The sequence below is a fragment of the Dioscorea cayenensis genome, chromosome 8 (genome assembly GCF_009730915.1).
Source record: "Dioscorea cayenensis subsp. rotundata cultivar TDr96_F1 chromosome 8, TDr96_F1_v2_PseudoChromosome.rev07_lg8_w22 25.fasta, whole genome shotgun sequence".
Lineage (NCBI taxonomy): Eukaryota > Viridiplantae > Streptophyta > Magnoliopsida > Dioscoreales > Dioscoreaceae > Dioscorea > Dioscorea cayenensis.
Genome location: NC_052478.1, coordinates 13,862,422 through 13,934,290, shown reverse-complemented (window position 1 = coordinate 13,934,290; position 71,869 = coordinate 13,862,422). Strand labels below are relative to the sequence as shown.

Genomic DNA, 71,869 nt, shown 5'->3' with positions numbered 1-71,869 from the left:
TGTGATAGGTTCCATTAATTCTCGAAATTGGCCTTCGTTTAATATTAGGTAATTGTATTATCTTGCTAGAAAATAATTTTGATTTATGAGCATTAAAGTTGTGCAAGCTCATTGCCAATGTTAAATGGACCTACATGTACACTAAGAATGCCAGGATCAAGGTTTAGTATTTGTTACTCATTGGACAACCTGATTAGGGTTTTGGTGAAAAACCTAATTAGGTGGACCGAATAGCTTATTCGGGTTGGGTCTTATTAAGTGTAATTTCGATCTAATCAATTTGGTAATTAGAATGGTTTAATTGATCAAGTAAAGAAGAGAGTCCTAATTTGATTACGAGTGAAGTGTTTTATAATAAATTAGGGTTTTGGGTTTCTAATATAAATAGATGGTCTAATCCTAATATGAGAGAGAGATAATAGAGAGATTAAGAAATAGTCTCTTAAGAAACCCTAGCCGTCACTCACCTTTCTACTCCCTTGGCCACCACCGCCGGTGCTCATGCCAGAACCGGCAGCCATAGCCACACCTACAGCCCCTTTTTCTTTTCTCTGCAGATCGGATCTCGAGACCAAGAGGAAATTATTTTTCTCTTGTGTCTCATTGATCGATCTCGGGTACTTAAGCGTTGTTTCTTGAGGAACTAGCATACATGCTTGATTCACAGAGGCATTCGTGTGTACATGATTATAGAGGGGACTCGCGATTCGCAGTCCCTTTCAATTTCGGGGAAACAAGGGTATGTTCAGAATCGCCATCAAAACAAAGGTAAAACGTTTAATTATCTATTTGTTTAGATTTTAATCCTAGTTCTGGCATGCGTTAGGTTTTTATTTTGTTTACTTGCCATTAAAAAATTTGTTATCTGTTGTGTTTTGGTATGTATATTTTTTGCATGATAATTCCCTTCTTTGTTGATAAGATCCCAACAGTTAGCCTTGCGGTGACTTGAGGGTTAAGTGGCATGGTGTGTCCCGCCTTAGGTTGTCAGGTGATGGTTTCACGGAATGGGGCATAACATGGATAATCTATATAGTCTATACATTTGATCAAAAAATACTTGAGCTACTATTAAAGTTGTGTAAGGGTGAGATAGAGCTGCTGTCGAAGTGAGCATACTTGCTCATTCCACCCACCACCACTAGAATTGAATTCTTTGCCTTAGAGTTAGGCAGTATTTCAATGAAGTTAATGGTGATATCTTCCTACATTCCTGTTAGCAATGGAAGTGGTTGAAGTAATCCTGCTAATAGTTTATTCCACCTCTTATTCCTTTGACATACTTCATGCTCATTAATAAATTTTTTCACATCTCCTTTAATTTCTTTCTAGTAAAAGTAGCTAGTAATTCTTCTTCTTGTAACCTCCACTCCATAATGACGTCCAAAGGAACTCGCATGAAATTCCTTTAATAGTAGTTACTTTAATTCTTCCTTATTTCCTACAACAATCATTTCCTTCTTTTTCTGCTGCTCTTGTGACCAAGTATCGTATGTCCTGCTGCCAGGGTCCTGTTGTATTTGTCCAAGTATCTACAATAATTCAAGATCACTCTGCTACAAATTGTGAATTCTCTCCCATATTTTTGAATTAACAACTGAAATAGATGAGAATTGGATTTCTAGATAGAGCATCTGCTGCCTTATTTCTAATCCTTTTTTATATAGCAATGTAAAATCATATCCCAATAGTTTAGTTAACTATTTCTACTGTGTGGGAGTTACAATTTTCTACTGTATCAAATATTTTAAGCTTTGGTGATCTGTCTTGATTTTAAAATGCTTTCCTAACAAATAGGGCCTCGAGTTTTGTTTTGCTAAGACAATGGGCGGCATCACTTTTTCATAGATAGATAAAGCCTTATGTTTCTCCAATATAGCTTTGCTCAAGTAAGCTATATGTTTGCCCAGCTGCTTTAGCACAACCCTAACCCCATTCTCACTAACATATGTTTCAATAATGAATTAAGTGTCAAATCAGGCAAAGCTAATAAGGGTGCATTAGTCATGATTTCTTTAAGTTGCTCAAAAGATGTGTACTTTCTAGACTCCATTTAATCCCTTTATCAACATCTTAGTCCATGGTTTGGAAATGATTCCAAAGTTTCTTGTAAATTTGCTATAGTACCTAGCCAAGCCCATGAATCCTCTCATCTCTTTCACAGACTTAAGTACAAGCTAAGACAATATTTCCTCCCCCGTCTGCCTATCCATTTCTACTCCCTCGTTTATGTGCTCCAAATAATTAATCTTCTTTTTATCAAATGAGCATTTGCTTCTCTTTACACTCAAGTGATAATTCTATAGTATCTTGAACACTATCTCCAAGTGTCCCATATGTTGATTCCAACTTTTGATGTATATTAATATGTCATCAAAAAATACTGACACAAATTTCCTTAGAAAAAATCTGAATATTTTATTCATTAGCTTTTAAAATCTGATGGGGATGGGCATGCCAAATGGCATGACCTAGAATTCATAGTGTCCATCATGAGTTCTAAATTAAGCCCTAATTACATCTTCTTCATTCAGTCTAATTTAATGGTAACTTAACTACAAATCTAACATAGAGAAATAGTCAACTCCATTCAATTCATCCAACAACTCCTCAATTAAAGGAATTGGATATTTATCCTTAACTGTCTTTTCATTGTGAGCCTTGTGATCTACACAAAAATGGCAAATATTGTCTTTTTCCTGACTAACACCACAAGAGAAGAGAATGGGCTTTAAATAGGCCTAATAATTCATTTTTCAACATTTCATTCACCAATCCTTCCAATATATATTTCTGGAATGCAGAGTACCTATAAGGCCTTACACAGATTGTATTGGTATGATCCTTTAAAATAATTGACCACAACTTCTATTTGGTGGCAATGTCTACAATTCATTGAAGACCTACTCATATTTCTACAATAGTTGTTCTAATTCTTCCTACTTCTCCATGTGTTCTCTCAAAAAACTCCTTAAAGTATCTTCAATCTTCTTCATCTCTTACCCCTTAATTTTCATGGATCAACTTTTTTAACTACTAAACCCATGTTTTTAAGATTGAACTCTCTAATACCAAAATTTATTGCACCCCTCCTACAAGAACTAGGACAACAATGGAAAGGAACAAGATTGCATAAGAAGAACCAAGACAACAGCAAATAGAAAACTCACCACAATCCAGAAAAACATACATCATTGAAATGCTAGAAATTGGGAGAAAGATTTGAAACTTTATTGCAAAATAGATACACACACTACAACAAAATTGATGATTAGTGACAATTTTAATTTTGACATATTGGTTTTTTGTCACAAAAAAAATACATAATGTGACGAAATCATTATTTAGTCACTCATTTTGCTTGTTTGATAATTTTATGTGACAATACTTTAAATTGTCACATGATGTTATCACAAAAGGATTAGCTCCAAATGCACTCGTACTTTTAGTGACGGTTTAAATATTAAGTGACAAATATCATACGTCATTAATATAATATTTTTTCGCGACAAATTTTAAAATTTGTTGTTTTTAAACTAAATTTAAATAATGTTACTAATATTAACATATATTATCAATGACAATTTGAATTTTTTTTTATGTACCTTAATTTATTTTTGTGGCACAAAGGTTTGTCACCAAAATATAAGTAATAATGATATTATAATATTGTTACAAATAAATATCGCATTACTTGATGATATTGGATAATGTCACTATTTGTTACTAAATTTAATGACACTAATTATCTCTCACTAATAATTTTTTTCGTAGTCAAATGCTAAATATTATTGAAAGATAAAATGCTAAATTACATAAACATTCTTTTATGCTTTACAATTAATTTAGGAGAAAAATATAACAAAATTATTTATATAAATTGACATAGATATGAGTAAGGACATAACAATAATCTTTTTAGGTGGGTCACGCAAAACGTTAATAAACCAAACAACATTTTTTTTATAAATATTTTTATAAAATATAATTTTCAATATCATGCTTACCAATTTGTCGAATATGAAAGAAAATAATAGACTTTTCCAAATATTTTTCTAAAATCATATATTTTTATACAATGTAAATAGCTTTTGCAAGTAAAAAAACTTGAGAAAGCAAAACAATATTTTTTTTGCAAAAGAATATAAATTTTTTCATGTTATATAAACCAATTTAATATCAAGGGGCAAGGGGATAAAAAAAAATTTTTGCAAATATTTTTCCTAAAAATATAATTTTTTTAAACTATATTTATCAATTTATACATTGTTTATTTTCAAAAAACAATTGTGAAGATAGGGTTCTAGCATCCCCATATTAGTTTAATTTCATATTGATTTATTTTAAATTATTTATTTTTTATTCAAATAACTCTCTTTATCCCTTTTTAAATTTTTTTATTTTTAAAGATTTTATTAGAGATATTTTATATTAACACCTTCATATATATTATAATTTATTTTATTAATAAGGACTAAATTATAAAAGACCTTTATATTATTGAAGTAATTTTAAATAGATATTAAAGAAGTTTTTATAACTACACCTGTCACAATTTTTACGGCCCAATAACCAATTTGGTCCCGAGGTATTAATTTAAAATTCAAATTTCATTAGTTTAAATTTGTTATAAGCTTTTTTTAAAAAATTATTGCGAAATATATGTTAGTTTTTATATAGAATTGAAAAGATTTTCATTCAATAAAAAGATATATCCTATAAAATTTTTTAAATAATTTTAATTTATCTAAATTTAGTTTAAATTTGTTAATAATTTTTTAAAAAAAATTATTGCGAATTTAATTAAAAAAAATATAAAAATATGTTAGTTTTTAATATAGACTTTTGAACAGATTTTTCATTCAATAAAAAGATATATCCTATAAAAAAATTTACGAATAATTTTTAATTTATCTAAATTTAGTTTTAAAAGTTTATAAAAAAATTTAAAAAAACAAAAATTCTATATTTAAAAAGCGAAATTCTATATAAATCTCTATCTCAATTTCTATTCTTTCTCAATCTTTCTTTCTCTCATCATTACTAAGGTACATTATATTTCTCTTTCTCAATGTGTATACTACAGTCTATTTTTTTATTTTTATCGTTGCTCTCCATCTTAAGGCACACTTCCACTTTTTTAGTTCTTGATATAATGCTTGTGTAAGTTCCTACTTCATCAAAGATCTCATGAATCTTTTAAGTATTTGCATTAGTGTTCCAATGCACTTAGTTCATAAATTTTTTATAATTACTTGATCCGCTTCTAATTTTATGGGTTTTGTAGTGATAATGGTTCCGTTGGAGAAGGGAATATTTGAATGGGAAAGAGATTGACATCTGCTACAATCATTAGATTAAAGTTTTCTTTCCAAAGGGTTGCTAACAATATTGATTCATGTTTTTTTATTAATTTATGTATTTTTTTTTAATTATCATTATTTTATAATGGAATTATTGTTATAATTTCTATAGTTGTTTGATTAGCACTTTAAACTGTTAAAGTTTGTCATTAATCAATTAATTTTTGTTATGACTATTTATTGTGCTTATTATTAATTTTTTGGATGCATATTAGTATATATGTATATGTATATATAATTATATTTTGAACTTTACTTTTGTTAATTTACTCTTCTTATAAATTAATAGTTATTATTTTAAAAATATTTATTTCAGGTTTTAATGAGGCAAGCTCTACATCAACAAACAGTGGCGGTGCCAGGACTCATTAGAGGGTGTGGCAAAAGTTGACAGAAAAAAATTTCCAGCCATTGAATAAACATTTCGACCAGTCAACAAAAAATCTGGCATAAAATTTCCAGCCGTCGAGTGAGAAATTTTCGATTTAATTTTTTCTAATTTTTTCAAAAAAATCTAAATTTTTTAAGTTTTTAAAAAAAGACAATCAAAAGATTTAAACAATAAAATGAATACAATTAAAATAAAAATATATATGAACCAATTTGAACCTAATAGATATATGAAAGAAGTCTGGTGTAAGTTGAATGTGTTTTTCCGTTGAAATTATGGAACTTTCTCGGATGTTTGCGTGGATTTGTAATCATGTACGCAGATGAAAAATCTAGAACCTTTGTAATTTATAATTATGAAATTTTTCAGGGTTGTCTTGGTAAAATACTCCCAAAATCGGCTATCTTGAGGCCACGTGTTAAAATGAGTTCACGACGACCCATTCAAAGAAAGCATGTGGTCCACGCTGAGTCGGTTTCGGGAATTCTTCGCTTCCACACCTCCACGCTTCTTCATATTCTAAACCGACTTAAATAACTATTAAAAAACCTAATAATTAATCTGACCATTCAATCCCACTCCAACCGTTTAATCTCCACCGTTCGTCTGTTGCACAACTCAATCCTCAGAAGTCATAAGCTAACAATTTTTTTTTTCCGTCGAAGGGTGTGGCGGATGTCCCTCCTCGCCACACCCCGGCGCCACCACTGTCAACAAAACACCATAAACACGAACGCCACAAGAGTTGCATGAAGAATAGTTATCTATTTTGATATGATTTACTTAAGATTATAAGTTTTTAATGTTATTGAAATTTCACGAAATTGAAATTTGTTAATCCATAAGGTTAACTATAAATTATGATAATTGTGTTATTTTTCTTTTTGCAATAATAATATTGATTTAATTTTATTTATGATATATTATCAAAAATTAAATTTTTGATAATATATAATTTATTAAAAAAATATTCACTAAAATATATCACAAATTACAAATACATCATAAAAACATGATTGATTGTGACATTATAAAAATATTACAAACTATATAATATTTAATTAATTGTGACATTACAAAAAAATTAATTTATGGCATATTTTTCATTAGTGACGCATTTTCATCATCACGAAAATAGTCGTTTGTCACTAAATGTTATATTTTTTAACAATATTTAGTGATGTTAACCACTTTTTATGACGCTATTCTATTTGAAATGATGACAAATATTTTTATTATTTATTATTTGAAAATCAACGGAATGTCACAAATGATAAAACTTTACCTTATATTTAGTGACAATTCATAACATTTTATGACAGTTTGGCACAACATTTAGTGATAAAAATGCACGTCATTAATGATTATAAAATAGGTAAAATATGATAATTTTGTCCCATAAAAGGTATCATTATGTGACGAACATGTAATCATCACATTAACCCTTTAGCGACGGAGCAAAAGCGACAAAATGTGGTGACGGCAACATAGCGTCACAAAACATTTTTAGTGACAAAAATATATTATTTTATGACATTATCACATATGTCAATAATTGATAAATTTGTTGTAGTGACAGGCTAATGAAAACTAGAGAGTTTTAAGCTCTAGAGTTTTCCAAGACCAAGAAAAAGATCATCAACAACAAAATTCTCATTAACCTTCTAACTCCTCATTTCTCCCTTTTTAAAGCTTTGAAAACGTGTCGAACGCCTCCAGCCAATCATTCCACCTAACACTTACACCTCAACACAGTGAATTCCCTCTTTACCTCCTCCTACGCTTCTCTACCAAACATTAGCTGTTGGCCACCTAATGTAAATTAGCAACATCTCTTTACATATAAGCATGAGTGAATTCCCCTCTCTACCCTATTAGGATTATTAGAGAAAAACACACAAAGTGATAACTTAAAAGAAGAGATGAAGAAAACTGCACACTTTATTCATAATCATTGAAGCCTTTATAAAGGCAAATTTCTAGAAAGATAATCTCTACTAATTTGAGTTTTAATCAACACACAACTAACTTAAATATTTAAATCAAAGATATCCTAACCAAACTAAAATAAACATCATTATCTTAACACCCTCCCTTAAACTTATATTTATCTCATAAGTTTAAAGTTATTTCTCTTGCATGAATGCTTTCATACTCGATACACCGATCAATGCCCTGAGCTTCTGAAAAGTATCTATTTTGAGAGGCTTTGTAAATAAATCAGCAATCTGATCTTTGCTTCTGCAGTAGATGAGATCAATAATTTTATCCTTTGTAAGATCTCGCAAGAAATGATATCTTACGTCAATATGTTTGCTTCTTCCATGAAAAACTGAATTCTTAGATAGCTTGATAGTTGAACTGTTATCGCAATATATTGGAGTCGAACCTTCTTGTTTTAATTGAAGTTCTTCAAGAATATTTCTTAACCACACTGCTTGAGAGGCACATGCTGTTGCTGCTACAAATTCAGCCTCAGTTGTGGAAAGAGTAACAATATGTTGCTTCTTTGATGACCATGAGATAGCTCCAAAACCCATCATAAATACATAACCGGATGTGCTTTTCCGATCATCTAAATCTCCTGCATAATCACTATCTGTAAATCCAATTAGTTCTGATATCTCTCCTTTCTTGTACAATATTCCATAATCTGTTGTTCCTTGTAAGTATCGCAAAATTCGTTTTGCGGCCATGAGATGCACCTCTTTTGGATTTTCCATGAATCTACTAATGAGACTTACACCAAACATAATGTCGGGCCTTGTTGCAGTTAAATACATCAAACTTCCAACAATTTGCTTGTAAAAAGTGTTGTTAACCATGTTTCCTTCTGAATTTTTAACAAGCTTCAAACCCGTCTCAACAGGAGTACATACCGGATTACAATCTTGCATTCGAAACCTGGTCAGGATATTATGCACATATCTTTTTTGAGAAATAAAAATACCTGAAGAAGATTGGATAACTTCTATACCCAGAAAGTAATGCATTAAACCAAGGTCAGACATATCAAATTCAATCATCATGGAAGTCTTAAACTGCTCAATTATCACTTTGTCGTTGCCGGGGTAGATTAAGTCATCCACATATAAGCATACTATAAGTACCTTTCCTTCAGCTTCAAATTTCATAAAAACTGTATGTTCATAGTGGCACTTCTGAAATCCTTTCTTTAAAAAAAAAGCTTCTATGCGACTATACCATGCCCGTGGAGCTTGCTTTAATCCATAGAGAGCTTTTTTCAATTTATACACTTTATGCTCATCCCCTGCTTTAATATAACCCAAAGGTTGATCAACAAATATCTGCTCTTTTGATTCTCCATGTAGAAAGGCCGATTTTATATCTAGCTGAAATACTGACCATGAATTTTGAGCCGCCAATGCAACCACAAGCCTGATAGTGTCAAGCCTTGCAACTGGAGCAAAGACCTCTTTATAATCTATACCAAATTCTTGCTTATAACCTTTTGCAACCAATCGTGCCTTATACTTGTCAATCTCACCTTTCTCGTTTAATTTTGTTTTGTATACCCACTTTAAACCAATTGTTTTTTGCCCTTTGGGAAGTTCAGTCAATTCCCATGTTTTATTTTTTTCAATGGATGCAATTTCATTATCCATAGCTTTTTTCCACTTTGAATGTTGGATAGCTTCTTCAAAAGATAAAGGATCACAATATGAAAATAAAGCAAAGTGAGTAGCAAGGTCTTCAGATTGGTTGAAATCTGTTACTTCATAATCTGCCATCCAAGCCGGCCTTTTTCGGACACGAGTAATAGGTGATTTAGTTGATGTCTCTGCTGCTGTTTGTGAAAGTTCAGTAGTAATTGAGGCTTCATTAGTTGAAATTTCTTGATGTTGGACTTGCTCTCCTTCTTCTTGACTTCATCACTAATTATAATTGAAGTAAGTGCTGCTCACTCCAATTCCAAGTGCTCTCCTCATCAAAAAAATAACATCCCTACTCACCACAATTTTTCTTTGTTAATGGATCATACAATTTAAAAAGCTTTTGGATATTTCACTAATCCCAAGAAAAAAACACTTTTGCCCTTTATCATCAAGCTTCTTTCTTTTTCTCATCCGGAATATGTGCATATGCAATGCAACCAAAAAAATTTCGAAGTGATCTATTGCTTGGTCTTCTCCCACTCCATGCTTCTTACGGTGTTTTTGTTTTTGAGCAGACAAAAGTAGGACTTCTATTCAAGATATGAATGCTCCATTCATCGCTTCGGCCAAAAAAATTCTTGAAATTCGCCCTTTGTTAACAAGGTTCGCACCATATTGAGGATGGTTCGATTTTTTTCTTTTCGATACACCATACATTTGTGGGGAATAGGAAGGCTGTGAGCTCTCTTCGGATGCCATGATAATTACAAAAACTTTCAAAGTCTTTCTGCGAGTGACTCTCCTCCACGATCAGTGCGAATTGTTTTAATAGGCTTCCCGGTTTCACTTTGAACATATACCTTGAAGCTCTTAAATGCACTAAAAAGCTTCGATTTCTCACAGTAAAAATAAACCCAAGTTTTTAGAGAATAATCATCGATTGAAAAGTAATAAAAATATCTTTTTACCTCCATTAGAAGTAGGATTTATTGGTCCCACAAATATCGGAGTGAACAAGTTCTAAAACATCTTTTTGCTCTCCAAGACTTTCCTTGAGAGAAAGGAGTACGATGTTGTTTGCCAACAACACACTCTTCACAAACTTGGGAGGGAATAGTGATTTTTAGGAAGCCCTATCACCATATCCTTTTTCTTGGAGTGTCTTCAATCCACCAAAGCTCAAGTGACCATACCGATAATGCCATAGCCATGAAGGGTCTTTTGTTTTAGCCATCAAACAAGGTCGAGCACATTCAATCTTTATAGGAAACAACCTATTTGAACTCATTGGCACAATTGCAATTGCACCTCTACAAGGATCATATATTTCACAAGTACCCTTTTGAATAGTAATTGTATATCCTTTTTCTTGCAACTGACCAGCACTTAGTAAGTTACTTTTCAAGTCAGGAACATAAAAGACATTAGAAATTTTTTCTACAAAACCATTCTTGGTTTTTATATTAATATCACCCTTTCCCATCACATTCACCGTAGAGCAATCTCCAAAGCTAACAGTAGAGTGAAAATCTTCAATTAAGTAAGAAAAGAAGGACTTACTTCCACACATATGGTTGCTACAACCAGTGTCCACAAACCAAATATCTGACTTGTGAGATTCCTGACTATCTTGAATTGCCATTAACAAAGTCTCCGCTTCTTTATTTTCAGCAAAATTTGACTTTTCTCCTTTGTCTTTGTCATTAGGTAGCTTGGTATAGCATTCAGAACGGTAATGACCAAATCGATGACATCTAAAACACTCAATTTTAGATTTATCAAATTGTTGACCTCGTCCTCTTCCTTTACTTTGTAGATAAGCATCATCAGTATTTCTGTTACCACTTCTGTAGCCTCTATCTGCTCTTCCTCTTCCTCTACTTCCACCGTAACCTTTACCTCGTAATGTTGAGAAGTTGTTGGTTGTAGAGGCCTTCAAAGCTTGCTCCTCAGCAATAAAATTACAGTTGATCTTCTGTTCATGAACTAATAAAGAGCTTTGAAGTTCATCAATTGAGAGTGCATCTATGTCCTTTGATTCTTCAATTGAGCAAACTATGTAGTCAAATTTTGCTGTCAAAGATCGCAATATCTTTTCAACAATAGTGACATCATCCATCTTCTCCCCATGAAACTGCATATTATTGGCCAATCCCATGGTTCTTGCAAAATAGTTGTTAACAGATTCTCCATCCTTCATCTGTAGATTTTCAAAATCCCTTCTCAAGGCTTGAAGTTGTGCACGCTTCACCCTTGATGAGCCTTGATATTTTTTCTTCATTGAATCCCATATATCTTTGGAGGTTTCTTTGCAAAGAATCGTCTCCAAAATAGATCGATCAATGGCCTGAAATAAATAATTCTTCGCCTTCAAGTCTTTCAACTTTGATGCCTCAAGTTCCTTCCTCTGTGCTTCTGTAGGTACTACTCCATCATCCGGTTTTGCCACTCCGAATTCAACAATATTCCAATACTCCTTGGATTTTAAGAAATTTTCCATCAACATGCTCCAATGATCGTAGTGACCATCAAAACGTGGAATTGATGGTTGCACAAAGTTGTCTGCAGACATTGTGAATTTTTTTCACTACAAAAAACTCTCCCTTTTGTTGAAAACCTCGGCTCTTGATACCACTGATAACTTAAAAGAAGAGATGAAGAAAACTGCACACTTTATTCATAATCATTGAAGCCTTTATAAAGGCAAATTTCTAGAAAGATAATCTCTACTAATTTGAGTTTTAATCAACACACAACTAACTTAAATATTTAAATCAAAGATATCCTAACCAAACTAAAATAAACATCATTATCTTAACACAAAGAACACTAAAAAAAAGAAGAGAATATTTTTTTGACACGGTCAACAAACTCACATCCTTTGTATCTTTTTATATTAATATTGATAACTGAATTCAAACTAAGTTACTTTGCCACCAAGAAACTAAACAGATTCAAACTAACAAACTTATCTAAACATAATCCTAACATTATTTTAAATACAAATGCTCCTTCATTTTGTCGTGCTCAACTTCGATGTCACCCTTCTGAACACAATCACAAATGAAGTGATATTTAATGTCGATGTGCTTACTCCTTTCTTCATATACTGGATTCTTCGTCAAGACGCTCAATGCTCAAAAATTCAAATGATAATACCAAGCATACCAGAGCCATGCCACATCTCCATGTTCTCCAAGCAAACACACAGGATGTACTGCCTTAACATTGAGTATATAATCTATTCTTTAATCTCTTTGCCCTTGCGAACAACCTTCCACCTTTATCATAGACACACAAGTATCCTCTTTTTGTCACTGACTCACAATATTGCTGCACAAACTAAGTATGAAGTAAACATCTATGAGAAGACGATGCTCACCATTTTGATATGGAAACATTACAGTGTCTTTTCCTTGGATGTCTACGATGAAATCATCACCGAACTTGACTCTCCCAACTATTGTCTCGTCCAACTCAGAGAACTGGCTTCAGCTCCTGGTCATGTGGTTACTTGCACCCGTGTCAAGATACCACAAGTTGTTCCCATACACTATTTCCTTAGTTCTAACACTAGGCTTGATGTTTTCCTCATGCAACATGATCTCCTCTACCGCATGCTTCATGTTTTACAAGGGTTCACATACTTCTGTCATGAGTAGCACCGGCTCATCATCATCATCATCATCTAGTTTCTCCACAAGATGGGTTGTCATGAGTAGCGTCGGCTCATCATCATCATCTTGTTTCTCCACAAGATGGGCTTCCTCATCCTTCTTCTTGGATCTACACTCATAGGCTTAATGACCGAAATAATGACAATTATAACATTTCACCTTGGACTTGTCAAACTTTTTCTCTTGATAAGTGCCTTCATTTCCACTGCTATCATCACTGCGTCTGCGTCCGCACCCACGGCCACGCCAGTTGTTTCCTCCTCGTCCTCTCAACGAGTTCAACGCATCTTCACCTTCTTCTCTCGCCTTCCGTTCAGCCTTTGTCAAAAGGATGTGTTCTTCTTTCTCATCCTCGTAACCCCGCAATCGCTCTTCATGAGCTTTAAGTGACCCAATTACCTCTTCCACGGTCATCATTTGGAGATTGCCGAACTGCTCGATCGTTGATGCAATCTAAATAAACTTGGAAGGGACAGCGTGCAGAAGCTTCTTGATGACATAGGCCTCATCCACCTTGTCGCCCAATGCACGAATTTTGTTGACAATTGTGGTCAACTTTGTGGTAAAGTCATCAACCGTCTCCGCTTCACGCATGTGTAGACCTTCAAACTCACTTCTCAGAGTCTGGATATTTGCCTCCTTGACGTGCTCATCACCCATATGCATTGTCTTCAACATCTCCCATGCCTCCTTGGTCGTCTCCTTCTCAACCAACACAAGGAGCGTCTCCTTGCTAATACCCTGATAGATGGCAGCATGGGCCATCTGATCCTTCTGCGTCTCTATCTCCACATTCGGATCAATAGGCTCAATGGCATCCCACACGGCTTACGCACACATGTACACCTTCATCTTGAGCTCCCATGCCGAGTAGTTGCTCTTCATGAGCAATGGATACTGGAGGGTCACCGTCCCGTCTCTTGTTGGAGCCTTCAATGTTGCCGTGCCGACGGTTGTTTTACATGATGAACCAGACATGATTTTTGGTATCTACTCCGAACCTAGCTCTGGTCCCAAATGTTGGGATAATTAGAGAAAAACACACAAAGAACACTAAAAATAGAAGAGAATATTTTTTGATGAGGTCAACAAACTCACGTCCTTTCTATCTTTTTATATGGATATTGATAACTGAATTCAAACTAAGTTATTTCGCCACCAAGAAACTAAACAGATTCAAACTAACAAACTTATCTAAACATAATCCTAACATTATTTTAAATACAAATGCAATTTATAAAATTAGAAGGGTTATTACTGCAAACTTAAATACATAAATGCAACAATGTCTAAACGTAATATATTAACAATATAGGGTCCTAAATGCAATAACATTATTAATTCTAACATACCCCTTTTCCTTGTCCCTACCAAACATTAACTGCTGAGGCCAACTAATGTAATTCAACAGCATCTCTTCACATAGAAGCATGAGTGAATTCCCCTCTTTGTCCCTCTTCCTTCTTTCTACTAGGCATTAAATGCTAGGCTAACTAGTGTCATTTGATATTTAAACAACTTCCCTCAGGTGAGTTCTTAGCTTGTATCACTTGGTTATATCAATCTCAATCAATAAATTTCATTAACTGCAATTAATCTCATACGTGTACTAGTAAGGAAAAAAGTTATGGCTTCAATTTTATTTTTTTTAAATATTTTGTAATTTAAATTCATTTTTCTTGCTTTTACTAGATCCAGTAGAATTGATTGGTTTTCTACCCAATTTAGAAAATTAAAGTTTTCAGATGATAATCTATTGAAAATATAAATTAATCTCTCAAATTTTTCACAACAATGCACATCTTATGATATTGATGGTTTAGATTTATTTTGTGAGTTACAAGTTTTAAGAGAATTTTTTTCATAAAACAACAAAAATATCACTAAAAGTTCTTAATTTTTATTTTTTAAAAACTCATTTCGCTTCAATGAAAAGAAATTTTTTGAAATTAGAGTTAATATAAAATAATTTTTACAATTAACTATGTCCCACAGAGATTTAACGGATTAGGTATTATTTCTATTGAGAATAATTTGTAATCGTAAATTTGATAGTAAATTTTAATAATTTTGCACCACGCAAAGGGATTGAGTTTTAATTGAGTTTTTTATTCGATAGGTAAATTAATTAAAAAATATTTTAAAAAATTGAAATCTCTAGATTTGTTTAAGTTTAATATTTTATTTATTATAATTATTAATCATGTTTTATATATTTTTTTATTATGTAATTTATTATTTAATAGAATAATTTAAAAAAATTATTATGATTTCACCTTGCTCTCATTTTCCCAGAGACCGGCCATGAAGTTGCTTAGCAACTCTGTCAATCAAAAGAAAAAGAAAATTACCTGATGGAAATGACATAATTTTACATCACTTTCTAAATAAATCACTTCTACTTAAAAGATTAATCACTAACATCAACTATCACGATGCATTTGAAGTGATAATTAATTGGCATTAACTGTCAGACCCAACCTTGGGCGCGCACCTATGAGACAGTACGTGCTAGGCATAATCGTCACACCCAACCTTTGGGTGTACATCCACCGGCCGACAGTTGATAAATGGCCATATGAGCACCCTGTGTGTGAAATCCACAGCCTATAAGTAAATGCAAGACCCAAAAATTTTATAAGCACAGAAATGTACATAAACGTAACATCAACAGTTTTAAATTAATTTCCAAACAATAATGATCAAATTTTAGGTTTTTGCTAACGACCATTTTGACTTATCGCAGATCGGGCCCTTTTCAGTAGGGGTGTTTCATCTCGAGTGTCGAGCGTGGCTCCCGAGTTCGATCCCCATCTCGCAGGTGAGGCATGGTTCGGTGAGTGGCAGTGCACACGTGTTCGTCCCCTGGGTTCGGGTCATTTGTCGCTTTCTCAAAAAAAAAGTTTTTTTTTAAATAGCATCTTTAAATAAAATATTCATATTACCAAAGGTGTATAACCCAACCATCTTGGCCTTACCGTTAAAAATGTTAATGTGAAAAGTTAAGACTTTAGATTGGTTTTAAAAAAAATACTATTTTTAAATTTGGTTGAAGTACTTTTTAAAAACTAAGTCATTTCTTTATTTCATAAAGACAATTAAGTAATTGTGTAACTCCAAAACAACTTTTAAAAACATCTCATGGCTAATTTATGAAAAAAGAGTGTTTATGAGCTTCCTAGAAACTAATCTAAACAAGGCCTAAATATCAAATTCAAATCTCAAAAGAAGCAATGGTGGTAACAGCTTCTGCGCACGCTACTGACTATATTGCACTTGTTACATTTATAAAAAAATAAAATAGAAAATTCAAATCTAAATTTATCAATAATAATCCAAATTATAATTAAAAAGTTCAAATATAAAATAGACAAAAGCCTCAATATATAAAAAAACATAATTCCGCATTCGTTTCTGGTGTAAAATGACAAAACCCTAAGCACCTATGAAAAAACCCTAAAGCACCTATGAAGAAAAAAAATGTACATTTATTGAGCAGTCTATGTCATAGACTCATATGTTGAAAATTTACACATTTGGGAAATTAAACCTATGAAAACTTAAGTTACAAAACCAAATCGATTTAACTCAGATATTTAAATAATTATATTCCAAAACAGAAACCCTTAAATACAAGAATGATATGATAAAAAAGAACACTAATCCATAGAAAAGGTATCAAGAAGTAGAAGAATACCATTATTACAGAGAACAGAAGAAAAAGAGAACCTTCACAAATCGAATGTAACATCTAATAGAACAATTAAGCAATAATTCGGGTATAAACAATTGCTGAAAAAAAAAAAGTTAACAACAGGGCTTACGGGGAATAATTCAGAAGTGGAAATCAGTTAAAACGTAAACATATAAATGCCTTATAGCTCCCCCAAAAACCCCCAACTCATTTATCACAAATTTAATGCAGGGGGACATTGCAGACAAGATGAAGCTGAAATCATTCAACAAAATAAAATTCACAAATATAACAACAAAATCCAATGATAAACATTAGAATTCGAGTTAAAAACATACACAGACACACAATAAAGAACATTCAGATGATATCCCCTTCTTATTTGATGTTGGCAAGAGCCATTTCAAGTGACTTGCAATCCACCAAATAAGCAAAGCCGTAAGCCATGTTTTTAAGTGTGGCCTCGTGCAACTCGTTGTTGCTGGTCGCTGTGGCATCTGTAGAGAAGAAAACCCTGAACCCTCTCACAAACGCCTCCCTCGCCGTCGTTTCGCAACACAAGTTCGTCATCACCCCACTCACAATCACCTCGTCCACCCCCATCTCCTTCAGAGTTTCCTCCAATCCAGTGCCTCTAAACGCGCTGTAGGTGTCCTTCTCGACGACGCGATCATCAGGTTGGCGGCCGGTGCCGGGGAGGAGTTCAGCGGCAGCAGTGCCGTCAAGGATGAGGTCGCCAGGCCACCACTCAGCGAGCATGGAGTGGTCAGCGGGGGAACGGTAGCGGTGGCGGGTGAAGAGGATGGGAATGGAGGCGGAACGGCAGAGATCGATCGTCGTGCGGAGGGATGGGAGGATGGGCGCTGCGATGGTGGCGAAGTGGTTCTGGATGTCGATAACGAGAAGCGCGGCCGAGGATGGGTTTGGATTTCGTCGCCGTGTTGCGTACTTGAGGTAGGACGCCATGGATGATGGGAGGAAGTTCCGTCAAAACCCAGACGAAATTGACCATAACACTTGAATGTTCTTCCCAAACCTAGAAATATTAATTTAGGAGATGACCCAGATCATCCGACCAGAATTTGCCCTTCATAGTGTGAGAAAAAAAATCCTGATCCGATACATTTGAATTTCAAGGACTTGTTATCCGAATTTAATCCGATTTTCAGTGTATTCTTTATATATATATATATATTAATAAATTTAAAATGATTAAAAAGTTAAAAAAAACCAAATTCATAATCTAATCTCTTTAAAGAGTTATATTTTAGTATATATAAACAATCTAAATCCCTAATCTAATCAATTTAAGATATATATCGCTACAAGAAAAAAATTGCTATTTACAACATATAAATTTGCGACACATAAAAATATCACAAATTTGCGATACAAATTACAATGATGTGCGACAAAAAAACCAATAACGTTGTAGAAAAAACCAAATTGTGTCGCAAACAAACAACCATCTTAAAGTGTCGTAAAATGTGTCGCAAAATTTTGTTTGTGACAGATTGCAACACATTATTTGCATCGATTGATTGGTGTTGCAAAATGTGTCACAAAGTTTAATAATATAAAATTATATCTGTCCCAGCCAAAAATGTGGGTTTTGATTTGTGGGTAATTGCAAGACAACTCATCCATAGATATTTATTTTCAATCTTCTAGCTTCACCTTTCTTCACTCCCTTCACAAGTTTTGACAAGTTTTTTAACAAATAAGCATGACTATTTGGTATTAGCCCTTTCAAAACTTTGTGCATGGTGATTTAAATTGGTACGCCTCTCTCTCCGTCTCACTCTTTTTAAATTGTATTTACAGTTTGATTTAGTATATTTAACAACTTTATATGATTATACTAGTTAATTTTCGTAAAAGAATTATAAGATTTTTTTCATTAATGCTTATTAAATACCACCAAGAATTGATTCAACTGACAGAAGTTTATATTAATAAGTAGTTTTGAGTTTGAATTGTTACATACACACGTTGGGCAAAAGGTCTACTCTTTATAAGCCTTTTTAATGTCACCATAAAATCAAGTCAAATATATATATATATATAATATTAAAATTTTATGACAATTTTCTTCCCACCCTTATTATTATTATTATTATTATTATTATTATTATTATTATTATTATTATTATTATTATTTGTATTTATATATTAATTAATCGTTCGTTAATCATTACTCTTATTTAATATTTCTACAACTTTTTTTTAATATTACCAATCAAATTAACGATATCATTATACACTCCGAATTTATTAATCCAATCTTATGAAATTATTTACTATAATTTAATAATTTTGCATTATTTAACTTTTTTTAGTAATTATCATTTTATTAAGTGATTTCACACTGTTAGCATCTTATAAATTATTTTAGAATATAATTTATTTTTAAAACATTATAAAATTGTTTACATAGTAAAATTAAAATACTTTATCTTGATTTTCATATGCACTCAAAACACAAAAAGGAATATAATTGGCAAATCGAAATAGAATCTTATCATAAAAATTACTTTTTCATTCATTTTAGTTCAAAACATGTGTATGCAATTATATTATCCAAACAATTTTATCGATAAAAATCCATTTTGTTACTAATTTTAATATAAAAAGTTTAAAATTATAAATTTTACTCAAACGTGTTATTAAAAGGCTCGGCTTTTTAAAAGAACTATTACATACACAATAATACATCTTTATCCCCTAAATAAAAATATTCACAATAAAAGTAAATCTAAACAGAATCTTATCATAAAAATTAAGTTTAAGGATACAAGAATCTTGTTAATTTATTTCGAGGTAAATGGAAATATTATGATTTTATTTCTCGCTTTAATTCTTTTACCTTTTAATTTTCTTAAGCTTTATAAAGTTTTATCTCAAAATTTCAGTATATTTTAAATTTATCTTTTAGTTTTTCTAATATTTGCAAAAATGACTTCATATTTTTTTCCGTAATTAAAATTAAAAAAAATTAAATTATTCATCTATTAGAACTTATAACAAAAATTTACAGTATAAAGAAATAATATAATTTTATATTATAACTAGAAAATTTAATTTAAATCAAGCTTTAAACAAAATTATTTAAATATTAACTTATTCTAAAATAGATTTTTTTAGCCTGGATATTATTTATTCAATCATCCAAAATGAAACATTTTATTATAAAATTTAAGTAGTTAAATTTGTTTATATAGACTTAACAAAAAAATCAATTAAAAAAAAGAATAATATAAAAAATATAGGAGGACCAAAATAAAAAAGTGTCACGGATTATGATGTGAAAAAAATAATAATAATTAAAATTTATAAAAAAAAGAGTGAGAATATAATAATAAAAAATATAAAAAAAAAGTAATGGATAAGAATGGATTTTGAAATAAAAGTTTGAAATTTGAAAAAAAATTTGAAAAAAGAAAAAAAATCTTTCGACCGGGGGTGTTGAGGATTTTCGGGGAAAAGACGAAAAAAAAGAGAAGAAAAAAAAAGGCAGAACATTTTGGAAGAAAAAAAAAGAGAGAGAATAGAGAAGAAGGAGCAAAAGAAAATAGAGACAAAACGAGGGAAGAAGACGAAGAGTGAAGGGAAAGACATCGGATAGAGGAGGAGATCTGATAGGTTTGAAAAGCTCAACAAGATCGAGAAACAATCATCTGGCTGAAGGGAGGCGGCATTGACAACTTAAAAAAAATCTTAGGTACTATTTAATAAAAAGCTATATGAGAATGCTTATCTATGTGAAAGCCCATAATGATTTAAAAAAAAAAAAACATACACGTATTTCATGCATGATGATTTTATCGCATTAAAATATATGCATGGTTTCTATGTATGGTGATTTCATTATAAAGTGACCTACATGCTTATTTTAGTACCCCATTAAACCCATCATGGAGGGAAATATACATGTATGACTGCACATGCACATATTTCAGTCTGCCAATGTTCCACTATCCTTCCTTATTTTATTGTTCACCCGATCATAAGGTTTTATGTTGCGTCCATGTTTGATGCGTGAGGATTGATAGAAAATGTTAGTAATTGATCGTTCTATCCAAGTTATTTAATTCATCCGTATTTTAGATGTGGGAAGGCAAAAATAGGCCAAAAAAAATGAAAAAAAGATGCTTGATAGAATCTCTTTGAAAAAATATTGTGTTGTTAAAAAAAAAGGAAAAAGGAAAAGAAGAGCTCATAGGAACATTTAGGGTTGTCTGCAAGCAATCAACTTAGAGGAAAAAAAAATGTGTACAGAAAAAGTTTGGGTTTATCTGTAATAAAAGTGGGGAAGTATAAAACACTAAATTTTGAGGGTTTAGTAGCAAAAATCCTCAGGTAAACGTGAAAATGGAAAAATTGGGGTCGATTTATGAAATTTGGCGTAAAAGAAAATTTAAAATTATGGGTTTATTTGCAAAATATGGTGCAATGTAAAAAAAAAAAGAGGTTAGAGGGTCTAGTTGCACAAATCCTTAAATTTGTAGGAATTCAGAGGGATAACGTGCAAAAATGTCATGAGGGGGTAGAATGCAAAAAAATAAAAATAAAAGAAGAAGAAAGGGATTCTAAAGAAAGTCGAGGACATTTTTGTACTTTTCATGAGTGATGAGTTTATTTGTGAGAAAAAGAAGAGATGAAAAATGAAGGATTAAGAAAAAAAAGAGAGAAGGAAAAAGTGAAGAAAGATGGAAAAATGAATGAAGGATGAGTGAAAAAGAGAGAAGGAAAAAAATGAAGAAAGATGAAAAAAATGAATGAAGAATAAGAAAAAAAAGAGAGAAAAAAAATGAAGGAAGAGAAAAAGAGAAGATATGAAAATGAATGATGGATGAATTGGGTAAGGGTATTTTGGTAATTTTTCTTGTAGGACTTCCTTTTGAAATTTTCATAAAATTCCTCTCATTCCACCTTGAAGCCTTGGTTTTTATTGGGATAACGAAGAATTTTTCATGATTTCTCTCATTCCACCTTGAAGCCTTGGCTTTTCTTGGGGTAACGAGGAATTTTTCATGATTTCTCTCATTCCACCTTGAAGCCTTGGTTTTCTTGGGGTAACGCGGAATTTTTTATAAATTTCTCTCATTCCACCTTGAAGCCTTGGCTTTTTAGGAGTAACGAGGAATTTTTCATGATTTCTCTCCTTTCACCTTGAAGCCTTGCCTTTCTTGGGGTAACGAGGAATTTTTCACGATTTCTCTCATTCCACCTTGAAGCCTTGACTTTCTTGGGGTAACGAGAAATTTTCTACGAAATTTCTCTCATTCCACCTTGAAGTCTTGACTTTCTTGGGGTAACGAGAAATTTTTCATAATTTCTCTAATTCCGAGAAATTTTTTTATAAGAAAAATCAAACCCTCTCTTCAAGCTCACTTTGATGTCTTTTTGACACTCATTGGAGTAAAAAGTGAAATGAAAAAGAAGAATGGAAAAAAATTCCTTGAAGTGAAAAAGAAAAAGAAATAAAAAAATGAAAAGTTTACAAAAATATCTCTTGTCAACACTCATTAAAAAAAGAGAAGAGTTGACTCTTGTTGGAAGAAAAAAAAAAAATCTTTTCTTGAAATGAATGGAAAGGTAAAAAATGAAAGTTTCATAAAAAAATGATGATGAATAAAAAAAATGAATGAATGAAAATTTTCACAAAAAGAAGAAAAAGAAGAAAAATGTCTCTCATCAACATTCATTGAAAAAGTTAAGTTGACAAAGATTTTCTTGAAACCCATTATGAGGTCTCTTTCAAAAAATGAATTTGAGATCTATATTAAAAGCAAGTCAAAATTATCAAGTTAATGCCCTAACTATGTTGAAGGTCACGACTTAAAAAGATAAAAAAAATCCAACGGTCAAGGCTCAAAATCATCGAAGAGTCAAGATTTAAATATCATATAAACGACAAATGCAACTCTAAAGTAACCAAGTAGGCAACATGCAACTCGTAAATGTAGAGTGGCCGCAACTTGGACTAAACTATGTGTCAAGACACAAACCCACATAAAAAAAAAAGAAATCGAGGAGAGCCACATCCACAAAGCCAAAAGGATCGTTCGACATACTTTTAGTGAAGGAGCTAAGCCCATCATTCAAGCATTTGAAGAGCATGATAGGAATAGCTCTTTTAAAAAAAAAAAATCTCTTGTTAAGCTCTCTTAGAGAATAGTTCTCTTACTTTTGTCTATGATCATGTGTTCACATGTATCTTTGAAATTAATAATAAAAAATTATTATGTTTACTCAGTTACTTCTCATTCACACTTGTTTCTTAATCGGAGGTTCCCATGACATTGTCTTGGGTAATTAATATTAGGGGCTTGCCCCTAATAGGAGTCATGAACCCGCAATCATCTGAAATATAAAAAAATTTAAAATTTGATTTGTGATCCATGCTTTTTAACCGGTCATACCCTAATCAAAGGCCGGGTGGAAAGAAGGAGCCCACAAAGTCTGGCACGCCCGATGGGGACAGACTTCTCCTCCCATCTTTGAAACAAAGTGTGAATGAGAAATTAAAAAAAAAAGTAGATAAAAAGAAACAAGAAGAATCATCTAGTGTTGTTAATGTGACGTTTTTCTTTTCAGGATTTCACAATGGCACCGACAAACAACGCCAACAATGCAACTGCATCATGCACCATTTTCCTTGGGGAAGGCACTCAGGTGAAGCTTCCCTATGCGTCCGTTTATACAGGCGTTGCTGGAGCTGAAATTAAATTTGGGACTGTCTCGGAGTACTTTAATTTTGTGCCAAGCCCACCATCATTACCAACTGGAGTCCATGTCCCATGTTTGCCATCAAGGGGACGACGGCCGAATGTTATACTGCCTGCTGAAATCAAGGAGGATGTCTCCACTGCTAGAATATCTGTTTTCAATAGACTCACTTTTCCAAAGAGAGTCGTGAATATTAACAAAGAAGGAGGTGAGGAGGAGCCTTCATTCACTATTACGGCTGAAGGAGAAAAGAGTGGTATCTTTAAGAAGCCCAAGGCTATCCCAACAAAATCCTTTATGATGGGGCGCCCAAGATTGACTAAGAGGAAGACACTCTCACCTATGGAGAAAGCGAGCTTTGTCTCATTCCAAGACTCAGGGAATGGTTCTACGAGTTCATTCACCAACTCTTTCACACCGTTGAGAATGGTGAAGGAGAACTCCACAACTGGTGAGCTTCGGTCTTCACAAAATAGCATGATGAAAGGGGGCAGGCCACCAAAGTTCCACCAGTCAAGGAGCACTCTTGCCAAGAATATATATAATAGCTACACCTCTTGCAGGAAGCTACAAACTGAAAAGATAACACCGAGGGAGCTTCTGTATTTGATAGGCTTGCCATACCGAAGAAGCAAACTTACAAGAAGACCATACCCTCTGCTCATCGTTCAAGGTTCCAGTGGATAAGGAAACCAGATGAAGAAATGGAGGATCTAGAAGTACACACTGTACGTGTGATTATTGAAGGGTCTGAACACCCACCTGAACCAGAGCGTCCCTTCACTAGGCTGAGAAAGAAGATAACAGTTGGTACAAGTAGTATGCAAGAAGAAGATCTTAATCAAGTATTACAAGAAAGGGCACAAGAAAGGGCAAAATCCTTCGCCCAAGCAGTTGGGTTTGAAACTCCTCCTAGGAGGAATAATGATTCCATTGAGGAAGAAGATGACAACCTTATTTTTACATCAAACAAAGATCCAGTGTTTGCAAGATTAAAGAAGCAATTAGATCAACGAGAGAAAGATCACATATCTATGATGCAGACTGTTGCGTCTTTAACTGGTGTGATCTCTCGTTTGAATGATTAGGTCCAGAATATGCTCCATGATAATTCAAGGGTTCATAGGCAAGCACCATCCGTACAAGTTATCCAAGAAGAAGAAGGTGATGAAGAAGAAGTTCTTGGGTTGCATGAACAAGCTGGAACATCGGCAGTGCCAGAGCCAATGATTTCTCGAGAAGAAATACAAAAGATAGTTGTAGCACAATTAAAACAAGCTAAGGGTGCTACACTAAAAAGTGATGGTGACAAGCCCTACTCAAGCTTTCATGATCAAGTGGCTTATCCTAAGGGGTACAATGTTCCCAAGTTCAAGCAGTTTAATGGCTTAGGGAATCCTGATCAACATTTAGCTCATTTCATAACAGCATGTGGGGACATAAGCAACAACCCATCTTTGTTGTTAAGACAATTTGCTGCTAGTTTAACTGGTGTGGCTTTTGAATGGTATACAAACCTACAACTTGAATCCATTCAGACATGGCAACAGATGAAGGAATCCTTTAGGGCCCGATTTGGCAGAGTTACTGATAAAATCACTATAGCTGATTTGGCTAACACAATGCAGAACAAGGATGAGAAGGTCATAGATTATGTGATGAGATGACGCAACTTGAGCATCAAGTATGAGCATCCACTTGATCAGATGCAAGCAGTGGGGCTATTGGTGGGGAATATTGATAATTGGATGGCTCTATTTCTCAGCTCATCCGATATTCATACCTTCTAAGACTTAATCTCTCAAGTCAAAAAATTAGAAAGAACTAGTCCAAGGGTAGTATCTACAATGCAACCCACCAAAGTAGACAAAGAAAAGACAAGAAAACCAGAAGGTGTTAAGCATGTGGCCTTTGCAACTGATAAAGTAAAGGAGGGCACTGACTATGAGGAAACCTTTTCTCCAGTAGCTATGATCAAATCCATCAGAATTTTGCTTGCGATAGCCACATACCTAGATTACGAGATTTGGCAGATGGATGTCAAGACTGCGTTCCTAAATGGATACTTCGAGGAGGAAATCTACATGGAGTAGCCCAAGGGTTTTGTATCTGAGGCTAACTCTCATAAGGTGTGTAAGCTTAATAGGTCTATTTATGGACTTAAACAGGCCTCTCGCAGTTGGAATCTTCGTTTTGATGAAGTTGTTAAAACTTTTGGCTTCATAAAGAATGAAGATGAACCGTGTGTCTATAAGAAGGTTAGTGGGAGCAAGATATCATTCTTGGTATTGTATGTAGATGATATTCTGCTTATTGGGAATGATATAGGCATGTTAACTTCAGTCAAATCTTGGTTTTCAAGCACATTCTCCATGAAAGACTTGGGAGAAGCCACATATATCCTTGGAATTCGCATCTACCGGGATAGAGTGAATAGAAAGATGGGGCTTTCCCAAGCCCTTTACTTAGAGAAAGTCTTGAAACGATTCGGGATGGAAAACTCTAAGAAAGGACTTCTACCTGTGAGGCATGGAGTTCATCTCTCCAAGTCTATGAGTCCTCAGGATGAGGAGGAAAGAAAAGAGATGAGTATGATACCCTATGCCTCTGCAGTGGGTAGTTTGATGTATGCCATGCTGTGTACAAGACCGGATATTGCGTACGCTGTCAACGTTGTAAGTCGGTTCCAGGCTAACCCAGGGAAGAAGCATTGGATAGCTGTGAAGTGTATTCTAAAGTACTTGAGAAGGACTAAAGATATGCTTCTGATTTATGGAAATGGAGAGTTAAGAGTGGATGGTTACACGATTCGGACTTCCGATCGATGTTGATGATCGGAAATCCACTTCAGGGTTTGTATTCACTCTTAATGGTGGAGCAGTAAGCTGGAAGAGTTCAAAGCAAGGCACCACTGCATACTCCACCATCGAGGTCGAATATGTGGTCGCTCGGAGGTCGCGAAGAAGTCGTTTGGATTAAGAGTTCTTGACGTAACTTCGGGTAGTTCAAGTGTGAAGCTCCCATTATCACTTTATTGTGACAACAATGGAGCAATAGCACAAGCCAAGGAACCAAGGTCTCACAGCAAATCCAAACATATTGAACGGCGGTACCACATCATTCGAGAGATCGTTGGAAGAGGCGACATAGCCATGCAGAAAATAGCCTCAGCAGATAACTTAGCTGACCCACTCACCAAGCCACTATCACAAGCCGTGCTAGATCGACATCTTGAGAAGATGGGTGTAAGATACCATATTGGTTGGCATTGAGTACAAGTGGGAGATTGAAGGATTATGCCCTCGAATGCCAACGAGGATACTTGTATTAAGGTATTTCATTTGTATTATACATTCTTATTTAGTAGGCATTTATTTTGATGTTCATATAAATCTTGTGATGGCATTATAATTAGTTTTGAATATCATAGTCCATGTGTATTAAGTTAAAACTTCTACTCTTTGTGGAATAAAGAGGAAAGCACTAGAAGGGTTTGGTACTTATACACTTAAATAGTTCGCAAACTGGAGAACCTTTAATTGGGCATTAAAGGTTCATAAGGATTTGTATGACATACACTTTGACAAAGAGTGCTAGTTGAACACTATGGAATAGTGGGAGCATATGCCATAAATGCATCATTGGGAATTGGTGTATTCGAACATGACTCGCAATAATCCAATCACATGGGTTTTACTCTTTGACAGTCAATGATTGGGATTATTGGTTATGATCATATGAGTGGACCTTAGACCTGAGGTATCATGATCACAATGTACTTGTGACGTCTAGTCTGTTACTAGAGTTGTTAGGCTCAGTTCACCTTTTGGTAGGACCGACCTCGAAGTGCGACTATGTCGGGCAGGTAGCAGTTGTGAGTGATCACCAAAAAGGAATTCGTTCTCTCGGAAGTAAACGGGTCAGTATCCTATGCGACTATAAGTATGTGAGATTAGAAGACCTTGGTCAAGGCAGTCAAACTAATCGTGTGGGACACAAAGGGTAGTTTGGTAATCTCACCCTACTATAGTTATTTGCATGTGATCGAGTTCAGTGAGTTTGACAATTACCATGGCTCTCACTCGGTTGGGATACAAGAACGAAAGGTTTATACACATATGGTAATCATAATCGGAAAGGTTCGTAATGATCTATTCATTCGTGTTCAATTGGGCTACTACATGGGGCCACGGGGCTGGCTAGGTGTCACCCACGTCCTTTGGTATCCTCCCATTGCCAATCGGAATGAACCTAGGGAGTCACGCTTAAAGGGATAAAGAATCAGTCTCGTTTTGAGTACATGGGTAAAATTGTCAATTTATAATTTTACTTCATGGGATGAGTGAAATTGTAAATTAGTCTAGGGTTTTTATCTTAAGTTTAAATTTTGATTTAAATTCGATGGAGTCGAATGGATAATCAAAATTATGAGGACTCAAAGATAAAAGTGATTTTAGTTAGATTATGACTCATATTTCTAATAGAACTTCTATGGTAATGTTTATCATATTATGAAGGTTCATATTTAGAATAGAACTTCATAATTGAATGATGTTTATCATATTATGAAGGTTCATATTTCGAATAAAACTCATAATTGAATAATGTTTATCATGTTTTATGAAGTTTCTATAAATATGACTCCTCTCCAATTATAGATTTAACTCAATTAATTCTCTAGTGAGAAAATCCCCTAGCTCTCTCTTCCTCTCTAACCCTAGCCGCTATTTGGAGAAGAAGAGGAGATTGTCTCTTAATTCCGGCGTGTGATCTAGAGGCGTGGAACTTTCATTCGGCGCTAGGAGATCTACGACAATCCGAGAGATAAGTTCAACGCATCAAAAGAAAGAAAATCATTAAGAGGTAATTTTCTAGGCCTTTTTAATTAAATTACGGTGCTCATTAAAATAATTAGAATATATATCGCAAATATATTATTGCTTCCGCATGCCCTTTTAATGTTATTTGATTTTTGCGATATTACCTAACACAACCAACAGAGCACACCAACTATGTGTCAGTTGCACTACAAGAAGAAACTTTGTGGGGGCAAGATGCAGGAGGCATATCAGAAGGCATGCAAGCTGAAGGAGAATTTCAAGTTCCCAAGGAGCCTGCTCCTCTTGGAGTTCCGGAAGGCTTATGGGAAATTTTCATCTCAAAGAAATCAAGAAAAATGTTAAAGAAGTTAGGAGAGCTTCCTGGTATCAAGTGGCGGAGAGCTCAAGAACCCGATGAGAAGCCCAAGCAAAAAGCTAAGAAGAATAAAAAGATCAAGAACAAGAAAAAGAAACAAAAGCAAGTGAGACCTGCTGAATTCCATTATAAGAAGTCAATTATTGAGGAATATATTGACTCCTTGGAAGATTATCAACAAAAGTAGAGAGCCATAATTACATTAGGTGATTATTTCCCTGATGAGGTTAAGGAGCTACTCTCAGACTTGGACGAGTCTCAAGATGAAGAGCCCATGGTTGAGACTTGTCGAGTTATTACCATATGTGAAGAAGAAGCATGGGATGATGTTGATGATGAAGATGAACTTGAGCTTTGCTATCCAGATGAGGATGATTCTGTACCTGAGCAGTTATATGATCGATGTGGGAGACCATATGTGAGTAAAAAGCAGAAAAAGAAACAATCTTTTAAGGAAAGGGTTCAAATAGCGAATGCGAGGTTGTAGGAAGCTTCAACACAATCTTATCAAGCAAACCAGCATTATCCAAAGGAGAAATCAAGAAGAGCACCTAAATATAAAATACTTATAAAGGTGATGCCATATGAAGAGATTCCATCCTTCATCAAAGAGGTGACATATGACCTCACTCATCGAAAGCCACATTTTCCAGATAGTGATGCCCCTTGGAATGAGTTTGGGATCATAGCCCCTGTGAATTTTTTTTTTTGTCAAGAGGAGACACATCCTCAACATAGTGAAGATCAAAGAGTTGACATGGAGGAAGGAAGAACACCTCATCGTCTAAGTAATGCAAGAGATGGGAACTTGTCCATAAGAAGAGACAAAATTCAAGAATTGTTTCAGAAGGCGGTGGAGGAAGGGGTATTGCTTCTAAAGAAGAGAAGGGATGCTACAACAAATATGAAAAATTATCCTGAGTATTGTCCTTTTCATCATTTGATAGGGCATGCACTGGAAGATTGTAATGGTTTCGAGAGCTGGTTACATAAAGTACTCAAGTCAGGTGTCATAAACCTACCTGAGGAGTATTTTAAGATGTCAGGTATATGTTATGCCTTGACAATCAAAGAAAGGCATGATAATAGGTGCACCCGCCAAGATGAGGAAGAAGAGCCTCGAATGATTAATAACGTGTGAAAGCTTCTTGAGCAAGCACGTGTCACTAAAGATAAAGGGAAAGAGAAGGTGATTGACGTAAATGAAGACATTGTGCAACCACGCAAAACTTCTACTTAGAAGACACAAGATTATAATATTACTGCCCACTTGAAGAAGATTCCAGCTCAACTAAGTGTTTTTGACGTGTTGATGATGTCACAGGAGCTCAGAGACACATTGATCCATGTCTTACAAAACCCAGAAGAGTATCAAGCTTATTTTGCTGAAGCTCATATGACAGAAGCTCTCTACGTATTTGGTTCTCCGGCAATTAATTTCTGAGAGAAGGACTTGTTGTTGGGGACAAGGAAGCATAATAGACCCTTATATATTACTGGGTCATGTGATGGGACAAGGGTTAATTGAATCCTCATTAATCCAGACTCATCAGTAAATCTGATGACATTAAAGACTTTGCATGCCCTGGCGTTGGAGACATATGATAAGTGCTTGAGTAGACATATTTTTATATATGTTTTATATGCATTGAGCATCATTTTTACTGTGGTTTATGTCTCATATTGTGTATTTGGTGTTCTTTTATGCATATAGGTTGTGAATGCCTTGAAGAGTAAAAAGGAAGCAAAGATAGGCTATAAAGACACAATGTTGGGAGTTCTTGTTTAATTCAAGGACCAAGACACGAGAGCAGTTTATAAACGTGGAGATGTGTGCCAACTTCCAAGAAGATTCAAGTCAATTCACTATTTGGAAGGGCACAAAGGCAGCCACATCTTCATATTCCTTCTCTTTGTGAAGATTGCAAGACCTCTCAAAGATACGTCGATGAAGAAAAGTTTTATAGCCTACCACATGGACGTGTGCCCGGACATGTGGGCTCAAGAGAAGAGTGTTTGGACCGCGTTTCGTGAAAAGTACTGTAGAAATCTTACTATAGCAACTTCACTGTAGCAGTACTGTAGTAAAATTACTGTTCACGCGGCCGCGTGGAAATTCCGCGCGCCCGCGTGGAAATTCTTGCAGCCCACGCGGGCGCGTGGAAAATCCACACGGGCGCGTGAGGGCACGTGATAGACGCGATCTAAGGACTATAAATAGCCGTTTTGCCCTATTCTTTATCATCTTTTGTGCGGCTCTTGAGGGGTGAGACGGCTAGGGTTTGGAGAGAAGGTCTTTGCGGCTTTTGGAGGCGCTCGTCACCAACTTTGATTGATTCCTCCTCCGTCATAGCATCAAGGAAGCCACCGGTGAACCTAGCTCGGAGTGGGTCCTTCAAGACGTCGAAGCTCTCCATCAAGGCCATCGACTCATATATAAGGGGGTTTATTTCTATGGTTTTTAATGTACTTTCATTCATTGATGGTGTGTTTTTGTATGTTGCTCCATGGAGAGCTAAAACCCTAGAGGGTATTTGGGCTTGTGAACCCTAGGATTCTCATCTTTTTGTGGATTTGCTTAGTGTTTCTATTTAATCCGAGTTTGATTAAGTTTTTAATCTTGTATTCTCATTGCTTGCTTGTTTAATTAATCCTTGTGGTTGATTGGATTTGCATGATTTGTTACTTTGATGTGAGACAGGTCTCCATTAGAGTTAGAACTTCAAGGTTAAAGAGGGTTGAGAGGGTGAGTCATGAGATAGTGGAGTGTCCCCTCTCCCTTCCGATTGAGTGTATTCTATCTCCGTTCCTTAAGCTCTATGCAACCATATTTGGTGTGAGGCGTGAGATTGAGAGATTTCTCCGCCGGGACCTTGTAGGGGGTTAGGATCCTTCACCGGGAATTAGGGTTGGATCAATCTTTAGGAATCGGATACAACTCTTGAAATCCCTAGAGTGCTTAGCAGTCATATGTGGTGTGAGGTGTTGAGATTGAGCGATTTCTCCACCGGGACCTCGTAGGGGACTAGTATCGGTGATCGGGAGGCCGGATCCGATTATATTTGGATTTCCGCGACTTAACTTACTCATCATAGAAACACTTTGCTTATTCGGTACCTAATACCTGAATCCTAGGGTGAGCATTGCCCGAATACCCCACTTTTACTGATTGAGATCTCCATCCATTTAACCCTTGCATATTTGTCTCCGGTATTCATTTCTTCGCACATTAGATCACCACACCTTTCCATTTATTATTAGGTTAGAAAGCAGAGAAGAAGTTAGTACTAGTAGCCCTGTTCACTGTGGATTCGACTACCCACTGACCGGGGTAATTATTACTTCGACACCCGTGCACTTGCGGTTTACACGCATATTCGGACGCGTGTCAACATATCACCTATCAGCTGAAAAGATTGTTGTCAAAGGTTTTAACCAGCATAGTCAAAAAACCCTTGGGTCAATTACTCTCCCTTTTAAGATTGGGAAGCTGATATCAGATGTGAAGTTTCATGTTATCAACACTGATGCTTCGTATAGAGCATTGTTGGGAAAACCGTGGCTACACGGAAATTATGTGGTTCCTTCCACTTTGCATCAATGTTTGAAGTATATGAAGGATGATAATGTATACCGCATAGATGGGGAGATTCAACCATTTGGTGTGCATGAAATCAACTATGAGGATGCAAGGTATTTTGTGGATACACCAAAAGGGGGCAAGTTTTCTGCAGCGAAAGATGATGCTCTCATGAAAGTTACTAAAACTACCAAGCTCACTCAGAAGAAGGTTTCATTTCTGCCTTTGAAACCACACTTTGGAAGTGACATAGAGTCTTCCGAAGAAGAAAAAGATCATGAAGACACACAAATCGCTCACTCAACTGCTTGTCGTCACAAGAGAAGCCGGCATTTTGGAAGTGATGGTTCTGACGGAGAAGAAATTTCATTCCTACCAATTAAAAAAGAAGAAGACGATGATGAATTTCCGGTTGAAAGCTCTCTTCATGTTACGAGAATACCGGAGGGCCTTTACAAAGCTCTGGATGAGTTGCATGTTAACTCGGTAGAACGGCTCATCACCTTCTATGTACCTTCTCGCCATCAAGAGGAGAGGGATTCTTTTCTACAAGTCTAATCCCAATAAATCTGATGATGAAGATATTTTGATGAGCAATCTGATAGAAGATGAAGAACCTTGGCCTTTGAGGATTCCAAACTACTATCCTCCTAAGGTAAGAAAGTTGATAAAACAAGCTGGAGTTAGTTTGAAGCATTCAACAGACAGGCATATTCTCTTTGAGAGGCTTTGGCATCCTTTCAAAATTGCTATGCAAGGCCAAGGCTTGAGCAAGAGGGGTCTTGGGTTTCAAGATGAGCAAGTATGTGAATGTCGCATGGTGTCAGCTATTGAAGGGTCGGGTACAAGAGATGAAGATCCAGCTGAAGAAGTATCAAATGATCACTTCGTAAAAGATATAAAATTGAAGGATGCGCCCCCTGAGCTTGAAGATGGAGGGCAAGCTACAATTGATGAGTTGGTAGAAATCAACTTGGGAAGTGAGGACAATCCTAAACCCACTTTCTTTAGTGCACAATTAGCTCAAGAAGAGAAAGAAGCTATTCAAAGCATTCTTGTGGAGTATATTGACTGTTTCGCATGGAGCTATAAGGAGATGCCAGGGCTTGACAGAGAAGTAGCAGTGCATAAGCTCGCCATTGACCCAAATTTTCCACCAGTAAAACAAGAACTAAGAAAGATGAAGTTTGATCTGGAGGAGAGCGTCATTGAAGAAACCAAGAAACTAATTGAAGCTGGTTTCATAAGGGAGGAAAAGTACCCTAATTGGATTGCCAACATAGTGCCTGTCAAGAAGAAGAATGGGCAAATCAGAATATGTGTGGACTTCAGGGACTTCAACAAAGCATGTCCCAAAGATGATTTTCCACTACCTGTTATGGAGATCATGATTGATAACACTTCCTCTTATGAGACGTTTTCTTTCATGGATGGTTTCTCTGGGTACAACCAAATCAAGATGGACCCAGAGGATGAAAAGCATACTGCGTTCCGGACACCAATAGGCATTTACTGCTACAAAGTTATGCCGTTTGGACTAAAGAATACAGGGGCAGCATATCAAAGAGCCATGACAAAAATTTTTGATGATTTGATTCACCAGGTCGTGGAGTGCTATGTAGACGATTTGGTGGTGAAGACACAATCAAGAGATCGACACCTCAATGACTTGAGAACGGTGTTTGATCGAATTAGAAAATATAACTTGAAGATGAACCCTATGAAATGTGCATTTGGGGTATTGTCTGGAAAATTCCTTGGATTCATCGTGAGGCACCGAGGAATAGAGATTGATCCCTCCAAAATTAAGGCAATCATAGAAATGCCACCTCCAAAGACATTGAAGCAGCTAAGGTCCTTTCAAGGGTATCTTGCATACATTCGAAGGTTCATTGCCAATCTTTCAGGCAGGTGTAAGCCATTCTCAAAGTTGGTGAAAAAGGATGCTCCTTTTAAGTGGGGCAATGAATGCCAAACTGCTTTTGAAGAAATCAAGCGCTACTTACTGAATCCCCTAGTGTTAGCAGCACTAATTGCAGGAAAGCCATTGATCTTATACACAACAGCCTTAGATGGATCCCTTGGAGCTCTACTAGCCTAAGAGAATGAAGAAGGGAAGGAGAATGCCCTATACTACCTTAGTAGAATGTTGGTGGGTGCTGAAAACAAATATACACCAATAGAGAAGCACTGTCTCTCCTTGGTGTTTGCAGTAAAGAAGCTTCGGCATTATTTACTCTCACATAAAGTTATTCTTATCTCAAGAATAGACCCACTCAAGTACTTAATGACCAGACCACTACTTATTGGAAGATTAGCGAAATGGGCATTGATACTCATGGAGTTTGACATAACTTATACTCCACAAAAAGCAATCAAAGGTCAAGCATTGGCAGATTTTCTTGCGGTGCATCCTTTGCCTGATAAATCTCCCTTGAGATGTGATCTCCCTGATGAAGAGACTTTGGCAATTAAAGAGGGAAAACAATGTTGGCAGATGTACTTCGATGAAGCTTCTTCGATACAACCAGCGATTAGACCCAAAATTCCTCAAGATAGAGCTGTTATTGGACTTATCTTCATTTCTCCTGATGGTGGGATCCTAAAATACTCTCTTTCTTTGTCGAAGCCATGTACTAACAATGAAGCAGAATATAAAACTCTTATTGTTGGATTGGAGCTAGCAGTTAATATGGGGGGTTCAAAGCTTGCATATATATGGCAATTCACAACTCATTATAAATCAAGTTGAAGGAAGTTTCAAGACTCATAAGCAAGAACTCTTTCAGTATCATCAGAGAGTTATTGAACTATTGAAGCAAATTCCTGATGTTAAGCTGGAGAGAGTTTCCAGGTCGATTAATGGAAAAGCAGATAGTTTAGCCAAATTGGCAAAAGAGTTGGTTGATCCAGATCAAGAGGAGATCCAAGTTACCATTCGAAACAGGCGAGTATTGAGTTCATGCTTTGATAAAGAATTAGACAACAAGAAGCTCAGAAAAGAAAAAAGTTCTGACAATGGCTGAAGATGATTGGAGAGAGCCTTTCATTAAATACTTGAAGTATGGCAAACTCCCAGATGAAAAGTCTCGAGCTACGCAATTAAAGAAAAGGGCGATGAGGTTTACCCTTGTTAATGATGTTCTCTATCGAAGATCATATGATCAACTCCTGCTAAGATGTCTCTCGAAGGAGTCTGAAGAAGTTATGCATGAAGTCCATTCTGGTATTTGTAGAGCTCACCAGTCAGGACCGAAGATGCGTTTGAAGATCAAGCATATTGGATACTATGGCTAAGCATGATTAAAGATTGCCTACAATATGCAAGATGGTGTAAATTGTGCCAAGCTCATGGGGATTTCATCCATCAACATCCCAATCCTTTACACCCTACAATCTCTTCATGGCCTTTCGAGATGTGGGGGACTGATGTGATAGGCCCTATTGAGCCTCCATCGTCAAGAGGGTATCGCTTTATATTAGCTGCCACTGATTATTTTTCACGATGGGCGGAAGCCGTTCCTTTAAAGGAAGTAAAGGCGGAGAATATCATCAAATTCTTCAAAGACCATGTGCTATATAAATTTGGAACACCTCGAAGGATCATCTCTGACAACAGGCGAGCATTCAAAAGTTTCAAGGTTAGAAGGTTTGCTCAGCATCATAAAATAGATTGGAGGTATTCCTCTATCTATAATGCTAGAGAAAATGGTCTTGCAGAAGCATTCAATAAAACATTATCCAAATTGTTGAAGAAAGCAGTTTCGAAAAGTCAAAGGGATTGGCACGAAAGGCTTCCTGAAGTTTTATGGGCATACCGGACAACATATCGAACACCAACTCAATCAACACCATACTCATTGGTTTTTGGTATAGAAGCTATCCTGCCACTTGAAGTTCAGATTTCTAAGGATTGCTTTACAAAATGAACTCACAAATGAAGATAGAGTCGCTTGCGTTTGGATGAACTTGATGCTTTGGATGAAAGAAGGTTAGAAACCCAACAGAATCTTGAAGTCTACAAAGCAAGGATGGCTCGAGCTTACAATAAGATGGCTCGCATTCAAACTTTCGAGAAAGGGGAGATGGTATGGGTGTTAAGAAGACCGATCATCACCAACAAGCATGCTGGGGGCAAGTTCAAGTCAAATTGGGAAGGCCCGTACATCATAGAGGTTGTCTACCAAGGTGGAGCTTATCAGCTAGTTGACACCGATGGAAGGAGACCTATGCCACCCATCAATGCACGTTTTTTGAAAAAATATTATCCATGATGTACATGTAATGCATGATATGGAAATGCTGAGAAAAAAAAGAAGAAAAACAAAACAAACAAAAATAAAACAAAATAAAACAAGCAAAAGCAAAAAAAAAAATCCAAAAAAAAATTTCCAAAAAAAAGAAAGAAAGAAAAAGAAAATAAAACAAAACAAGAAAAAAAAATTAAGAAAGAAAAAGGAAAGAACTTGTGTTTGCCTATGACAGAATGTCCAGTGCTCTTGTTTGAGCAGGTTGGTCAGGCATGGTATATGCTTCTTGAGGCAAATTACGAGTTCTATTATCTTGTTTCTCTTTTTCATTTGAATAAAAGCACATTGTAGAAGGAAAATTTGTGTTTGTCTATGATGGAACGTCCAGTGCTCTTGTTTGAGCAAGATTGGTCAAGCGTGATAGATGCTTCTTGAGGCAAAACATAAATTCTATCATGTTGTTTTCTTTATCAAGTTGAATAAAGATATGATTCTATGAATTTTGAAATGATTTTTGCAAGTCTTATATAAAGGCTATAAGATCAAGTAAAAAAAAAAGAAGAAAGGAAAACAAAAAAACAAAAACAAAAAAACAGAAAGAAAGAAAAACACACACAATCAAGGAAATGAGGGATTTTGGTAGGCAAAAAAAAAATCTACAGTTTTTCGTACAAATGTTGTTTTGATCAAGTAGCTCATTGGGTATCCAGATCAACTCTGATCGTCATGAAATTTTAACTATAATATAAACACATGACATTAGTCAATGTGAACGGTTGAAATTAAATTTAGAGTTCTGATGATTTTTAAAGAATTCTATACTTCAAGCTAAGATTCAGAAAACTTATTTTCAAATGACCAGAGTTGATCAAAATCGGACTATGATAATTTCTCTGATTAATCTAAAAATTTTATTGAAGCTTTGAGACATCATGATGTTTCATGTGAACGGTTATGATTATATTTTAAGTTCGGAAAATTTCAAAACAAATTCGTGACTCTACAGTGAAATCCATTGATAATCATCATGGAAATTACTTGTAATCAAGTTGATGATCGAATGGTTAAATATTTTGAGATATTTTTGGAAATATTTGTACATGTTCATAACGTTATCATTTTCAATATGGACGGTGGAGATAAATTTTAGAATTCATTTTACTTCCTACAAAAAATCCATGAGTTTAAATCAGATTTTATTAAGTATGGTGGTCTCCATTATTGATTTTTAAGTTGATGAGTAGATGGTTGGAAGGAAAAAATCACCTCAAGTTTTTAAACAAATTACAAATCTTCTGGTCGCTCGCTCGTACCTTCCTCCCACAATTATTGTGTGTTAGGAAGTTACGAGAGGGGCATTTGTTTATATAGACTTTACAAAAAAAAATCAATTAAAAAAAAGAATCAAATAAAAAATATAGGAGGACCAAAATAAAAAAGTGTCACGGATTATGATGTGAAAAAAAAATAATTAAAATTTATAAAAAAAAAGAGTGAGAATATAATAATAATAAAATATAAAAAAAAGGGAGTGGATAAGACTGGATTTTGAAATAAAAGTTTGAATTTGAAAAAAATTTGAAAAAAGAAAAAAATCTCTCGTATGACGGCGTGTGTTGAGGATTTTCGGGGAACAGAAGGAAAAAAGACGAAAAAAAGAGAAGAAAAAAAGAATAAAGAAAAGACAGAGAGCATTTTGGAAGAAAAAAAGAGAGAATAGAAAGGAAGAAGGAGAAAAAGAAAATAGAGACAAAACGAGGGAAGAAGACGAAGAGTGAAGGGAAAGACATCGGATAGACGAGGAGATCTGATAGGTTTGAAAAGCTCAACAAGATCGAGAAACAATCATCGGGTTGACGGGAGGCGGCATTGACAATTTAAAAAAAATCTTAGGTATTATTTAATAAAAAGTTATATGAGAATGCTTATCTATGTGAAAGCCCATAATGATTTAAAAAAAAAAACATGCACGTATTTCATGCATGATCATTTTATCGCATTAAAATATTTGCATGGTTTCTATGTATGGTGATTTCATTACAAAGAGACCTACATGCTTATTTTAGTACCCCATTAAACCTATCGTGGAGGGAAATATACATGTATGACTGCACATGCACATCTTTCTGTCTGCATGCCCATGTTCCACTATCCTTCCTTATTTTATTGTTCACCTGATCATAAGGTTTTATGTTGCGTCCATGTTTGATGCGTGAGGATTGATAGAAAATGTTAGTAATTGATCGTTCTATCCAAGTTATTTAATTCATTCGTATTTTAGATGTGGGAAGGCAAAAATAGGCGAAAAAATGAAAAAAGATGCTTGATAGAATCTCTTTGAAAAAATATTGTGTTGTTAAAAAAAAAAGGAAAAAGGAAAAGAAGAGCTCATAGGAATATTGAGGGTTGTCTGCAATCAACGTAGAGCAAAAAAAAAAAAGTGTACAGAAGGTTTGGGTTTATCTGTAATAAAAGTGGGGAAATATAAAACACTAAGGGAGTGTTTGGTTGTCAGGAGTGAATTGGGGGAGGAGTGGAATAGGAGTGAGATGAGGGGGAGTGGAGTAGGAGTGAGAATGAAGAATGTGTTTGGTTGATAAGTATTGGAGAGTATAATTTATTGGGAATGGAAAAAATAAAGAAGGTAAATATGATAAGATGACATTTATGCCCTTTATTCAAATGAATATTATGTAAATTAAAAAAAATAAATTAATTGTTATAAATAAATATTTCAATTTTTTTGTTAATATAATTAGTAATTAATTAACTATATCAAATTGATAATTAATTATATATTTTTTTAAACAATTAATTACTAATTAATTAACTATAATAAATAATTAATTAATGAAGAAATATAATTAATTAATTATTATAAAATAAATATTTAACTATAATTATTAGTTATTATTATTTTATTTTAATTATTAATTATTATTAAATTATCAACTTAATTATTATATTTAATTAAATTATTATTATTTAATTAATAATTATTGTTAAAATTAATTAATTAAATATTATTTAAATTAAATTATTATTTAATTAATAAATAAAAAGGGCAAATTGGTCATTCTCCCCAAGGAGTGAGTGGGAGTGGGGAGTGAGCAATCCCCCCATTTTGGGGGGATTGCTCACTCCCCACTCCCTCTCACTCCTCATCCACTCCTCTCTCACTCCCACTCATGACCATCCAAACAAAGGCTTGGATTCACTCCCCTCCCACTCCTACCACAATCATGTGAACCAAACACTCTCTAAATTTTGAGGGTTTAGTAGCAAAAATCCTCAGGTAAACGTGAAAATGGAAAAATTGGGGTCGATTTGTGAAATTTGGCATAAAAAAAAAATTTAAAATTATGGGTTTATTTGCAAAATATGGTGCAATGTAAACTTCAATCGAGGTGTTTTCATGTGATGCCAAACGATGGGGCGGGGGCACCGTGCCGGATGCCACCGTCGCCCGGACGGAGCCGGCGGCGCCGGCGCGACGTCACATGACGGGACGGGTGCGCTACGTGCCATCTCCCGATCCACTCGTGCGTTTTTGGTGAAACTTCACCCCTTGGGGTTTTTTATGATGAAAAATCCATCTGCGATGGTCCCGCGGCGAGATTCCAAAGTCGACCGACCGGTCGTCCCAACGGCGACGCATACTCCCCCGATCGAACATTGGCTACGATCATACAAAATTTGTGAAACTTTGCCCGAGGTGTTTTCATGTGATGCCAAATGATGGGGTGGGTGCGCCAGGCCGGGCGCGCTAAGTGCCATCTCCCGATCCACTCGTGCGTTTTTGGTGAAACTTCACCCCTTGCAGTTTTTTATGATGACAAATCCATCAGCGATGGTCTTGCAGCAAGATTCCAAAGTCGACCAAATGGAAAAATTGGGGTCGATTTGTGAAATTTGGCATAAAAAAAATTTAAAATTATGGGTTTATTTGCAAAATATGGTGCAATGTAAAAAAAAGAGGTTAGAGGGTCTAGTTGCATAAATCCTTAAATTTGTAGGAATTCAGAGGGATAACGTGCAAAAATGTCATGAGGGGGTAGAATGCAAAAAAAAAAAGAAGAAGAAGAAAGGGATTCTAAAGAAAGTCGAGGGCATTTTTGTACTTTTCATGAGTGATGAGTTTATTTGTGAGAAAAAGAAGAGATGAAAAATGAAGGATTAAGAAAAAAAAGAGAGAAGGAAAAAATGAAGAAAGATGAAAAAATGAATGAAGGATGAGTGAAAAATGAAGGATTAAGAAAAAAAAGAGAGAAAAAAAATGAAGGAAGAGAAAAAGAGAAGATATGAAAATGAATGATGGATGAATTGGGTAAGGGTATTTTGGTAATTTTTCTTGTAGGACTTCCTTTTGAAATTTTCATAAAATTCCTCTCATTCCACCTTGAAGCCTTGACTTTTATTGGGGTAATGAGGAATTTTTCATAATTTCTCTCATTCCACCTCAAGCCTTTGGCTTTTTCTGGGAGTAACGAGGAATTTTTTTCATGATTTCTCTCATTCCACCTGAAGCTTTGGCTTTTGCGTAACGAGTGAATTTTTTTATAAATTTCTCTCATTCCACCTTGAAGCCTTGGCATTTTTGGAGTAACGAGGAATTTTTCATGATTTCTCTTATTCCACCTCGAGCCTGGCTTTTCGTGAGAACGAGGAATTTTTTTCACGATTTCTCTCATTCCACCTTGAAGCCTTGACTTTCTTGGGGTAACGAGAAATTTTCTATGAAATTTCTCTCATTCCACCTTGAAGCCTTGACTTTGTTTGGGTAACAAGAAATTTTCTATGAAATTTCTCTCATTCCACCTTGAAGTCTTGACTTTCTTGGGGTAACAAGAAATTTTCTATAAAATTTCTCTCATTCCACCTTGAAGTCTTAACTTTCTTGGGGTAACGAGAAATTTTTCACAATTTTTCTAATTCCGAGAAATTTTTTTATAAGAAAAATCAAACCCTCTCTTCAAGCTCACTTTGATGTCTTTTGACACTCATTGGAGTAAAAAAAGTGAAATGAAAAGAAGAATGGAAAAAAATTCCTTGAAGTGAAAAAAAAGAAAAGAAAGAAAAAATGAAAAGTTTACAAAAATATCTCTTGTCAACACTCATTAAAAAAAGAGAAGAGTTGACTGTTGTTGGAAGAAAAAAAAAATCTTTTCTTAAAATGAAAGGAAAGGTAAAAAATGAAAGTTTCATAAAAAAATGATGATTAATAAAAAAAATGAATGAATGAAAATTTTCACAAAAAGAAGAAAAAGAAGAAAAATGTCTCTCGTCAACATTCATTGAAAAAGTTAAGTTGACAAAAATTTTCTTGAAACCCATTATGAGGTCTCTTTTAAAAAATGAATTTGAGATCTATTTTAAAAGCAATTCAAAATTATCAAATTAATGACCTAACTATGTTGAAGGTCACGACTTAAAAAGAAAGAAAAAAATCCAACGGTCAAGGCTCAAAATCATCGAAGAGTCAAGATTTAAATATCATATAAACGACAAATGCAACTCTGAAGTTTCAAGACACCAAGAAGTTAAAGGCTTGAGGAGTTTCACAAATCAAGGAGCTGGAGATTTTACATGCACAAAGAGCCAAAAGTCTTCAGCGATAGAAGAATCAAAAGTGACCAAGTAGGCAACAGGCAACTCGTAAATGTAGAGTGGCCGCAGCTTGGACTAAACTATGTGTCAAGACACAAACCCATATAAAAAAAAAAGAAATCGAGGAGAGCCACATCCACAAAGCCAAAAGGATCGTTCGGCATACTTTTAGTGAAGGAGCTAAGCGCATCATTTAAGCAAAAAAAAAAAAAATTTGAAGAGCATGATAGGAATAGCTCTTTTATCTCATAGTTCTCTTGAGAATAGTTCTCTTACTTTTTGTCTACGATCATGTGTTCACATGTATCTTTGAAAATTAATAATAAAAAAATTATTATGTTTACTCGCTACTTTCTCATTCACACTGCTTTTAATCGGAGGTTCCCATGACATTGTCTTGGGTAATTAATATTAGGGACTTGCCCCTAATAGGAGTCATGAACCCGCAATCATTTGAAATATAAAAAAAATTAAAATTTAATTTGTGATCCATGCTTTTTAACCGGTCATACCCTAATCAAAGGCCGGGTGAAAAAAAAGGAGCCCACAAAATTACACACATTTTAATTAAATTTAAATTAATAAAATTAAGTGAAAATGAAGTTCAATAATTACATTTAAATATTTAAATTAAGCAATTTTTATTAAATATTTAATTCATGGCAATTACGAATCAAAATTCAGAAACGCCTGAATTGCAAATTTACCCCACCTGCGCTTCCTATTCACATTACCAGCTCTCAAATCCCTAATTTCCTAACTTCCCAGTCACCAATTTGAGCACTCCCTGACTCGCCGCCACTCCACTTCTTTTCCCGCTCTCGATTTCCTTCTCCATCTCTATCGGTTAAACTCTCCAAATAAAAACCCTATCAACCCTCTTCGTTGCTGCCACCACATCGAAACCCTAGAAATCTCTGCAGCTCGAGCTCGGCATCGATGGCGGATCCAACGATCTTCAGCGGATGGGACGCTAATCAAGCTCATGAACCTGGCTGGAGGCTCTACAATCCCTACCAGGACCTTCAGTTCTCGCGTCAAATCGTGAATGACTTGCGGACTTCACCGGAGATCCTTTTCCATGAAGAATCCATACGCCAGCACCGGTCCAGGGGCGAGAAGCTCACCTACTGCACCGGTGTGTGTTACCTCGCCGGTGTTGTGGCCGGTGGATCAATCGGGCTTCGTGATGGCCTTCTTGCTGTGGAGCAGGGAGACAACTTAAAGCTCTGGATCAACCGTGTTGCTCCGTATCAACCAAGTTCTAACTTCTAAGTGGTTGTTACTAAGAGGTCACAATTTGGTCTGGTTTGATATTTAGTAGAATTTTATCAATATTGGCCACTCGATTCCTGCACATTTCTTCCTAAATTACATATGAATTTGAACACCATTTCATTTTTTGGCCTTGGCTGATGTCAGGTTATTACAACATCAATGGCATTCTCATGGAGGAGGAGGTTAGGTCTTGCATTGAATCTTTTTTTGGTGTACTTTCAGTAATAGTGTTCTTAATTGTTATTTTGTGTCTTAAGCCTATGTCAGTTGTTTTCCAAGTTGGAGCAAATGGGGTTGGGTTGCTGGATCCTGGTTCAGAAGCAAATAATGTAAGTTTTGAGATAGTGGAGCTAGAAACCTATTCATTCTTATTTCTTGCTTATCATTTCTCTGTTTACCTAGGGTGAAAAGGGTACCGAAGTTGATCTCCCCTTTTGGCTTGCTCATGAGTTATACTTGAGGCAAGCAGCGTCAATAAATGTGTGTGTTTGCTTCAATCAAAAGTAAGTTTTGTTCTCCTCCTACATGCTCTAGATTGTGAAGTGATATTTTGCAAGCACTGCCACATGTGGGCAGAGAATGGTGTTTTGATCTTGTACTTATCAACCTTTGCCAAAAAAAATTGAGAAATTTGAAGTGATAATTCACAAGTGATAGTTTGAGAAATTTGGATAAAGAAAGCGGCTTATTGTAGCTTTTCTCTAGTCAAATCCTTCTGGGGATCGAGTGCTTTATCTTGGTGAATTAACTTATATTATTTTTATAACAAGGTCACTCCAATTTGCTTTCACTATTAACTTGCTTAATAGGCTATTATTGATGCTGCTTCGTATGTCCCACCTCCACCTTTAGAAGAGCAAAAGAAGGGGATTAAAAAATTGTATGTAACGTATGTTTAGTTTGTCACTGTGCTGGTCTTTGCTCATCTGATATTATCCAGTGCTATAGATCCACAAGTGTTTCACTGGTGTTGCCTTTGCATTATAATGCCTTTTGTGATCTAGTTGTGACTTTGTAACCTGGATTATTGAAGGGCTGCTTTCGGAGAACATAAGAGAATGCAGAATAAGAAAGCTCTCTCACTGAAGAAACAGAGACAGTTGGGACTGATCATCAGGTGAATCTATGATCACATAGCATGGGTTGAGCTCATAAAATCCTTTGATGTTTCTTTTGTTTCATTTATATTCTGTAGTTTAGACCATATGGTTTTATCATCGACTTAAACTACTGCTCAAACACAAAGATTGTAAATCTCACTTACTTGAGTTCGATGATGTACTAAATGATCCAGAATTTGGTAAACAGGCCTTATAGAAGACCAGAATGGGCACAAAGAGCATGAGGAGGGTACCAGACGCTTGATTCTATGCTTGGGAAAGGTAAGGATTTCTCTTTTCTGGTTCCCTTTTGTTTCATTTTTGGTGGGTGATATTGAACTATTAATTACCTCCTTTAACAATGTTTTTATAACAAAAAATATAGAAGTATTGTTTTATTGATTCTATTATGAACTTGATGAAGAACGAAAGAAAGATGATGAATTGCCAGGATGTTGTCATTTGTAGATTGTAACAGCTTTGCCCATTCCCCTTATGTATGACCTAATCCAATCAGAGTTGAGGCGATATCCAAGTAATGAGATACTTATTAACCAGTTAGCTTTCCAAGTGGGTGTTCTCACGCACATAACTCTTGCAGGCACATTCTGCCAAATGTTCTCAGAACTGTACTCATATGTTGCAAAAAGAAACCAATGACCAGTCTTCGTTTCAATTGTTTACTCTAGCACCTAATCTTAATACTGTTTGTAGGATTTCTATTATCTGGTGAAAATATGGAAGTCTGTTAGATATGCTAGTTGCTGAATATGTTATATGTCTTATTTACCTATTCATTTTTCTTTATACAGAACCAGAAGCGGTTTAATTAGTGTCAGGAAGAGCCCATAAATTTGGGTGCATACCATTATATTGCAACAAATCCGCATACGACAATGAAGGCAATGGGTAGAGCTTCAATTAAGGACATCAAATATGTTGGTAGACCTCCATCTGCAGCCATAGCCACCTGTTTCCATTCAAGTTCACTTTTTTTGCCAAGAGCTTAAGGATCTTATCCAGAATGAAGTGCAACCAGAGCCTATCAACCATTCTCAATGGAGCTAACGAGGATCACCACATGGTACGGTTTTCTTTCCTAGTTCTTGTTTCCTCTTCTTTCTTTCTCTCTGCCACTCTGATGATCATGTTAAATAATTCAATTTTGATTTACTGGAAGTTGGAACATGGAATTTTAATCTGAATTTCATTATATATGGTGTATGTATTAGTCAGGTTATAAAATTTGATACTGTTTAGTTTGTTTTCACCAATTTAGTTTGACAACAATAGTAACAAAAAGGATTTCTAAGGGTGTGCTTCTGTTTTGGTGCGCCTAAACCTCACCAACCCTGGAGAAGTTTAATAAGATTATGAGAAATAAAGCTAAAGAATTCAAGAGTGCAGAGAGAGCTTATGATTATCATATATATAATAATATATATATTGAGAGTGAGAGAGAGAGAGAGAGAGAGAGAGAGCATTTGACAAGCTATCAAATTAACACTGCTTATTTTCATTGGAGTCCAACACTAGTTTTTCACTAGACTATTAGTATTTAACAAGCTAGAGAGAGAGAGAGAGAGAGAGAGAGAGAGAGAGAGCATTCAACAAGCTATCAAATTAACACTGCTTATTTTCATTGGTGTCCAACATTAGTTTTTCACTAGACTATTAGTATTTATGATTAAACTCCTGTCAGCAAGCATTTGGGCAGAATAGGTTATTGTGGAAAATTATTTTCCTCTGTGTTAGAACGGGGGGTATAATTATTTATAATACTTGGATATTTGCATTTGATCATTTATATCTTGTTAGATTTTCTTATTATTTTTTAACACTAGTTTTTTCCCCATCCCGTCAGTGCTTCTAAAATAACCCAAATAGGCCCTACTATCTTTTTTATCTGAATCCTCAGGTAGTTTTGAAATTTTCAATTGTTTGCAATTTGAGACCGTCTAAAATAAAAACTGAAAACTTCGTCTTATGTTGAAAAACCATTTATGGTAAACATCATTTTGGAAAACTTAGGGTCCATTTGGCAATGCTTTGGATTTTTTGGTTTTTAACTTTTTAAAAGCTAATTTAAAAACCAAAAGCTGTTTCTTTTTCTTGTTTTTAAAAAGTTTTAAAGAGAATATATGTTGGTTTCCGGAAAAAAATCAGCTGGCAGCTGGTGTTGTTCAGTTTGACACTACCCAAAACCACTTTTTGGCTGCTAGTGAAGAAAATCAAATAAAGTTTTGGGATGTGGACAATGTGAGCATGCTCACAAGCACAGATGCAGATGGTGGACTTCAGGTCAGTTTTTATATTATTGCCATAGAATTATATAAATATATTGCAAGGTCTTTGACTCATTAGCATTAACCACAACAGTCTCTCCCACGATTGAGATTTAATAAAGAAGGAAACCTTCTTGTGGCTACAACAATGGACAATGGGTTTAAGATACTTGCCAATGCAGAAGGACATAGATCTCTGTGAGCTTTTGGAAATCAATCTTTTGAAGCATTCAGAGCTTCAATATAAAAGTTCTCCTGTCAAGGTGGTGGACTGATAACCTTAACATACAATATACTTTCCCAAGGACATCCTCATGAATACTATGTTTTAAATCGGGTTTTGGGTGCTCCTGTGGTTGCAAGCATCTCCCCAAGCATAAGTAGGTTGGATTGCTTAGACAGAAGCTCTCCTGCAAAGCCATCTCCTATGCTTGTAAGTACGATTAATTGTGGGGTGGTTGGGTTTAGAATAGATCTATCTAATGAAACCTACTTTTATCTTGAACATTGATTTTGACTTTAACCATGAAAGATGGAATACTCTTGGATGTAAATGTTGTTCTTAATATCATTTTTGCATCGCACTTTAAATGTTTTTTAAAAAAAACAGGTATTTTAGTTTTTTCTTGCTTCTATGGATTTCTTTTTAGAATGGGGGTTCACCTTCTTCTAGGGAGATGGAGATTAAAACCAGAATTTTGGAGGATTTATCTGATAAGGCCAAACAACGGGAATTATCTGAAATTTTGGACCCACTTCATTGCCGTGTTGTTTCAATGCTAGAAGGCACAGAGCCTACCAGCAAGGTGAATGTTGTTACCCTAATAGTCAGTTTGTGCTTATTGGCGCACATTGTCTTTATTTCCTTGTATGATGGTTGTGAAATTGTTCAGGTTCCAAGACTTTTTTACACAAATTTTGGAGGTGGTTTGTTAGCTCTCGGATCAAATGCTATCCAGAGATCATGGAAATGGAGTCGGAATGAGCAGAATCCTAGTGGCAAGAGAAGGGCTAGCATTTCTTTTGCTTGCTTATTGATGGATCTTTTTTTGTGAAACATTTAAGTTCTAACTTGGTCGGGGGTTAAAGGCCACTGGCAGTATTGTTCCACAGCATTGGCAACCAAACAATGGTCTTCTTATGACCAATGATGCATCAAATACCAACCCTGAAGAAGCAGTTCTTTGCATAGCACTCTCAAAGAATGATTCATATGTCATGTCGGCATGTGGAGGGAAGGTCTCTTTGTTTAACAAGATGACATTCAAGGTAAACCATTGCAGCATTGCTAATTAAATAATTATGTCCATGGTCTTGATTCTGTCATCTGTCTTCGACATCAACACATTTATATTATCTTTTTTAGATAATGGCTGCATTCATGCCGCCGCCACCTACTTCGACTTTTTTAGCCTTCCATTTACTAGACAATGACATCATCGCTATTGGAATGGAAGACACTGCTATACACATTTATAATGTTAGGGTTTATGAGGTAGTATTCTGCTGATCAGTTTTTGGATTCACACCACTAGTTTCCATTAATGCTTACTAGTTCTTATAATTTTGATTCAGGTTAAAAAAAATTTAAGTGGTCATCAGAAGCTCTTAACTGGACTTGCCTTTTCCAACAATCTTGGCATCTTGGTTTCTTTGGTGCTGATGCTCAGGTAGAGTTGAATTTCTTCCTTCCCCTTCTTGACACTACTTCACAAGTTGACTGGTGGTTATGTCTCTCTTATTTTTGCCAGTGAAAAGCTGTCTCTTACTCTGAGATGGCTTGCTTAATGATTATATTCATAATGATCGTTGCTGCAGCTATGTATATGGAATACTGACAGCTGGGAGAAAAAGAAATCCATTGCAATTCAATTGGCTGCAGGGAAACCACCTGCTAGTGATATTCGAGTGCAGTTCCATTCCGATCAATTCACTTATTAGTATCCCATGAAGCACAAATAGCAATTTACGATGCATCTAAAGTAGAACAGGTACTTGGTTTATCATACTGAAACTGCCGTCCTATAATTTAACATTTGGAAACTCATAATTCATAAAACAACCACTTATACTTTCATAACATGTAATAATATGTACAATTTTCATTGCAGTAACCCGCCAGTGTATCCTCTGGTGATTGCAACTCACCTATAGGAGCCAAATCAGTTCATAATTGGATTAATTGATGGATCTGTTAAAGTTGTCGAGCCAATCGAGTCGGACAACAGGTGGAGAATTTCTTCGCCTGTCGACAGTGGAGTTTCGAATGGCACTTGCTGGTGCCAGGACTGCGGAGTGTGCTTCCCATGCCCCTCAGCACTCTTCAAAGGATGTTGTACAGTCTCTAGCAAGATAAAGGTGTCGATGAAATTGCAACAAAATGAATGTGATATTTTGGATTATTACATACTTTTATACCTTTTTATTATTATATTGGATGTTTGGACTATTACATTTTGTATTGGTTTGTTATATTAGATGTTTGGACTATTAAATTTTCTATTGGATTGTTGTATTGGATACTTATAGATCGGAATAATTATTTTGCAAAATATTATAAAAGTAATTGTTGCGATTGTAAATTGGGCTTTAAAACAGGTTTGTAAAAAAATGTTTCAAAAATTATTACAAATAGTTATAAACCGTGTTACAATTTTGTTTCTTCTAAATAATTAATTTGTGATATAATTTGCGACAATAAAAATGTGTTGCAAAATGTCTCACAAGTTGCAACATAATTTGTGACAATTAAAATGTTATGCAAGATTTGTTGCAAAATGTCTCATATAGTTGCAACACTATTTGTGACACATAAAACTTTTGCGATAATTAAAATGTGTCGCAAAAAATGTTGTAATATGTCATACAGTTGCAACAAAATTTGCCACACAAAATGTGTCGCAAAAAATGTCGCATATCGTTGCAAATTAAATTATAAATATTGTCTTATATATATTTTAATAAATTTAAAATTTGTAGGGGCTAAAATTAAAAAAAATATTCAATCTCCTAAAGGTACGATTGATAATTTATTATTATTATTATTATTATTATTATTATTATTTTTTTATAAAGAACAATATAAGATTTTAATTGTTTTTGTAAGTTATAAGTTTGTCATATTTGTTTTTATGTAGTGTTATTATATAAAAAATTTCATAAGACAAGTAAAATTTAAATTTGGATTTGCTATTTAAACCGGCTACCCGGTTTTTGGTATTCGGTTTAAATCGTGTCGGATATGAGTGGAGTTTTTGCTAATCAGAAAAATCGGATACCTTATGCAATTTTTAAAACGGGATCGGTACCCGATTTTGTTCACCCTTTCAACACAAGATCTTTGTTATTAGGAAAAAATGCTTTACTCGTGATGTTTGTGGATGGTTTGAGTGGGGATTCAAATAATATATATATATATATATATAATAAAATAAAATAAAATAAAAAAATTAAATACTAAAATACTTTAACTTCTCATCCTATTATTATTTTTAGAGCCATTTGATGGATAGGATAGGATAGGGGTGGATATGATTTGAGGATTTAATAGGAGTAGGAAATGATATGGATATAATAAGCTCATATCATACCTTATATTTGATGCACACTGGATAAGCCATTAGACATCATTTTGTTATTCTAATTTATGTTTGGAGTTGATCGGATAATGACAGGATATAATATAAATGATATGTAAATAGACAAAATTACCCTTTTATAATAAAATTATATACTCTTTTTTAAAATAGACTTTTTTCTTTTATCTTTTCCTTAATGATTTACTTGTCGGTATATTTATGAGTTTCTATTAAATTATTAAAAAAACCTATAAATAATGCCCACAAAATATAGATTACAATATAACCAATTTGCAAAAATTATAGTTTGTAACTATTTCCTTAGAGAAATTATACACAAAATCATCAATATGATAAAGTTAGAGTAATAAACTCATTAATTAAAAATAAAGTCCTCTAAGTCATTGCTACAAATAAAATAAAATTAACTAACACTTTCATCAAGATAAACATAGTTTTGCAATTAGTGTCACAAAGTTTATCTAACTAATAACAAAGTCTTCGTCTTAAGACAAAATGGATAATCTTTAAATTAAGAAATATCTATGTTAATGACTTCACAAATGAAATACGATCACCATCATCACAACCCCAAAATATATGCAATCAATGGGGCACAAATAACATTATTTCTGTTCCAACTAAGCGCCCTTAATCTGTTAAATTCATTTTCTTCATATCATTCATGAGGCTCCCCGAATTATCAAACACATTTTTTGCAACTCCAAGGTGATCTGCAACTTGCTCCAATCGTTCTATGTTACATTCTAGCCACTTATTAAAACATTTTCCCAATTTAGACATGATGTTAGCAAGAATATTTGCTCTTCCAATTTTTTTCTTGGTTGACCTTCCATATGATCATGTTTTCTTCTAGATCATGACTAGTTGATAGATGTTTATTGGGTGGAATCTACTCTAATGTCATTATCATCATCGTTAACATCATCATTTTGTTCTACTTCTTCATGATCTAGTTCCTTAATAACATCAGTAGGGATAACAACTTCTTTACCAGTAGCATAGTCCTTTCCAAAAGCATAAGCAAGCTTATCAAAAAGTGGGATTAATGTATTCCTAAAATGCTTTGCGCTTGGATGATTCTATAAAATAATACAAAATGAGTTTTATTTTTAATTTATCAAAGATAAATAATAAACAAAAGAAATTGAAATTAAGTACGTAAAAAAAATAAACACCAACCTGAATATAATCAAACCACACAGAGTCACTGTCTACTGTAATAATTTTTTTTATCATCATCCCAACCAAAACCACTTTGATTTAGCATATCATAAACTGTGTTATAAACTGCCCTTAATCTTTTCATTGCAGATTCAATGTGGGGTTTCATCTTAATTCCACAATTAGGAAATTTTTGTTCCATCTTTATCTCAGCCACTTTCAAGGTATTTGTTTTGAATATCCCATTATTAAGTCTTTGATTTTCATTCACGGCTTCAATCAAAATATCAAGAAGTGCTTCATCCTCCTTATTGGACCATTGCCTACGATCTTTCTTTTTTATTGCATTTTTCTGAAGAGTGCTAGTAGACTCCATTCCTAACTCATTACCAAATAATAAACCAAAAATGTTACTAAATAAAAAGGTTTCATAGCATAACTAAGAAATTATGACTTTATTGATGTTCCAAAATATAACATAGATGTTCCAACATAAACCAAAAAATAAATAATTATTCAAATCACAAAATATAAGATAGAACTAAAAAAAATAATTAGTAATACACTAGTCAACATCTATGTCTATTAACAAGAAATTAATTCCACATTTGTGTTGCTAAATTTTCTCTCAAAGTAGACACTCATTACTTGCTTCAATTGTATTAAAATGATCACCATCACCATGTGCCACATCCATATTGTGAAATTAAGCTTCCCATTTTGCATCTAATTGTGCTTCTATTAGATCAGTAAGCATTTCCTTTCTAATAAAATTATGTAAAAGGCAACAAGCAATTATAATCAAGGTAGTCAGACCCGGACTGGCCCGGCCGGTTCAACCGGAAAAACCGGGAACAGGCCATGTGGCCGGCCTGGGTATACCCCATTTAACCAGGTATGGAAAAACCCTGTATAAACCCGGTGACCCGGGCGATTCAACCGGGAACCGGTTGACCCGGCTGGGTCAAACAAGTCACAATGTTGGAATTTTTACAATATTTAATACTTTATTATTATTTTCTCATTGAAAACCACAAAACCATGTATATTTATTAATATTAATTTTTAATTTTCAATCAATAAATAGAATTATAATATATATATATATATATCATAAACATATCAACAAAAATTAACATTTAAAAATAAAATCCATTAATATGTTATGTAAATACTTTTAAAAAAATTAATTTATTAAGAAAATAAAACAATAAATGAGTGTAATTTTATTATAAAATATAAAAATAAAATATTCTAACTAAATAAAAATAATAAGAAAATTAAAATAAAATAAAAACTCAACTGAGATCGGGTAAATTATATAATTTATTGATAAAATATATCATCCATATAAAAAGATAAAAATTAGTGAATTAAATTTCTTTTCTATTCTAATAAAATCAACCTATAAACAAATAAATAAATAAAAAACACCAAGAGAAGTTCGATAATTATATATTAATATATTAAATTTGTAAATATTTAAAAACATAAAAATAAATTACATGATTAGAAAACATTATTGTATATAAGGTCATTTATCAATTTAACTATAAAATTTGAGTAGTTTTTTATATTATAATTATGGTTTTAATATTATATTTGCTCATTGATAAGTGCTTGTGTATTAGTAATACGAACTATTCTTTTCTTACGATGAGCATTACTTTTATCAGATTTTAGCGCTAATACATGTGTATTTGTGAACTTTCATGCATGAAGGGTTGTGGAGCCAAATAATGAAAGAAAGAAGCCAAAGTAGATTGCGATTGTACTTTGTTGATGAAATCTTCGAGTGAACAAATGTGAAGACACAAGTTGTGATCGAAGATACGTGAATGTGTGCCAACCTCCATTCGCTCAAGCAATTACATGGTTTAGAGGGGCACAAAGGCAGTCACATTTGCCTATTCCGACTTGTGTAATGTTAGCAAGATCTTCACCAATATGGCATTTTATTGAAGAAACGATGTGATCTACGGCATAAACGTGTGCCTGTTTATGTCGCCTCAATGAAAAGTGTGGATCCAGGAGTATTTTGGCGGAGTACTGTAGCAGGTAATGTAGCAATTTACTGTGGCAGTTACTGTTCACAGCCCACAGAAAATCAGAGATCCAGAAATCCACACGGGCGTGTGGAAATTACCCATGCCCGTGTGGATACTCGATTCTAGCCTTTTATAAAGTCGTGACTTGTACCGATTTTGGGATCCATCTTTCATCCTTCTTTCCATCTTTTGTCCATCTTTTGAGAGGCTTGCGGCTAGGGTTTAAAGGGGCTTTGGCAAGGCTTTTGGAGTGGTTCTACGGCTTCGACACCGCGTTTCTCTTGGAAGATAGTTATTGGGGGAGCTTTCATCGGCACCGATCCGGTGAGGTGTGCCCTAGGCTTGACAAGGGGACCTTTGGAGAGGACGAGGCTACTCCACAAGACCATCGAAACGAATACTGAGGGGGTTCTTCTTATGGATTACATGTTTTTACTTTCGATTTCATTATTGATTGTATCTTGCTCCATGGAGAGCTAAACCCCATAGTGGGTACTGGACTTGTAAACCTTAGGATGCTATTGTTTCATTGACATTTTATTATGTTTCCCTTAATTGATGTTTTTAATTGAGTTCCAATCTTGAATGATTGTTGAATGATTTTTCCCTTAGAGTGACAATAAGGTTGAGAGTCTACATTGGTAATCCTTGAAAGTGAGTGACACACCATGAGAGTTAGACAAAGCAAGATCAGAGAGGGTCGAGAGGGTGAGTCGAGAGGTAGCGGAGCATCCCCTTTCCCCTATGGTGTGATTTATCCTACCTCCATTTTCTAGAGTTCTTTGCGGTCATAATAGAGTGAAGTGCTAAGAGAGGAACTCCGCTAAGGCTTAATTGCGCAAGCAACAGAGTGAAGTGTTGAAGTAATCCTTAGTATCTGGGGCTTAATCGTGACTAGGGGTCTTTTACTTGGACGAAAGGGTTAGATCTACATATAGAAATAGGGTTTATCACTTGGAATCCCTAGAACTTCTTGCAACTTTGCACAGTGTGAGGTGTTGAGACTGAGCGATTTCTCCGTCGGGACATAGTGTAGAGTTAATTACAGTTGACCTTAGGTTTGGGACCATGTATTTTAGGATTTTCATGACTCATTAAGCATCAGTTAGGAGACATAATAGTTGGTCTTGCACTTGAATCAATAACCCTAGGGGGAGCAATGTCCGAGTGCCCCACTTTCTATTGATTGTCTTTCCTCTCATTTTATCGTGCCTCTCTTTCTTATTTTCTTTAGTCTCGTTCATATTGATCTTATCCACACCATTATTGTTTTATCTTCACTTAGTTAAGTAGCAATCGTTGTGTTTCTATTCACTATTCTCTATGGATACGATAACCCACTCACATGGGATTTATTACTCATTATTAACTATTATAATATTTTTTTATATTTTATTATTGACCCTGGTTCAACGCAGGTTCAACCCGGTCGAACCCATTGACTCCTGACCCCCGAGCTTAGCGGGGTCAATGCCCGGGCCGGGTCTGACAATCTTGATTATAATGCAGTTTTGGAGCTTGATTGGGTAAAAAGATCGACTTCTAAAAATAGCCCAACACATTTTTAATAATCCAAAAGTTCTTCCTATTACATTTCTTGCGATAGAGTGTCTTTTATTGAAGAGCTCTTCTTTGCATATGGGTATACCCTTGTCTCCATTCATTACGATGATACCGATAGCCTCTATATGGAGAAAGAAATCCTTCACAATTTGCATATCCAACATCCACAAGATAATAATACCACTGTAATAAATTATAATAGTTAAATTATAATTTATCACTCATTAATTAAATCCTAGAAATGACATCTCATAATACCCTTGAATCTAATGCTGATCCTTTCCATTTTGGTAACATATATATAAACTTCATATCCTTCGAACATATACCTAGGACATTGGTAGATATATCTACTTTTCTATTATAATATCTGGGTTTATCAATTGCTGGCACATTAACAATGATATGTGTTCCATCTAATGCCCTAAAACAACCCTTGAAACAAATCACTAAAAAAATGTTGTAAGAAACATAAAACTCAACTATTAATTATAAAATAGATTTAAAAATATGATACACAATCACCATACCTTAAACCATTTCCATCTTTTATCTAGGCAATCTTCTGGAATAGGATCTTGTGCTCTAAGAAGTGTCTCTTGCATTCGTTAGACTCCATTTAACACTAAATAAAAGTATATGCTAATGGTTTCTACTGATCGTTTAAACATAAACTTAATAACACAATTCTTAGAATGATGTTCAAATATATGTAAGAACATAGCACTTGTTCTTCAATATTTACTTGTCCATTGACATACTCTTAGGGTGTGTGTAAATATATAGATAGGGTTGAATCTGTGAGTACCACAAATGTACGAGACATCAAGTAAAACCTTGAAGGCGAGCACGAGAGTCGTATTCCTCAAAGGACAACGAGAGGCTCCTATTACTTCTTTTTCACTTAATCGATAGCCTAATCATCTACGTTGTTTCTTAAGTCTACTTCTATAATTTTATTAATTAATACAATTGAGGATTGTTAAGCACAATTGGAAGGAGTTGGGTAATCGTATGAGAGTTTTCTTAACTATTGCTTATGATATGCATTGAGTTATGACAATCGTGTTCTAATGTTGGACGAAGGGAATTCAGAGGCTTACTGGTCCCAATCTCTTGGCAACCAGGTCTAAATCACTAGGAACTTAAGATAGAATCTCTTTTTATCCCAACCTCTTGTGTTTTCTTTAAGTTCAGGAACTCCTCTAAAAGAGACAAATCAAACCCTAAGCCTAACAAGTGATCAACCCCTAATCTAGTAACCTAGCCATTCCTAATCTTTTAGTGCATGCATAGATCTAACAAAACATGTGTGTTCTGATGTAGGGTCATATCTTCCTCACCACATCAACAAAATAAGCATTCAAGAAACATGTAATGTATCACAAAAGACTAGAAAACATTTATTAAATTATCAGTCAAGGTTCACCAGTAATAGGCAAAATACCTACACATACAATTCCCCTAGATCAAGAATAGAGATATAAATAAAGATAAATCCATCGGAACAAAGAATAAAGAATTAAGAACTCTTAGATTAACTTCCTTCAATATATCTCTGAAGGTTGAGGTTGAGTGGATCCCAAGATTGTCAAGACTGCACCGAATTTCTTCGCACGCACTCCACTAATGATGCATGTTGAATCTCCCTTGGACAACTCACTAAAATCTGCTGAAATTATGGTGAAACTCATCTCCAATAGCTCAGATTTCTAGAACTCTAGCCGCTCTACCAAATTTAGCAAAAAAATCCCCAAGATCAAAAAATCTTAGGGTATTTATAATATTAGGTCCACCCAAGGCCTCACCGCGGGTATTGTGATTCTAGTGGTAAGTAGGTTATTGATTGGGCTCCAAGTCACATCCTAGCACGGCTTCTCTAGGTGTTATGTGGATAGATCATGGTTGTGATGGTTTCCATGACACACCAATTTACATGCGTGTACCACAAGTGCACCGGTGTCGAAGTAATAAAGTATCCAGTGAGTCGGGTAGTTGAATCCACAGGGAACGGAAGTATTAGTAATAACAACTTCTCAGTTATCTAGTTGGAATCAAGATTATGGTGAAATGAACTCAATCGCAAGAATATGAATATCACAAGCAAGGAAAGGGAAAATAGAAAATAAGAGAAGTCTCAATCAATAAAGATGAGGTACCTGGGCAATGCTTCCCCTAGGATGTAACATGAAGCACAAGATTTATTAAATATTTCTAAACTGAGTTAGATGAGCTGAGGTAATCCAAGAACAATCGGTCCCTGCCTCCAAGCCATCGATACTAGTCCCTTATGAGGTCCCAGTGGAGAAATTGCTCAATCTCAACACCTCACACCATATATGACTGCAATAAACTCTAGGGATATCTAAGAGTACAACCGATTCCTAAAGATAGATCTAACCCTACTTTTAGGTGAAAGATCCCTAACCCACTACAAGGTCTTAGCAGAGAAATCTCTCAATCTCACGCCTCATACCAAGTATGGCTGCATAAAGCCTAGGAAATACGGATATAGGAAGCAATCATCGGAGGAAAAAGGGGACACTCCACTATCTCATGACTCACCCTCTCAACCCTCTTCAATCTTTTAGAGTTCTAACCCTAATGGAGACCTCTCTCACCACGACAACAAATCATGTAATACAAATCAATCATAAGGATCAATACGACATGCAAGCAAGAAGAAAATAAGATTGAAACTTAAATAAACTAGGATTTAATAGAAAACATGAAGTAAATCAATACAAAAATATGATCCTACGGCCGGTTCACATGCTCAAATACCTACTAGGGTTTAGCCCTCCATGGGGAAAATTACAAAGCAAAGAATAATGCAATGAAAAACAATGAAAACCATGGAATAAAACCCCTTTGAATTCGTGATGAAGGCCTTGATGGGTCGTCCAACATCTTGAAGGATCCCTCTCCAAAGTTAGGTTGCCAAAAGTTCCCTTGATGCTATGAGGGAGAAAAGATTTATCAAAGTTGGTGAAGAACACCCCCTAAATTCACCAAAGACCTCTTCTTGAAACCCTAGCCACTTCGCCCTTCAAACGCTAGCAAAAAGTCTCTAAAGAATAGGGCAAAAGGGCTATTTATAGTCAGAAACCGCGTCTGTCACGTGCCTCCACTCAACGGTGAGAGATTTCACTCGCCTACGTGAGCTGCAGAAATTCCCACGCGACCGCGTGAACAATGTTTTTGCTACAGTGTTTTATAACAATGGTTTGATATAGTGCTTTTGATAACCACGACTCACACACTCTTTTTTTGAGCCCATATAATCGAACACATGTACACGTGGTAAGTTATGAAAATTTTCATCATCAAATCATCATTTAGCGACTGTTTACCAAAAACATAGGTTTATGTCCAGTAATATGCTAACGAATGGAACCCAGCCTACCTTCGCTTGATGAGCTCATAATTCTCAAACCATCCCTGCCGTACACCACACATTGGGCGGTCTCATATTTAAAGTCTCATTTGTTTTACTTAAATGTAAAGATAAGAGGCTTCTATGTAGAATGTGGCCAAAAATCCATAATAGTGCATGGTCTAATGTTTCTAAATTAGTCCAACTTCGTATTTTCCGATATGAACTGTGAGTTGGTAGTGATGCCATGGTTCAGCACATGATACAGTAATCATGTAGCTAATCCAATGCAGTAGAATGATTATCTAAAATAGATGTGCATGCCATGCTTCCCAGAACCAAATGATGCCAAACCATATAGTCAATACTAGGGGCGGCTCAAGGGTAAAGCTGATCAAACAATCGCTTTAGGCCCCCAAAAATCAAGGGCCTCATCTTAAATTAAACCACTATAGTTTTTAAAATCTTAATTATCAAAATGATTATAATAACTCCAAGTCCATAACAACTTATGAATTAAATTTGAGGCCTCATCATTAACTTTAAATTTTTAAAAATTTTAAAATCCTATTTTTGTAATCATAATAATTTTTTTGTTGTATAATTAATTAATATTTTAATTTTTTTATTTAATATTTCACCTATTTCAAATCTTTCATCAACTAGTTTTTTAAATAAAAACTAATAAATTAATTTTTTTTTAATGTATAACTACTTATCTTCTTCTCCCAACAAACAAATCTATTTCCAAAAAAAATATACTTCAATGCATAATTAATGCTCTATCTTTTCCCAACTAACCAACCTATTCCTAAAAATAAAAAAATAAAAAATATAGGCATGAGTTACTAACGGTCAAATTTTTTAATTTCTATTATAAATAAAGATTATAATTTTTTTTATACCGTTAAAGGTTTTTATCATTGCTATTGAGTTCTTGTTTGCGATACTCATCACTCGCTGACAGCTGACTCACAAGTAACAACCGTAAGGCGACTCACAAGTAACAAGATGTATTCTCAAAAGGAGTTTTTGATCAATTTGTGTTTTGTGAGATTATTTAGTCTCAATGATCTTTTTCAACATGAACAAATGGATGTGATTTGAAGATACAAAGATGATATCAAGTCAACTAAACAATTTCTGAATTTATGTAAAATAAGGATTTTCTTTTTGAACTTTTTGAACTAGCTTTATTTTATAATCTTGTTATTTGTTTTTTGTTGTTTGTTTTGATATCTATCATTTTGTTATTGTTTGTTTTATATTATGACTTTTTTAATAATTTTTTTTTTATTAATTAATTAAGGCCCCGTTTCATGCTTGCGCTTTAGGCCTTTATAAGCTTTGAGCCGCCACTGGTCAATACCTATTCATGAATATATTTTGTCGGTATTCAACAAGGAAATCAAAGTCAGGGATCAATTTATCTTTTATAAAAAATAATTGAAAAAACTATAATCCACTAATTAGCGTCAATTAGAATGAATAGCTTGTACAAGTTAAATTGAGTTTGGAGGAATAAGAAGTCCTCAGCAAATAAAAACCCAAATTTCACAAATTAGATTTTTGACATAGATAACACTTTTTTATAAAAAAAATAAGATTTGTAAATGATATAATGTTTGACGTAACAAAGTAAGCCTCATAGAAAAGAACAAAGTATTTGTTGTTGTACTTGAACTAAAGAAAACTTTCAAATATTCTATATTCCTATTTTTCACTTGAAACTTATTAGATATAGGCATATCTTCTACCCACCATAACTCCTTTTAAGGCAAAGAGGTGCAATTTTAACATCTTTAATTATTTAAGTCACAAAGAGATGCAAACTTAAAATATTTTCAATATTTAAAATATTACAACATATCTAAGATTACAAAGGTCAACAGAAAGGTCAACAGAAAGAATAATCAGACAAAGACTTCAAAATTATTGCAACTATAATTTATCAGTAGATTGAGGTGAATTACCAGAATGATTTGATAAAGGCCTCTACCAATGCAGAGCGAGAGTAGAAAACCAGTGTGGATTCCTGGAAAGTTCAAACATCCTAGGGTAATAATAATCAAGTTATTAAGATAGCAGATTATGGAAAAAACACTTCTCAATTCTCTAATACTCTTAGTTTTATGAGCAACTTTGTCGGGCATATTAACTTGTGAACCCCAATCACAAATTATTTTCATTTAACTATGGCGATGTGAGCGAAAATGCCATCCACGTGTCATTCTTTCCCTAGATACTTGTTGCTGCAAACTTGCAGTGAAAAGCACACTGAAAAGAGGATCCGCCGGGTTAATTGCTAGCTTCAAAGCTTTTAGGATAATATGAGTAATGCTTCGAATGAACATTAAGATCTACAAGGACAAGAAAAGAAACAGATTAGTGGCCTCCTTGCAAGTTCCAGCCATTACTCTTCTCTATTCATATGATCTGGAACCTGTAGATATGATCTGTGTTATCAACACTCCAACCATTTCTAATTAATAATCCTAGATGACAACTGCTAGATAGAGTTAAAATGTTCAAAATGGGGATAACCCAGACAATTCAGATGATATTTTCCCAATAAACCACAATAGCACTTTATGAAAACAAAAAATAACTTCAACCTATTGATATTGAAATAGCAAAAAGATTCGTCCAATGTCTCATTTCTTGGAAGAGCAAAAAAATTCTTCCAATGTCTCATTTCTAGGTCCAATGGAATTCATAGGTATACGAAGGCGCCCATCAAATAGAGATATTTTCTTTTGACCATCTTTCAAATGTTAATAAAAGATATAAGGACCGCTATTACAAGCAGTACTACATCTTTGATCGTGAAATATCAGCTGCTTGTTGAACCCTGTGAATCACATGAAAGTAGGATACTCCTAATTCGTGTGTCAAAGAGTTTCAAGACCCAGAATACCTAATTAGAAGAAATAGATGATTATCACTTTGAAAATGCTGATCTAGAAAACCAAAAGAATTAGGGTAAATTTTTTAGTATATCACTAACTTTGCTTTGTTTTTACTTTGGTCACCAAATTTAGAAACACATCAAAATGGTTATCTAAACTTTCATTTGTTTTCACTGGGCAGTCACATGAGACATTCCGGCCCCTAATAACCTGCGTGGTTGCTGGAAATGCTGAGACAACAACCACTCGCCATGTCATCCACCTTATTAGGCATGTCCACGTCGCAATGAATGAGATGAGCTAGCTAAAGTTGGCCATGTCATCATCCCTTTCTTCTTCCAAGCTGAATATACAAGTGATTCTTTTACCTTAATTTGTACATATGTTTGCTTACACGAACCTGAAATCCTTGCAAAAGTTTCATGTACTTTTTGATATCCTCCAATCTTGATATCTCATTCAATGACGCCACCAATTTTCCTTTCAGAGAGAACATTCAAAAGTGTAGTTTTTCCTGCTTCAAAAAAAAAAAAAAAGAACACCGGGTCTGAATGCTCCAGTGATGTTACGCAGCAACTTGAGGTTTTCTCTTATATCCTTGTTATCTCATTCCCTAGAGAGGTATGACAAGCTACTTGTTAGTAATGTTACTGATTATAAAAAACCAAAAAAAAAAAAAAAACTTTTACGATAACAAATGAACTACAGGAGGAGTGTCAACATAATATCCACCATCTTGAAATGTTATGGTGAGGGGTTGAAAAGCCAAGACCATCATCTTTCCTGCAACATCTATCAGAAGACATTGCTGAAACTTTCTTCATAAAGTACAGCCATCATTGTCATAAATTATCAATATATTTGCATACATATGTATATGTATGTATATATGTGTGTGTTTGATGGTATCACTAGTTCTTTTCACCATACTTGTATCTTCAGGTGATGATTTGTTGATACAATCATGGAGATCATCTTCTCTATTCATTTGAGAGAGTTTTTCACCAGAGAAAATAACAAGAGATACCCAGACAACTGGAATTCTAATAGCATTATTATCACTTGAGAACAAAAAAGAAAGGACTTCATCTGATGATAAAGTGAAACTCACATCTTTTAAAAGATAAAGCCAAAGTAAATCCCACATTGAAAAGCAAAGCATATCCTAACAAAACCTCACTAATACCCAATAGAAGTAGCTCTTGAAATGCAAGCCACGGCAGATCAGAACTTGGTCACCTAAGGTCGAGTTTTTGGTTGAAATTTGAGATTAAAAAAAAAGAATGATAATGGAATCTACAAAGTAAATTAAAGGAGTTCCAAACTACAGCTATTAGTTTCATGCCACTAAATCAAGTGTACATTTTACTAGCAAGGTGCGAGGAGCTCATTTAATGTCAATCTAAATTCAATATATCAACATGGAGAGGTCCAAAATCCCCATTGCAACCAAGCTGACATTGATTTTAGGTAGGTTATTGTGAGCAAACAGATGTACATTCCCAAGGCAGGACACTAGGGCATGAAGAAGAAAGGAAAGGGATACTGACGTAGCCGGCTCCAATTTACTCATCTCATTCATTGTGATGTGAACACATGACATGACTATTGGCTGTTGGCTCAACATTTTCCGATCACCATGTAAGCCATTGACAGCCGGCTTATCTCGGGTAATTGCCCCATGAAAACAAATAAAAATTTAGTGGCCATTTTAATATGTTTTCAAGTTGGGTGACCAAATTGAAAATAAAGTGGAAAGTTTTACCCAAAAGAACTGCTTTACACAGTGGAACACCCACATATCACAGCACTTTCCACACTATAATGCATAGCATGGAAAAGGATTTCAGCTTTGCCATGTCCTGTTAATGACATGCAGTGTTCGGGGGCGATAATCATGTAAGTTTCATAATGCAGAAAAACAAAATAACAGCACCATTCAAATCATCTACATTGTAAACAGCATCACTGCACTTAGAAATGGGTTTCCTTTCATTGACAGCACCTAAGAACATTCGGGGTATAGGTAAAAGAGATGAAAGAATGTATCCGTCTTACAATACAATATCAAAACCCTAAAATATTCACTTCACTGCTAGCACAACCACCCAATTTGATACAACTACACTCCTGAAATCAATAAGGAACACCAGAAAAATGAAAGAAATAGTAAAGCAGCCAATTAAAGGTAGAAAACAACAATTAACAAGGAGACTCGATCCCACACATCTCGCACACTTCCAGGTCTAGAAAAGACAAGCATACACAAACTTGTTACTGCAAATCAATCCACTCCCTTTGATCCGGCGGCCATCCTTTTTTGGCCACATCAACATTACCAAACTCATGCAGCAATGACAGGATCCTGTTGATAAGAACAAGAAATAAGAACATAGCAACATTAGTCTCAATCAGTATTTGCAATTGAATAATTTAAAGATTGAATGGATGAAATGCTTGGATGGAGAAGAAAGAGACTTATCTAAAAATTTATTGAATAGAAAATTAGAACAAGATATGTTAACCAAGCATCATTCAATCTTCAAAAATAACCAAATTAGAGACATCAAAAGATGAGGTAGTACAATGATGCCTGGACATCTTTAATTTGTATTTGCAAACTTATCAAAACTTGGCAGTTAAAAGAATTGAATAGATAATAAAGCCACCGAGTTCAAATCATTAAAGAAACATTTATTGAATGGATATTTGGATAAGATTGGCTAGACAAGACTCATGCAACCTTCAAAACTTACCAAAATCAGAGACATCACAAGATGAGGTAGTGCATATGCTGCAAGAGTTACCGGTAGGAAGTAGGTGAAATGTTGGAGCTTACCTTTGCTGTCAAGTTGGATACTGCCAATTGGAACTTCTCTCTGGTTCTGGTACCAGCCACATAGCCAGCCTTGGCCACCTTGCTGAAAGCACCATTGAGCCAAGCTGTTCCAGCAGTGACATACCTGCTCATCCACTAAATGTCACATCAGCACTTAATCAACTCAGAGAAACTAAGTACATCAATAACTCTTGTAAGAACAAAAATCATAAGATAATATAGGACAAGAGATGCACCAGTGATTGGTTCAGTTCCAATTTGAAATGCTACGAAAAGGTCCACCAAACATTCAAGAATGCAAAAAACATGTAGCATCAGCAAAATAGTAACAATTACTTGAAACTTAGATGTGACAAAAGATACAAAAAATCAATATGCTCGCAAGAAAGATAACTTTCATATCTAACAATTCGAGTCATAGTCATAAAGGATAATCAAGAACAAGCTACTATCTACCAGAAGAGAAGACAGCATGAAATATGTTGATATTTTCAATTCCATGTTTTCAAAGACAAGGGAGTGTAAGATAGAATATTGCCTACAATGTTGTCTCCATGCCATTATAGAAAAGAATTAAATGACTGATATAAAGTAATGCAATAAAATACCACCCTTACATGCCATTCTTTTAAAAAGAATCAAATGGACTATATATAATATTGCAACAAAATACCTGTTTGTTTTCACAGCTGAACCTGTATCATTTAATTTCCTCTCTGCCACAATTAGAGCTGCCATTGTTTTATCAGACACATGTAGCTTTTGATCCACTGACTTGACTTTTTCATTGACAACAGAAAAGCCAACAGTTATCTTCTCAGAGAGCCCAACCCTTCTATCAAAAGAAATGGCCTTTGCAGAGGCATTTGCTCTTAACTGATGCTTTTCATCAAATGCTCTGGCTCTGTTCATTGCATCTTGGCCAAGGGCTGAGCCCTTTGCTAGCACACCTGACACAACTTCTTGAGCCTTGCTTACATATATCCGCCCACCACCAGAGGAACTACTTTGGAGCTGCAGAGGTAAGAAGCATATAACCAGACTCAAATAAGATAAAGCTTTACATTAAATCGATTCTACAGAGTTGCAGCTTAAGAGTGAAAAGTATACTGGAGTTTATAGACACCTCAGTACTTGGCAAACAGTTCACATCAGAATAATCACTTGTCCCCTGGGATACAACAACTTGCTGAATAATAACCACCACAGTCACTATGATGTAGTTTTGAAAAGGATAAAGGGATATATATATATATATATATATATATAATCAACTTAACCTCCTCAACATCAGGGTTGTAATTCTGAACAGGTCTTATGCTCACTATCTGGTCTACAATTGTAGCTCCCTGAAAATAGAGAATCAACTAAAAACATCATGTGATCGAGAAAATAATCATAGCTCAGAGACAAGGAAGGCACAGGGTAGCTTTAGTATATTGGCAACAAGTGAATGCATACATACATGTATGAGCATGAACTCCTAAAAACACAAATGTAAAAAAAAAAAAAATAATAATAATAAAAATACAAAAGTGAGAATATTGATCAATCCCAACAGCACAATGAGATTAACAAGCACACAGATACATAATGCTAGTGAGATTAGCTATTTCACATAATCATTCCACAAGATTATATGAAATCTTTTGATTTCACATCAAATTAGCAAAATAAATCTACAGTAAACAACATTTAAAGGAAACAGAAGTTATTGCGACTGAAACATAAATAAGAGAAACAGTAACCCACATTTCCTCTCCTGGGGTAACATTTTTGTTCCTCAGTGTAAAATCATGTTAAATTGGGATAGACTAACACATAACCATACCATACAATGCTATAACATAATTTTTTTTGCACCAATAACCACAATTTTATAGCTTTACTCACAAGATATATGAATAAATAGCTGAAATGAAAGACAACGAGAATAGTGAGATACCGAGAGAAGCAGTGCGATCTCGAGAGCTTTCGGATCTTTGAAAGTAACGAACGCCTTGCATCTCGAAGCCCCAGAATCACTGCCCACAAAACGCAGACAACAATAATCGTTAGACAAATCCCTAATCCAGAGAATAAAAAACCTAATCCCAAACGAAACCACCAAGAAATGCATCAATGAATTTCAAAAAGAAAAAAAATCATAAAAAGAAACAAGGATACGAACCATCGCATCTCAATGTGGTCGATTTCGCCGGAGAAAGAGAAGAACTCCCGGATCTCTCTCTCGCTTGCCAGATCCGAGATGTTCCGCACTTCAACCGTCCTAGTCTGTTTGGGGAAAAAAAAAAAAATCATCAAAGAAAAATCCCAAGAAAAAAAGAGAAAAGAAAATTTCTAGAGTTTGATCCCATGTTCAGACCTGCATTATTGCTTGCCGGATTGAATTGCTTCCCTTCGCTTCTCTTTCGTTTCTCAATCTCTTTCTTTCGCTTCAGCCCCGTGGGCCTGAAGAGCTTTATCGGGAAGCTAAGAACAACCACTAGGCTGAAACACCCCCTGCTATGTTTTACTAAGATTTCTAAACCACCTCCTTTATTTTAATTTAAGGGCATAAATGATATTTTACTGAAGTTCTTGGTCAGCAAAGGAATGTGCTGTCGGGAGCCTGGCTTTCCGGACTTTTTTTATTCATGCCCCCGTAAACCCTCATAAATTGAATTGTTTCCGGGAAATTACAATTTTACACGAATATATATATACACATGCAAATCTGCTTAAATTTATTGGCAGTTTTACCTTGTGAGCCTCGTGCCTTTTTTAAGTTTTTCATTTGCTTTGCAGCACATTTTTTTTTTTCAAACCTTTATTTTTTCTTTATCTTGCTATTTGGTGTTGGCTTTGTCTCCCCGTAACTCATGTTGTACCAGTGATGGAGCAGAAAGTTTTCCCTTGTCTTCCTTGATATCCAACTCTTCCAGATAGTCTTCTAATGGGTTCATCGCCAAAACTTTCTGCACATGATCAAAGATAACCATGTCAGTCTCATCCGTGAAATAAAGGGGATCATCGTGAACCAAAGTATACTTCATGGCTCCAGGAAGCGTAAAGACCACTTCTCCTCTCCCACTCTCACTGTCATTTTTCCCACTTTTACATCAATGAGGGCACCAGAAGTGTTGAGGAAAGGGTGCCCAAGTATCAACGGCGCCTCAACATCATCATCCACATCAAGAATCAAGAAGTCTACTGGAATAATCAATTCATCCACCCTCACGAGAACATCTTCAACTACACCTCGAGGTTTTCTCACTGAACGATCAACTAATTGTAGCGTCATTCTTGTGGGCCTCAAGCCTTCTAAACCCAACTTCAAGAATAACTTGTAGGGCGTAACATTTTATGCTGACTCCTCAATCGGCTAAGGCTTTTTCTTGCATCTTTTCCCCAATCACACACGAGATGATGAAACTACCAGGATCAGTCAACTACTTTGGAAATTTCTTCTAAATCACTGCTGAACAATTCCCGGAGAGGGCCACTGTTTCTAGTTCCTCCAATTTCCTCTTATTGGTGAGAAGGTCCTTCATGAATTTAGCATACTTGGGCATTTGTGACAATGGCTACAAAAGGGATGTTTATATGCAACTGTTTGAAGACATTGAGGAACTTTTTGAATTGAGCATCCTCTTTATCTTGCTTTAGCCTTGCTGGGTAGGGGATATAAGGCTTGTATTCAAATACCCTTGATTGTTGTTGTTGAGGGTGCAATTCATTATGCTTGTTTTCATCTTCTTTAATTATCGGTTCAGCTGGCTTAGGGTCTTCCTGAACAATTACACTATCTTTCTTGACACTTAGGCCTTCTCAAGCCCTTGCCTCCACTTGTTGTTCTTTACTCCTAAGAGTGATAGTCTTCAAATACTCTCTCGGATTATTTTCAGTGTTACTCGGAGAGCACTCTGAATTTGCCCTAGCAAGTTGTCCAACTTGGCTCTCGAGTGCTTGGATTGAAGCTTGGATATTTCGCAATATTGTGCCAAATTCATCAAACTGGGTATTTATGTTCTGAAATTTCACTTCAATGTTGATCATGAATTTTGCTAGAACATCTTCCGTAGTAAATTTCTTCTCTTGTTGCGGAGGAGGTTGGTATTGAGACCCTTGGGGTTGTGGTGGTCGTTGTTGTTGTTGCCCCTGGTTCCACGAAAAATTTGGGTGACTTCGCCACCCCAAATTATATGTGTTACCATAAGAGTTGCCCGACCCTCTCTGACCTCCACCGACATAATCCACTATCTCTATCAAGGCCACTGATGCAATAGAAATTGGCCATTAGGTAGTGGCAGCCCTGCCATGCATGTCTCACAAGATAAGACAGCTCAAGAATTTGAGCTCGAACCTATCATAAACTGGTCAAACCTCTCGGTTAAGGCTTCAACTTTCATGGCTAGTGCAGTGTTGTCATTCACCTCATAAATTCCTATTACCGGTGGTGGTTTACGCCAAGTACTCCAGTGGGATTCGTTACTTACCATATCTTAAGTTAATTTCTCAACGTCCTCGGGGTATTTCTTACTTAAAGAACCCCCTGCCGAGGCATCAATAAGCTGGCGAGTCTGATAATTCAACCCATTATAGAACATCTGTACTCTTATCCAAGAAGAGAAGCCATGATGAGGACATTTTCTTAGGAGGTCCTTGAATCTTTCATATGCCTCAAAGAGTGTTTTAGAATCTCCCAGCCTGAAGGCCGAAATTTCTTACCTCAGTCTAGCTACCTTGCTTGGCAAGAAGTATCTTGCAAGAAACTTTTCAATCATTTCCTTCCAGGTAGTGATGGACCTAGGAGCTAGTAATGAGAGCCATCGGTATGCTACCTCTCTTAAACTGAATGGAAATAGTCTCAACCTGATTACATCATCTGAGACAGCATTAATCTTGAAGGTGGAGCATTTGTGCTAACCTACCGAACTGAACTGAATTTTGAATCATCTTGATTGTACTTACCTTGATTTCAAAATTATTCACCAGCATTATTGGGGCTTGCACACTAAATTCTTTACCAGTGAACTGTGGCCTCTCATAGTCGGACAATGTCCTTCTTGGTTCAGTTATGACTAACGGTTCACTTTGTTATATCTGGACCTCTTGCTGTCCTGAACTCTCAGCCACTTCCCTTAATCTTTGATGCAAGGTTCTCTTTATTTCTCTGTCCGATTCTACCAAGTCTATTTGATTTGCCCGGGTCATAAGATGTGTACCTTGCACAAATCAACAACCAAAAGTTAAGACCAACAGTGGAGGTAACAATGAACAAGATAAGAAAAATAAATATATACACAACAAGAATAAGTAAACACAAGAGAAACAAATAAAAATAAAATGGCTCAAATCAACAAGCTCTAAGTTTTCCGAGTATTGATAAGTGCATTTTATATCTCATTTTGTATAGCTCAAATGTACTCCTTCGCTAGTCTTTTAGCGCATTTTGTCTAGAAATGATGCTATTGTGATATGTTTGTCTCTGTTGTAGGTTCTTAGGATTTATAACACATATGAAGTGAAATCAGGGACTACTTGACTACTTGAGTTCTAATGCCTATGGAGTTCTATTGTTTTCTTGTGTTTATGCATGTGTTTGGCGTGCTTGATTTGCATAGATGCTTGTGTAAAACTTGGCATGTGTGGATTACCATAGTTGCAATTACCTAGTGTAGTTGCAAAACTTGGCATGAATGAAGCCCATAGTTATACTTACAGAACATGGTGAATTTGATAGCCATTAGACTCAAGTCAGTATCTTAGGCACTTAAGGATCACCCCTGGGCATTGTCCTCTTGTTATCGACACTTGACAACGCCCTTTGCGTATGTCCCGCAAGTGCATGGGTTTATTGAAGTAATAAAATCCCAGATGAATGGGGTATCGTATCCAGAGGGAGTAGGGAATGAAAACACTTAAATTGTTTCTTAACTAAGTGAAAGATGAATAGTGATATGTGTGACAAGATGTGAAATAACAAAAGTAAAAGAATAAGAAAGAGAGCACAAGTAAAGGAGAAGGTAAGGCAATCGAAATAAATGGGGTACCCGGATATTGTTCCGCCTAGGACAATCATTTCAAGTGCAAGAACCCTCTATTATACTTTCTAACTAATGCAATAATGAGTCGTGGAGATCCTTAAATACATGGTCCCAAATCTAAGGTCAACCATGCCTAACTCTATACATGTCCCAGAGGAGAAATTGAATAACCTCTCAACCTCGCACTCGTATAGAATTGCAATGAGTTTTAGGGATTCCAAGTGATAAATCCTCCTCCTAGATGTAGACATAACCCTTTGGTCCAGGTGGAAGGTCCCTAGCCACAATTAAGCCCTAGGTGCTAAAATCACTTCAACGCTTCACTCCGTTGCACCCACAACTAAGCCCCAGCGGAAGGTCATCCTTTAGCCCATTCACTCTACCATGACCGCAAAAAACTTGAGGAAATAGAGATAGAATAAATCACACCGGAGGGAAAAGGGGACGCTCCGCTACCTCTTGACTCACCCTCTCAACCCTCTCCAATCTATCTTTGTCTAACTCTCGTGGTGTGTCACTCACTCACAAGGGTTACCAACAAGAACTCTCAACCCTAGTGTCACTCTAAGGGAGTATTCATATAATCAAGCATTCAAGATTGGAACTCAAATAAAACATCAATTAATTGAAAGCATAATAAAGAGGTTCAATGAAACGAATACATCCGAGTGTTCACAAATACCCAAGTACCCACTAGGGGGTTTAGCTCTCCATGGAGCTAATTACAATCAATGAAATCAAATGTAAAAGAAAAGAATCCATAGAAAACCCCCACGATAGTCATGGCAATGGTCTTGTGGAGAGTCCTCTACTCGTCCAAGGGTCCCTTTGTCCGGCCTAGGATACACCTCGCCGTATCGGTGCCGACAAAAGCTTTCCCACTAACCTTCTTCCAAATGGAGCGCGATGTCGGAGCCATAGAATCTCTCCAAATCCCTAGCTAATACCTCTCAAAACCCTAACCGAAGCCTTCTCTCAAGTTGGGGAAAAGATGGAGAAAAGACTGCTGAAATCGGGGCTGAAATCAGCTTTTAAAGGGCTGGAATCGGGAATCCACACGCCCTTGTGGGCGCCCCTGTGGATTTTTCACACGGGCGTGTGGAATTAACACACGCCCGTGTGGATTCTCTGTTTTCATCCTTCTTCAGCTGCTGTGAACAGTACCTGCTACATTGTTTTGCTACAGTGCTTGCTACATTGCCCTACTACAATACCGTCCTGAAACACCCCCGAATCGATGCTTTCATCGAGGTAACGTAAACGGGCACACGTTTACATCGTAGATCGCTTTGCTTCTTCAATAATGGACATGTTGGTGGAGATCTTGCTATACATGCACAAGCCGGAATGCTTGAATGTGACTGCGTTTGTGCCCCTCCAAATCGTTGTGCTAACTTGAATACGAGAGGAGGTTGGCACACATTCCCACATTTCGAACCCGACTTATGTCTTTGTGTTTGACCCTTCTCAAGATTTCCTCCAAATGGTGCATTTACGATCCACATTGGTTTCTTTCTCTAATATTCGGCCTCACAACCCTATCTGCATGAAAGTAATATAAATACACACATA

The 71,869-nt window shown here is 35.3% G+C and overlaps 3 protein-coding genes, 1 long non-coding RNA gene, 1 other non-coding gene and 1 pseudogene across 8 annotated transcripts; 4 read left to right on the top strand and 2 right to left on the bottom strand.

Annotated features, from left to right (window-relative positions):
- Positions 1-16,998: 16,998 nt before the first annotated feature.
- On the bottom strand, positions 16,999-17,867 carry LOC120267488 (nicotinamidase 2-like). Its single transcript, XM_039275162.1, has one exon. It carries the CDS (start codon positions 17,706-17,708, stop codon positions 17,121-17,123), a length of 588 nt encoding a protein of 195 aa, XP_039131096.1. The 5' UTR covers positions 17,709-17,867; the 3' UTR covers positions 16,999-17,120.
- Positions 17,868-24,178: 6,311 nt separating this feature from the next.
- Positions 24,179-25,141, top strand: LOC120267304. Its single transcript, XM_039274965.1, has 2 exons — positions 24,179-24,520; positions 24,563-25,141. The coding sequence occupies exons 1-2, from the start codon at positions 24,179-24,181 to the stop codon at positions 25,139-25,141; spliced, it is 921 nt and encodes a 306-aa protein (XP_039130899.1).
- A 17,711-nt stretch (positions 25,142-42,852) lies between these two features.
- On the top strand, positions 42,853-46,855 carry LOC120267121. The gene is made up of 7 exons (XR_005538405.1): positions 42,853-43,399; positions 43,530-43,567; positions 43,643-43,714; positions 43,788-43,888; positions 44,419-44,502; positions 44,694-44,767; positions 45,298-46,855. It is a non-coding gene; the product is annotated as an uncharacterized LOC120267121 (long non-coding RNA).
- A 63-nt stretch (positions 46,856-46,918) lies between these two features.
- On the top strand, positions 46,919-49,126 carry LOC120267303 (annotated as a pseudogene).
- A 14,272-nt stretch (positions 49,127-63,398) lies between these two features.
- On the bottom strand, positions 63,399-66,769 carry LOC120267949 (binding partner of ACD11 1). 4 transcript variants are annotated; one of them, XM_039275627.1, is made up of 8 exons: positions 66,634-66,769; positions 66,439-66,542; positions 66,214-66,292; positions 65,549-65,617; positions 65,395-65,457; positions 64,942-65,282; positions 64,269-64,392; positions 63,399-63,794 (listed from the first exon to the last, which is right to left on the bottom strand). In XM_039275627.1, exons 1-8 carry the CDS (start codon positions 66,637-66,639, stop codon positions 63,774-63,776), a joined length of 807 nt encoding a protein of 268 aa, XP_039131561.1. In that variant the 5' UTR covers positions 66,640-66,769; the 3' UTR covers positions 63,399-63,773. The 4 variants fall into 4 exon arrangements, with proteins under 4 accessions (XP_039131561.1, XP_039131563.1, XP_039131562.1 ...); XM_039275629.1 differs by lacking the exon at positions 63,399-63,794 and adding an exon at positions 64,505-64,534 and having other exon boundaries at positions 64,268-64,403; XM_039275628.1 differs by lacking the exon at positions 63,399-63,794 and adding an exon at positions 64,505-64,534 and having other exon boundaries at positions 64,268-64,392.
- A 2,110-nt stretch (positions 66,770-68,879) lies between these two features.
- LOC120268145 lies at positions 68,880-68,986 on the top strand. The gene has a single exon (XR_005538814.1). It is a non-coding gene; the product is annotated as a small nucleolar RNA R71 (small nucleolar RNA).
- The last annotated feature ends 2,883 nt before the right edge of the window (positions 68,987-71,869 follow it).

What these genes read in the sequence shown, in the direction of transcription:
- LOC120267304 (XM_039274965.1), top strand. Translation starts at nt 24,179, where the DNA reads ATGGAGGATCTAGAAGTACACACTGTACGTGTGATTATTGAAGGGTCT. An exon ending in ACATATCTATGATGCAGACT is followed by an intron (nt 24,521 to 24,562) that starts GTTGCGTCTTTA and finishes TTGAATGATTAG; the next exon opens with GTCCAGAATATGCTCCATGA.
- LOC120267949 (XM_039275627.1), bottom strand. An exon ending in ACTGTTTGCCAAGTACTGAG is followed by an intron (nt 65,283 to 65,394) that starts GTGTCTATAAAC and finishes TTACCTCTGCAG; the next exon opens with CTCCAAAGTAGTTCCTCTGG. An exon ending in TATCCAACTTGACAGCAAAG is followed by an intron (nt 63,795 to 64,268) that starts GTAAGCTCCAAC and finishes TCTTATCAACAG; the next exon opens with GATCCTGTCATTGCTGCATG.
- LOC120267488 (XM_039275162.1), bottom strand. Translation starts at nt 17,708, where the DNA reads ATGGCGTCCTACCTCAAGTACGCAACACGGCGACGAAATCCAAACCCA.